This window comes from Mustela lutreola, chromosome 4 (genome assembly GCF_030435805.1).
Source record: "Mustela lutreola isolate mMusLut2 chromosome 4, mMusLut2.pri, whole genome shotgun sequence".
Taxonomy (NCBI): Eukaryota; Metazoa; Chordata; class Mammalia; order Carnivora; family Mustelidae; genus Mustela; species Mustela lutreola.
Window position 1 is genome coordinate 88,653,599 of NC_081293.1, and position 72,089 is coordinate 88,725,687.

General features: G+C 44.8%; 1 pseudogene; it reads left to right on the forward strand.

Moving 5' to 3' along the window:
• The first annotated feature begins 18,744 nt into the window (after nucleotides 1–18,744).
• Nucleotides 18,745–20,200, forward strand: LOC131829102 (dual specificity mitogen-activated protein kinase kinase 4-like; annotated as a pseudogene).
• Nucleotides 20,201–72,089: the final 51,889 nt, after the last annotated feature.

The following is a 72,089-nucleotide window of genomic DNA, read 5'->3' on the forward strand; positions in this document are numbered from 1 at the left end:
AATCACTGTGGGAACAAGGAAGCAGATTCGGTTCTGGGTCATGTGGCAGAAGATGCAGGAGAGCTCTGTCTGCTGTCCCAGTGGGCTGTGTGTCAGGGAAGGGCTCTGCAAAATGATGGGAAAGGTCCATGTCAGAAAGAGCAGCCTAAGTGTCCATCACCACATTAACAGACCCACAAAATGTGGTAAATCCATATGATGGAAGATTATCCAGCTTAACAAATGAAGGAGCGTGGGTGATGTCCCTGGTGGGCATGCTGGCTCTTGGTTGGGACATCAGCCAGGCCCGGACTGAAAACCTGCATTGTCCCACCAACTTGGGGTTTCCTGCTGTCTGCCCCCCAAAGGATAAGTGTCCTGTGTCAGAGCATGGGGACAGAAATAGCCTCAGTTAGTTCCTACACTACGAGTACCTTTGGAAATTTCTGAAAGCCCAACTCGTCATCCATCTGGCTATGAAGGGACCTCTACAACATTAATCCCATGACCCATATTTTACTTAGTAGAATTCCAAACATTCAGCAAGCTTGTGAGTGGTCTATTTATTTGCAAGCTTAGGTTGCTGCTTCTTGCCTTTAAAAGCCAAGCACTGTAGTTGCTACTATAGATCGGTATAGTCTTTTACAGTTTTCAAAGCACTTATGAGTTCTTCCCCTATTCTTTACTTCTGAAAAGCAAAATGTGTATCAGTCAATGATGTAACTAGTTTGAACAGAAAAGGACTTTATTGAACATTATCAAGGGCCTTGAAGAATGCCCGGAGGGCCAATTCCAGGTTCTGGGGCTGTACCACCGGTGGCAGGACTGCCCAGTGGAGATAGTACAGTGATACCCCAACAGTGGGCCCTGGATGGAACCGTGAGCATGGCTGCTCAGAGAACTCCAATCCTTTGCATTCATCCTTAGAAACAGATCCTACCTACTTGGTGCTTGCTTCTTCCTCTCCCATCAGAGCCTCATGTAGGTGCATCTGAGGAGCAGACCTTAGGTCACATTCTTATATCATTTGCAAGGTAGAATGAGAAAGTAATTTCTAGCCTCTCTTTTGGGGTAGAAAGTCAACATGGGAAAATTCCTCAGAGGTGGGAAGAGTGTTCAAAGGATGCTGGCCATTGCAAATTACAACAAACATAACTAAATACCACTGACCACCAGAAGTGGGGTTTTAATGTCTTGAAATGGTTATTATTGGGTTTTGATGTTACTGGGAATCATTTATTGTAGGTTCACAAGATATCTGATAAGAGAGTACCTTTTAGATTTCTCTAACCAATAATGTCTGCATTCTGATCCTGCAGAAAAAAGTTCTCTGAAAGTGCTGACCAGCTTTGATTGCAATACGATTTCTCAGCTGATTTTTTTCATATCCTATTTGAAGCAGAGCTCAAAGCTCTGTACTCAGTGGGTGGTTGTATAATTGTTTTAATTCATTTGTTAAACATAATTAATTATCTTTCCTCACTTCTGTCCTATTCCTTTGATATATGCTCAGCAACTAGGTCCCTAATGGATGTGATTAGAGCTTCCTACGGTGTGCAGCATGCGAGGGAAGGGGTGTTACATCGTTAAGCTGGGGACACATTTTCATTTCATGTTTCAGGGACTTAAGCTGTTTCTTCTGACACCTGGGGGCTATGTTAACGAAAGAGTTCTTTGATAGCTTTATGTGAGTTAATTCTGCTTGTCACACATGCTATAGGGGACCTGGAGAAGAGGGAGGAAGTCAGAGGGCAGAGAATAGGGGGGTGCCTTTGTACAGTGACCATCCCCTCATGCCAACCACCAACCCAATCATTAACTCTGTGTGTTTAAACACAGACATCCCGAGACAGAGCAAAGACAGGTCCTTGGCAACAAGTCAGAACATATTCTTGGGAAAAAAGAGTTACACTAGTGGTCCCTTGTGAATCTGAGGTGTCTTCCTCCTACAGACCTGGGTGTTTCTAGACATCCTGTCATCCACCTTTTTGCAATGTCTCCACAAGGCACCTCTTCCCAAGTCTGGGAAAACTGAAGAATATTAGACTCTGTGCTCTTCGAGATGAGGGAATGTGTCAATGAATCATACTTCTGGGTTCTAACCTAGACTGACAACAGATACAAACCGAGTTCAATCAAATATGATAGGTATTGAGGGCTAGATGAGTCAACATGGCTTAGATTCAAGACGAAAATAGTCTTGAATCTTCCTGTGCCCTGAATTGAAAAATGGTGCCCAGGGAATAGTGTACCTGGCCCGATCCACCCATGCTTACCCCAAGAATATGAAGATTTCCCCCTGCATTTTCTTTTGGAAGTTTTATGGTTTTAGCCTTTACATTTAAGTCTACAATCTATTTCCAGTTAATTTTTGGATATAGTGGGAGGCAAGAGTGGTGATTTGTTTTCCCCTACATACATGCAATGATAGAAATGCTTTCCAGCCTGTCCCCAAGAAGAATGAGCCTGGGTCTTTCCCACTGTTTCCTGGCAATGGTCCAGCACAGCTTTCCTTCAGAGCAGGCAAATAACTGAAAGAAAATCCTCAAATTTAACAATCTTGTCTACTGGGTTTCAATGGAAGTTCATGCATTTTATCCACTCCCCCTTTTCAACCTGCTTTCTATAGAGAACATCAATTCGCCTGTTGGAATTAAACCTGAGAAAAAGAGCAACAAATTAAGCCACTTACAAGAGTGTCATGAAGTACCGATCTTTTATTCTTAACACAGTGACTGGACAGAACCCCTATTTTTTGCGAGTAAAATAGAGCTGGCACCCCTTCCCCATCCTATGCGATGGTGCCCTTTGAAGTCTTGTCTAAGCAAATCTTAGAATGTAGAAGTTGTAGGGAACAGAACATTCATCAGTTTGATGAACGTTGGAAATGGTGATCTTTGCAGCTTCAGTTATAATGGTGAGCTTGTGCACTCTTGGATAGCTGTACATTACTGATGTGTGCCAGATTAGTTTTACAGTTTCACGTGAGGAGCAGAAGTCTGTTGTAGTTGTTTTATAAAGAGTCCAGAAATTCTGCTTTTAAAAAACAGGCTAAATGCATACAGCAACATTTATTACACGGAAAACGCAGCAAATCTACAAGGCCAGAAGCATAAGTACTGTTGAATGGACGGCAGCAGTAGCTAGGACTATAGACGGTCCTATAGCAAGAGAAGACTGTGATGCTTCCGGCTGGTCCAGGAAATCTTCTGGAGGCTTCAGTACCTGGTGTTATCATTTAGCCATGAAGAGGACACATCAGAAGGGGGTGGTGTGGTGAGCAAGGGCACAGGACAGGAGCCGAGCTCATCTGGCGGGTGGCAAGTGGACTGTCAAGTTGGGGCTGTGAGAGACTGGGGTCAAGGCATGCTGCCAGGAGCCATAAAGCCTCCTGAAAGCCCGAATATCCCAGGATAGCATATCCTCAAGTCATGGTGATAAGGCTTATGACGATTTAAATGCTGTTAAATGGGAATTTTGCCTTTCAAACCATGCTACACCTTTGATTGTAAGATGTATCCAAATTTCAAAGATGTTAGATTGTGTGGGGGTAAAAGCATAAGTCAGTGTGCTAGCCAGCCTCGGGGAGGACCACGAAGATTTCCACATCCCGGTATCTGCACGTGTGTTGTACCCTCCCACATCTGGTGTGACTAACAGGATATAGCAGAAATGGGGGTAAATCAATTACAGAATTAGGTTATGAAAGACACTGAGGCTTCTTTTTTGTTCTCTCTCTCTCTTTTCCTCTCTTTCTCTTCTCTCTCTCTCCTTTCTTCCTCTATTCCCCCTCTCCTTCCCTCTCACTCCCTCAGTTTCTCTCTCTCTCTCATTCATCATTAGCTCTTTTGGACATGCAGATCACCCTGTAGATATCTGGGTGGCAAGGAACTGAAGCCCTCCACACCTGCCACCTGCACAGAATTGAGGTATGTCCATCATCACATGTCCTTCAAACAGCTGCAGCCGGCTGACTGTGTGATGGCAATCTCATGAGATACCTCAAGGCAGAAACACCCAGCTCAACTGCTTCCAGGTGCCTGACCCTCAGAAACTGTGTGAGATCATAAGTACTTAAATATATTGTTTGGGCTGCTAAGTTTGGGGGTAATTTATTGCACAGCCATAGAGGTGGGATTCTATACTCAGAATCGAAAAATGCCTTATTCCATATGTGTACTCAGAGTCAGTCTGACGTTCAGAAAGAGGTATGCCTGCCTGAGTCAGCTTAGACCCTGCAGTGCCTCAGAACAGGGGGAGACATTATAGAGAGGTAACCATGTGGGTCTCAGGTGGTGAGTCATATGGTCACAAACGAGGAGGGTTTGCAGAAGCAAGACTGGGAGGTACTGAGCCAAATCTAAGTGCCTTCAAAGCTGAGACCACTGTCTGCCTCTGTCCTGGAACATTCTATCTTCTTCCTACCCAAGTGGAAGTCAACTCCAGAACAAAGTCCAACCAGATTTCACAGAAAGAATTAAGAGGAATATTTCTACAAAGTAAGAAATATTCGGGTGGGTGCAGATCCAGGCGTTTCTGGGACACTAGAATTTTAGAACTTCAGAATGTTATACCCCAGTGATAGATCCTGGAGGACCCTGACAGCCAGACTAAGGTATTTTGATGTTATTGTGCAAGCCAAAGGCAGCTGCAATGATTTGGGGCATGAGAGCTGGGAAATAATAACAGTCTTTAGGAAGATGAAACCAATCACAGCAGGCAATGTGAACTTGAGTCAGAGAAGCTATGAAAGTGTGGCCTATTTCCAGCATGAGGATGTCAGTTTCAACTTAGCAGAATCCTTCTCATCCCTCATGCCCCCTGCCCGCTCAGCATCGAAGTGAGCCTCACTTCTCCATTCCCAGTGCCTTGCTGTCACCTTACGCCAATTAGAAACTTCTCTTCCATGGCCACTCACTCCCTCATAAAAGTCCTTCCATAAGACCATCTTAGAAGCTGAAGTCCATCTGAGGCTAGCATGCTGAGTCCAGGGCCAAAGCAGGACCGGGTTCTGGGGGAGGTTAGGGTGGGTGCGAAGTCCTTGAAGAGGGAGGACAGGGCAGCCTCCCCTGGGATATGGAAAGATCTTTAGGAGAAAGAGCCAGAGAGCTGACTCTAGGCAAAGAGTGTGGGAGAACAGAGGCTTCCCACAAATTGTTTTAATGTGCTGGAGGGATCTTAGGCATATTCCGATTCAGCCCACAGTTTTGTTAGTAAGGCACTGAGCTAAGCCTTATACACACAATCCATGGAAAGGTCTCGACTCCTGGTCGGCAGTCCCCCAGGCCAGTCTAGTATCACCTACAGACCCCATCTACCCCCCCAAAAGGAAGAAAAGTCAGTGTCTACCAGCATGCAAGGTGAGCCTCCATGACGGGGATGACAGCACAGGATTCCTTAGAAAGCAGACTGCCCCTGGGGTGTTTTTGATCATTTTTTGATGAGTTAAAATTGGGGAACTTGGGACTGGTGCCTGCCACTTCCACCTAGACAAAAATGATTTTTACACGTGGGTGAAGGAGAGACGAATTCCCATCTAGTTTACTTTCTGTGACTCTATTGTGGGGGAAGTTAAGCAGGTAAACTCGACATATTTTTATAAGTCTGTTTTAAGAAAGTTGAAAGATTAATGTGATTTATTCAAGAGTATTTGTTTCTCCTCCTATAATTAGTCTGCACTGGCATAGACTTATTTACATTCACATGGGAAAGGCACAATTCTAAACAAGGGGAGGAAATCCTCCCACTCGATTTTGTCATCCACTTCCCTTCTCACATGTCTTTTCTTTTTTCCTGAGAAAGTCACCTGGTTGACTTGTAGCACTTCGTACCTCCCGACACAGAAGCAAAAGTCACAATGTTGTCAGTCACACAATAGGACTGAAACACCTGTTTACAAAATTAAAGCAGAGTTTTATTTACTAACCTGTGCATTTTATTAGGCATCATTTTCTTCTCTTTATGTTTCACACACAAGCCCTGCAGGGTTCTCTTTCTGCAATATGGCAACCTAATTACCCAAATCATCCCTTCTTGCTGAAAATAATTAAAAAGTTTGAAAATCAAAGGCTTCTTCAAAGCGCTGATGAGCTGGCAAGAAATCAAGGCACACACAGGGCAGAACCCAAGGGAACATGGAAACAGAGGGAAGTAACAGAGTCGGCTCTCTGCCTGGGGCATTTGCCAGCTTTGGTGACACTGAGCTCCTGTGCTCACGGCTTTGTGGAGCCTAAGAGATGGAGATGCAGTACAGGACAGCCAAAGTGGCACATCCCAGAAGACCCTCGTCCCCCAAAGCTGGGACGCCCAAAAATCACACCTTCAGCGTCAGCTTGATCTGAAAATAGACCCAAGTTTCCCCTTACCACCACACAGCACTAGGAGGAAAATCACCCAGTTCCTTGGGGTCCAGCAGAAGGGAAACCCCGCCCATGGGAAGTCACGGCCACAGGCTAGACCTTATACACATTTGTAGCACAGACTCACACTGCCTGGGTAACCAAGTTGTTACACTTGCACAAGCGCACAGTCATTACACGTGGGAAGGGACTTGAGGACTTTCAGGTGGCAGAAACCGGCAGAGCTGCAATGACTAGGCCAAGTTCCCATTACAGTGAAGGGCAATGTCAAATTCATTGCTCTTTCAAATTTGTGGAAGTCCCCCTTTCCTCCACCTCTCTTCTACCAAACAAGCGTAGGTGTAAAAAAATAAGTGCTTTCCAAAGTACCGGAGCATGGTTCCTTGGATTGGTGAGGAGAAAAAAACCCTTTACAAACCCTCGACAAATTCAGTGTTAATAAGAACAGAGCGAGGTAGCTGGTATTGAACTAGAGCTAGTATCTGATGCGTGATAGTAAAGATCAGAATGGGCACTAGTCGAACCTCAGCGTGCCTTACCAATCAGCTGGGAACCTGATTCACTAACAGACTCCGCTCTGGGGGGCTTGGGTTGGGACTTGAAATCCCTCAGCTCTGACGATGAGCTTCCAAGTGATGCTGATGTTGCTGGTCACTTTGAGAAGTGGGTGTCTACCAGATGGTAAGAGAGCCATTTGGGAGAGAGGCTTTCATTTAGTAACTTTTATGTAGACTCCTCTCTGGAGCGAAGGAAGCAACGCCTTTCCTATGCTAGCTTTACTGGATAGAGCAAAGAGTCAGCAAGCAAGCAGATGGCAGCCATGCTTCCTTCAAACTGAGCTCCAGGCGACTGCTGAGAGCAGCACACGCTTTCTCTGTGTCCCCATTATCACGATCCCGGTTCCTGAGAAGGTGTCAGGTTTTGCTATTTATTTCCTATTTGGAAAGGGCAGTGGGTGTTTAATACGTTTCAGAGAGGGTTTTTCATCGAACACGGTTAAAATCAAATTTGGATTCCTATGGATGTAAATGTCATTTGTTGGACGATTGCATTATCTGGAAAAGCTTTTTCTCAAAGTTGTTAAGCAAGAGGCTTAATCCTGCAGTCTACAGTGTTGCTTGCTCCAGTCACATCATATAGGAACATAAAAACACTTTGGTTACATTTGCAATAATTTAGTAAAGAGATGGTTCTTCCTGAATAAAAAGGATGGAAATTATTTTTTTTCTTAAAATTTCCATAGTCCAGTGATGTGAATCCTCCCTAAAACAGCTAGTTGTTTTTTAGTGAAGGATTTAAAATCACTTGATTGTTTCCTTGAATTTTTTAATTTTTAATTTCTGAGATCAATGATCATATTTGTTAGATAACCATTTCTTTTGAAAATGAAGCACAATTTTTTATTCATTCAGTTCATTTTACATATTTCATTGGAAAGTATTAACAGTGAGTTTACCTTATCAATATGATTTTTCTAAGCCAGCCTTGATTTTACTCACTTTTTTCCCAGAACGTCACTGTCCTTTGGGATACAGCCTCTGATTCTCAAGGTTGATAACAGATATAAGAACATGACATGTGGGGGCCCCTGGGTGGCTCAGTCAGGTAAGCGTCTGCCTTCATCTTAGGTCAGGGCCTCAGGGTCCTGTGACTGAGCCCCACATCAGGCTCCCTGCTCATCAGGGAGTCTGATTCTCCCTCTTTGATCTCTCTGGCTCTCACTCTCTCAAATAAATAAAAATAAAAATCTTAAAAAAAAATGTTGCATGTGTCATGGATAACCATAGTCTGGAAAACACAGGTGTGATTTTTCTTCCGCTTGATAAAAATATGGGGAATGCTAGAGTCACTTCATTTTTCTGTCTTGGGTCATTCCATTTTATTTCTTACTGGTGGGAACATACAGCAAACAATATTGTGAGAGGCTGGCATATCCCGTAATTGGAAACCTTACTCCATCGACGGCTGGTTACAACAGATTTCCCACCAATCGATGGGAAAGTTTTGAAAAGATCATACATTTCTTAAGTACTTCTTCAGTAATTCAGCAACTTTATATTAAAAGTGTATTGTAAGTGTAAAAAAGGGATCAAATGCATTTCAGTAGGAAAATTAAGGCTCATGAGCCTGAGAGAACATGTACATCTGTTACTACTAATAATAAGAACTGACATTCATTGGGGATGCACTAGCAGCTTTCCCTATATTCTCTTCTTTCTTTCTTCCTTTTTTTTTTTTTTTAAGAATTTATTTATTTAATTGATAGAGATCACAAGTAGGCAGAGAGGCAGGCAGAAAGAAAGAATGAAGCAGGCTCCCAGCTGAGCAAAGATCCCGATGCGGGGATCGATCCCAGGACACTGGGATCATGACCTGAGCTGAAGGCAGAGGCTTAACCCACTGAGCAACCAAGGTGCCCCTATTCTCTTATTTCTTGGAAAAACTCTGTGAGACAAGTACTACTGTACTATCTTCATTTTTTAGATGGGGAATTTGCGAAAACACCAGATGACTCAAGTAAGTCACACAGCTAGCAAAACAACGAGCTTCATCGATCAAGTCAGAATCAACCTACTTCAAACACCCGTGCCTTACTACTTCAGAGTATGGGGGAAATGGCAACATATTTTAACAGGACCTCTTTGCATTTTATTGCGCAATAAATATCGGTATTTTATTTCTTGTAAATTTTATCGTCTCATGTGGCAATTTTTCTAGTATTCAAAGAGGTGAAGTCGACAATCCCATTATGCAGTCAGGATTTTAGCTCTGTTTTAAGACTCAGCCCCCAGGCGTTCAATGCACATATAATAGGAACTGTCTGTAGAAGAGTGTAGCTGTTGGTTTTATCTTCATGCTACAATGATACTTGAATCATCACCAGTAATAAAGACTCAGAGGACAGTAAAGTAAATATGCAAAATCAGAATGGTATTCAGCATTTTCCCCCATTGATGTGTTGGCTTTGCTAAGAACAGCCCAGATTTTGCCTGAATTGTAAACTAAGCAAATATGACTAGAGGATACACAGGGAACAGATGTTGATTTTTAAAAGACCACTTATCCATCATCACTTTTTTATATAATCAGCTGAAACCAGCATTCAATCCCTTTTCTTTTTTTAATTTTTTATTTATTTTCAGCATAACAGTATTCATTATTTTTGCACCACACCCAGTGCTCCATGCAATCTGTGCCCTCTACAATACCCACCACCTGGTACCCCAACCTCCCACCCCCCCACCACTTCAAACCCCTCAGATTGTTTTTCAGAGTCCATAGTCTCTCATGGTTCATCTCCCTTTCCAATTTCCCCCAATTCCCTTCTCCTCTCTAACTCCCCATGTCCTCCATGCTATTTGTTATGCTCCACAAATAAGTGAAACCATATGATAATTGACCCTCTCACTTGACTGATTTCACTCAGCATAATCTCTTCCAGTCCCGTCCATGTTGCTACAAAAGTTGGGTATTCATCCTTTCTGATGGAGGCATAATACTCCATAGTGTATATGGACCACATCTTCCTTATCCATTCGTCCGTTGTAGGGCATCTTGGTTCTTTCCACAGTTTGGCGACCGTGGCCATTGCTGCTATAAACATTGGGGTACAGATGGCCCTTCTTTTCACGACATCTGTATCTTTGGGGTAAATACCCAGGAGTGCAATTGCAGGGTCATAGGGAAGTTCTATTTTTAATTTCTTGAGGAATCTCCACACTGTTCTCCAAAGAGGCTGCACCAACTTGCATTCCCACCAACAGTGGAAGAGGGTTCCCCTTTCTCCACATCCCCTCCAACACATGTTGTTTCCTGTCTTGTTAATTTTGGCCATTCTAATTGATGTAAGGTGATATCTCAATGTGGTTTTAATTTGAATCTCCCTGATGGTTAGTGATGATGAACATTTTTTCATGTGTCTGATAGTCATTTGTATGTCTTCATTGGAGAAGTCTCTGTTCATATCTTCTGCCCATTTTTTGATAGGATTGTCTGTTTCGTGTGTGTTGAGTTTGAGGAGTTCATTATAGATCCTGGATATCAACCTTTTGTCCGTACTGTCATTTGCAAATATCTTCTCCCATTCCGTGGGTTGCCTCTTTGTTTTTTTGACTGTTTCCTTTGCTGTGCAGAAGCTTTTGATTTTGATGAAGTCCCAAAAGTTTATTTTCTCTTTTGTTTCCTTTGCCTTTGGAGACATATCTTGAAAGAAGTTGCTGTGGCTGATATCGAAGAGATTATTGCCTATGTTCTCCTCTAGGATTCTGATGGATTCCTGTCTCACACCAATATCACTGATGAATATGGATGCTAAGATTCTCAACAAGATCCTAGCAAACAGCATCCAACAGCACATTAAAAAGATTATCCACCATGATCAGGTGGGATTCATCCCTGGGCTATAAGGATGGTTTGACATTCGCAAATTGATTGATTTTAGAACAAATTAATAAAGAGAAGAGAGAAGAATCACATGGTCCTCTCAATTGATGCAGAAAAAGCATTTGACAAAATCCAGCATCTGTTCCTGATTAAAACGCTTCAAAGTATAGGGATAGAGGGAACATTCCTGAACTTCATAAAATCTATCTATGAGAGACCCACAGCAAATATCATCCTCCATGGGAAAAAGCTTGCAGCCTTCCCGTTGAGATCAGGAACATGACAAGGATGCCCACTCTCACCACTCTTGTTCAACATAGTATTAGAAGTCCTAGCAACAGCAATCAGACAACAAAGAGAAATAAAAGGTATCCAGATTGGCAATGAAGAAGTCAAACTCTCTCTCTTTGCAGAAGACATGATTCTTTATATGGAAAACCCAAAAGACTCCACCCCAAACTAGTAGAACTCATACAGCAATTCAGCAACGTGGCAGGATACAAAGTCAATGTACAGAAATCAGTGGCTTTCTTATACACTAACAATGAAAATACAGAAAGGGAAATTAGAGAATTGATTCCATTTACTAGAGCACCAAGAACCATAAGATACCTGGGAATAAGCCTAACCAAAGAGGTAAAGGATCGGTACTCAAGGAATTACAGAACACTCATGAAAGAAATTGAAGAAGACACAAAAAGATGGAAGACCATTCCATGCTCTTGGATCAGAAGAATAAACATTGTTAAAATGTCTATACTGCCTAGAGCAATCTATACTTTTAATGCAATTCCAATCAAAATTCCACCGGTATTCTTCAAAGAGCTGGAGGAAATAATCTGAAATTTGTATGGAATCAGAAGAGACCCCAAATCGCTAAGGAAATGTTGAAAAACAAAAATAAAACTGGGGACATCACGTTACCGAATTTCAAGCTTTATTACAAAGCTGTGATCACCAAGACAGCATGGTACTGGCATAAAAACAGATACATAGACCATCGGAACAGAGTAGAGAGCCCAGATATGGACCCTCAACTCTATGGGCAAATAATCTTCGACAAAGCAGGAAAAAATATACAGAGGCAGCTGCAGCCCTGCAGGCAGACAGTCTCTTCAATAAATGGTGCTGGGAAAACTGGGCAGTATACATGTCATATAATGTAGAAGAATGAAACTCAACCATTCTCTTACAAGGTACACAAAGATAAACTCAAAATCGATGAAGGCTTCTTTTTAATCACTATCCAGGGAAGTCACAGCCTGACTTAACATATGAAAGGAAGGACGGGAGAAAGTTCTACATGCAGGAATCAGGTTTTCTCCTTGGGTCCTTGAGCTGGTTCCTGACCCTCCAGTACCCCAGGCAGTTTGTTTTTAATCCTTAAATTAACAAGTAGTGAAGGTTTACCTGAGCAAACACACTTGTCAGGGAGTTAAATTTTATTGCCTCTCTGGGCAATCTCATGAGGGCCTCTGGGGAGTAGTCTAACCCAAGGGGCAGGAGGTGGGTAGACACTAACACCCAGCCTTCCTGCATACAGGGGCACCCCCAAGAGTTTTCTGCTGCAGGAATGGTGATACCTGCATGCTGGGCAGCTTCTGCCTATGCCCTGCCCATTTCACAAGCCAATACTGCCTGCATGATCAGAGGCATAGCTGGGTGCCTGTAGGAGCTGTCTGTGATTTGGGCAGGGAGAACCTGGGTTTGACCATGCGGAGGGGAATGGGGGGTGGGGTCCCCAGATTAGGGCAGGGAGCAGAGATCTAGGGTGGGGAGGCCGGGGGTGGGTGCGGGACTTGGATACTCCTGGGTCCTGCATCTGCCTGCAGGGCTGCAGCTGCCTCTGCTCCGTGAGTGCAACACACTAATTCGTGGAGCCTGGACCTTCCACCACAGCCGCCTTTGCAGGTGTGTCTTCACAGCCCTGCACTGACTTCCCCAGCAAACACCGGGCATCTAAGTTAAGTGGATCTGCCTCCTGTGTACACAGTCCATGCTCCCAGGCAATGCACAGAGGTCTAGCGGTGCCAGGAGACAGAAAGGAGAACCTGGGGTGACTGATCACCTAAGAAAGTCATGTTCATTGTGATTACATAGAGTATTATTATTTTTATATTAATTACATGGTAATTAATGTCTATATTTATTATATGATGATATATATTATGCTCACAATGATTATATAATGATACTTAAAATAATTATTATGATTTAAAATGATTCCCAAGTTTATTATGCTCAGATGGCTGGGTTTAAATATGTTTTCCAAACAGTGTCCTTAAGTGTGCTTTCAGTGAACAGAGTTTGGGAGCACACAAGCTGCTAAGCAGAGCCACGCCTAGGAGAGAGGTTACAGACGAAATCCACAGTGATTTCCCTACACCAAGCCACACCCTCTCCTTGGCTGTGAAATGAGGAGGGCACTGGAGCAGCACAGGAACAGGCAAGGATGGCCACATGCTGCCCTTTAGAACCAACCAGGCCGTGCTCCCAGAGAAAGAAGTACCTCGTAAGCGCAACTCAGGCCTCCCATACATTTTAATAGCCAGGACGGTGTGGCGAACACATGGGTGAGCACTAATTTTGAGACATCTGAGCAGTTTTTACAAATATGCGAGCTATATTCAATCCTGGCAACTTTATTTGCAACTAATAAATCAGAACAAACACATACTTAACTTCAGATATAATCAGGGTCATAGAAAGTCTGCAACCTTCTATTAATCTGTAAGTGTTAAGCATGAGTCTTTAGAGGATAAGCATATATCTTCAACAGCTATTTAGCTATGGTGCCAGGAGACTTGCTCAACTCAGGCTTGCCAAAAACCAATTTGTAAAAAAAAAAAAAAATGCATTTTCGGCAAAGCTCAATAAAGTGAAGTGCACTAAAATGAGGTATGCTGATATGCCACTTCCTGAATGTAGTCTGCACATAGTAACTTCCTTCCGAAGAGTACAGGATAGAGGAGGGGCAGGGGGGAGTGTAAACTTAAAGCAATCTTACAAACAGTACCTCAGCCAGGTTGTCAAGTTTAACACTGATAGTGATACCACACTGACAGCACGCATCCTTAGTACGACATGACGAAAACAGCAATTGACCTGAGGGGTTCTATTTCCCAAAACCCATACCCCCAGAGAAAAAGTCAGATAAATCACAATAGAGGGGCATTTTATGAAATTCTTGACCAGTACTCTTCAAAACTATTGAGGCCATCAACAAGGAAGCTCTAAGAAACTGCCACAGCAAGAGATGCCTAAGCAGACAACTACATGTGCATAACGTGGTACCTGGATGACATCCCAGAATGGAAAAAACACATGAGAGGAAACTGAAGAAATCCAAATGAAGTATGGACTTCCATTAACAATATATCAATATTGGTTCATCATTGAGACAAATGTGCCATAATAATGTTAGATGTTAATATCAGGAAAATTGAGTGTGAGGTACAAGGGAACTTCTGTTTTATCTTTGTGATTTTTCCAGAAACCCAAAACTGTTCTAAACTTTGAAATATAATTATAACATTGTTTTCCTGATCTGAAAATTTAAATGGAAATGAACCCAGAAGAGCCAAAACAATTTGAAAAAGTTGTACAAAATTGAAGGACTTAACCTTCCTGATTTCAAAACTTACTTTAAAGCTACTTTAGTTAAACCAGTGTGGTGTTGACATAAAGAAAGACATAGAGATCAATGGAACAGAACTGATTCTTGGTAAAGCTGGGAATGCATTGTAGGAGAGTCTTTTCAGCAGTTAGTGCTAAAAGGTTGGATATCAATATAACAATGTGCAAAAACAAAGAAAAAAGAACATTGATACATAACATCATACAAACATACAAAATAAACTACCTTGAAATGGATCATGGAACTAAATTTAAGATGTAAAGCTATATGAGTATTGAAACAATATACTAGAGGTAATTTTTATGATCTTGGGTTAGGGACAGATTAGGGTACAGATAAGTTCTGAACTAAGAGATGTTTTGTGTTCAATAATTCTTTTTTTTTCCAAGATTTTATTTATTTATTTGACAGACAGAGATCACAAGTAGGCAGAGAAGCAGGCAGAGAGGGAGGAAGCAGGCTCCCTGCTGAGCAGAGCGCTGGATGCGGGGTTTGATCCCAGGATGTGGGGCTTGATCCCAGGACCCTGAGACCATGACCTGAGCCAAAGGCAGAGGCTTTAACCCACCGAGCCACCCAGGTGCCCCAATAGTTATTTGTTTTTTTTTTTTTTTTAAAGATTTTTTATTTATTTATTTGACAGAGAGAGATCACAAGTAGGCAGAGAAGCAGGCAGAGAGAGAGGAGGAAGCAGGCTCCCTGCTGAGCAGACAGCCTGATGCGGGGCTCGATCCCAGGACCCTGGGATCATGACCTGAGCCAAAGGCAGAGGCTTTAACCCACTGAGCCATCCAGGCGCCCCCAATAGTTATTTGTTAATCTGAAGTAGACACATTCCACTAATCACTGGTCCTATTCAGAATATGTCATGAGGGATCCAGTGTGACCACCAGCAGATTGGATTGGATGCTAATCTTTGATCCTAGCAGGATATCATTCTAGCCACCATCTCAAACAATGGCTCCTATGTCTATTCCAGTGTTCATAATTCTGGAAGGAGTATACATTTCAATACGTTTTCAGCCACTTCATGAATAAAGAGCAGGAGTGTGAGAAAAGGAAGAGAACCATATAGTTGACCAGTCTTCAAATACTGACTGAAATCAAATGCAAGGGTTTGGGAGAGGATGTGAGGGTTAGGGGAGAGGCAAAAGACACTGAAACACCTCATTTATTCAGCCAAAGTGTGAGTTAAATTCATACAATAAATCTTAAGTGTTTTTAGACTTTTCACTCTTTCATTCATCCATGTGCCAATGTTCTGCATAAGCAGGAGAGGCAAAATAAAAATGAGTGAATACAATTAAAGAAAAGTGCAAGAAGTGTTCTTAAATCAGAATTCTGATTCTGTTCCTTGAGGAGACCACCTTTATCTATTTGCTGCCATCCTTCAGCTTTTAGAACCTCTGCCATCTCCTGGATCTTTATTCAGAAAGTTTCTTTTTTTTCCTCACTGTAACAGTGAATTTCAAACAGTGGTTCACTTACAGTAGCCAAACTTCATTCTGGAGTTGGTTAACAGAATCTGGGTTGTACATTCTGACTATATATATATATATATATATATATATATATATATATATATATATTTTGTTGTTGTTGTTGTTTGTTTGTTTGTTTTGTTTTTTAAAAAAATTTCAATTTATTTATTTTAAGAAAAACAGTATTCATTATTTTTTCACTACACCCAGTGCTCCATGCAATCTGTGCCCTCTACAATACCCACCACCTGGTACCCCAACCTCCCACCCCCCCACCACTTCAAACCCCTCAGATTGTTTTTCAGAGTCCATAGTCTCTCATGATTCACCTCCACTTCCAATTTCCCCCAACTCTCTTCTCCTAACACCCCTTGTCCTCCATGATATTTGTTATGCTCCACAAATAAGTGAAACCATATGATAATTGACTCTCTCTGCTTGACTTATTTCACTCAGCATAATCTCCTCCAATCCTGTCCATGTTCCTACAAAAGTTGGGTGTTCATCCTTTCTGATGGAGGCATAATACTCCATAGTTTATATGGACCACATCTTCCTTATCCATTCGTCCGCTGAAGGGCATCTTGGTTCTTTCCACAGTTTGGCGACCGTGGCCATTGCTGCTATAAACATTGGGGTACAGATGGCTCTTCTTTTCACGACATCTGTATCTTTGGGGTAAATACCCAGGAGTGCAATTGCAGGGTCATAGGGAAGTTCTATTTTTAATTTCTTGAGGAATCTCCACACTGTTCTCCAAAGAGGCTGCACCAACTTCCAAAGAGGCTGCACCAACTTTCTGACTATATTTTTAAGCGAGCTCTTCTGCCCAGTGTTGTCTCTGATAAGCCTGATCTTATACTGTGATTACTCCAGTTCCCCTCATCAAAGGTTGCCTGTCCTCTGGCTGGGGACTGGTAGAGTGTGGATTAATGGACATGACTGGTGGTGTGTTTACTTTCTAAGAAATCCCAGTGCTGCTGATTAGAAGGCAGATGCTATTTCTATCCTATTTCTCTTCTCATCTTCATTTATCTTCTTGTCAGCATTTAACAGGCATTAAGTGCAAGAGCAGACTCTTGGAGAGGTTAATGGATTTGGAGGTAGAGTAACTTTAATTTTGTACACTCATGTGAAAGTATCTGTTCCTTTCTTTTTTATTTACTGAGATTTAAAAAAATAATGGTGGTTGGGTTTAAGGAAAAAGTTGGGTTTTGTTTGTTTGTTTGTTTTGTTAAGAAGCATGTGGTTGATAAAGAGGTGAAATGAAGCAAATACTTTTATTTTTTGCAAATTCATTTTTTGATATATTGAAAAGTACTCTAAGTGGAAAGAAAGATTGTGAAGTCTGTTGTATTTCATTCTTCTATACTTCATCTTGTCTTTTTCATAGCTTCACCCTATGCTTGGTACTTCATTCTAACAATCTTCAGTATCCAAATAACTAAAGAACCAAAGTTTGTGGCATGTATAAGTTCTGGATATTAGATTTCAAAGGAGTTTTTATTTTTTTTATAAGAGAAGGCTAGTTTGAAAGGTATTTAATGTGACTTAGTTGGAAAAAAATAGTATTTTGAACATTCTTTTTGAAAAGTGAATAGTTACTTTTATGAGTCAATGGAAATCTGCTTTTGGTAGATATCAAAATTTTTCCCATACAAAGCTCTCTTTAATTTTCTAGAAATAAGGTTACTGAGAAAGGATTAGATGCATGCCTTAGCAGAGGGCCCTTGATATCAAGGACACTCCTAATGGAAGCCACTATTTTTTTTTTATTATTAACATATCATGTATTATTTGTTTCAGAGGTATAGATATGTGATTCATCAGTCTTACACAACATACAGCGCTCACCACAATACATAACCTCCCCAGCATCCATCACCCAGCCATCCCATCTCCCCCTTCCTTCCAGCAACCTTTTCTCCTAAGATTAAGTGTCTCTTATGGCTTTTCTTCCTCTCTGGTTTCATCTTGTTTCATTTTTTTTCTCTCTTCCTCTATGATCCTCTGCCTCTTTTTCTTAAATTCCCCTTATCAGTGAGATGATATGATAATTGTCTTTCTCTGATGGACTCATTTTGTTTAGCAAAATGCCCTCTACTTCCATACATGTCATTGCAAATGGCAAGACTCCTTTTTTCATGGCCATGTAGTATTCTGTTGTGTAAACATGGCACATCTTCTTTATCCATTCATCTGTTGAGGACATCTGGGCTCTCTCCATAGTTTGGCCATTGTGGACATTGCTGTTAGAAACAAAATAAAAGGCATCCAAATCGAACACGAAGAAGTCAAACTCTCACTCTTTGCTGATGATATGATCCTTTTGGTGGAAAACCCAAAAGACTCCACTCCAAAACTGCTAGGACTCATACAGAAGTTCAGTAAAGTGTCAGGATATAAAATCAATGCACAGAAATGAATTACATTTCTCCATACCAACAATGAGACAGATGAAAGAGAAATTAAGGCATAGCTCCCATTTACAACTGCATCCAAAAGCACAAGAAACCTGAAAGAAATCTAACCAAAAAGACAAAGGATCTGTATTCAGAAAACTATAAAACACTCATGGAAGGAATTGAGGAAGACACAAAGAAATGGAAAAACATCCCGTGCTCATGGATTGGAAGAACAAATATTGCTAAAATGTCTATGCTACCTAGAGCCATTACACAATCAATACAGTCCCTATCAAAATGCTATCAACTTTTTTCACAGAACTGGAACAAATAATCCTAAAATTTGCATGGAACCAGAAAAGACCCTAAATAGCCAAAAGTATGTTGAAAAAGAAAATCAAAGTGGTGGCATCATGGGCTTCAAGCTCTATTACAAAGCTATAAAAATCAAGACAGGCCTTGCAGCCTCCCCAGCGCCTCTGGGCTCTTTACTCCCAACAATGGTGGCTCCAAGCCCGAGCGGTGGCCGCGGCTCCAGGTGCAGCAGCGGCAGTGGCACTCCGGCCCCGTGGGGACCCCGGCGCCGGGCCACCCGGCCGTCAGCAGCATGCAGGATAAACGCAAGCACTAAGGTTGAATTTTGCAAATCCACCTTTCAAATCTACAGCAAGGTTTACTCTGAATCCAAACACTACAGGAGTTCAAAACCCACGTATAGAGAGACTGAGAACACACAGCATTCAATTGTCAGAAAAACTGAAGATCTCGCCTGAGCAGCACTGGGATTTTACTGCAGAGGACTGGAAAGACCTTGGAGAAATTGGACGAGGAGCTTATGGTTCTGTCAACAAAATGTCCACAAACCAAGTGGGCCAATAATGGCAGTTAAAAGAGTTTGGTCAACAGTGGATGAGAAAGAACAAAACCAACTTCTTATGAATTTGGATGTAGTAATGCAGAGTAGTGATTGCCCGTACATTGTTCAGTTTTATGGTGCACTCTTCAGAGAGGGTGACTGTTGGATCTGTATGGAACTCATGTCTACCTCGTTTGATAAGTTTTACAAATATGTATATAGTGTATAAGATGATGTTATTCCAGAAGAAATTTTAGGTAAAATCACTTTAGCAACTGTGAAAGCACTAAACCACTTAAAAGAAAACTTGAAAATCATTCACAGAGATATAAAACCTTCTAATATTCTTTTGGACAGGAGTGGAAATATTAAGCTCTGTGACTTTGGTATCAGTGGACAGCTGGTGGACTCCATTGCTAAGACAAGAGATGCAGGGTGTAGGCCTTACATGGCACCTGAAAGAATAGACCCGAGTGCATCACGACAAGGATATGACGTCCACTCTGAAGTCTGGAGTTTGGGGATCACATTGTATGAGTTAGCCACAGGTGGGTTTCCTTACCCAAAGTGGAACAGTGTGTTCGACCAGCTCATGCAAGTCGTGAAAGGGGACCCTCCGCAGCTGAGCAACTCCGAAGAATGCAAGTTCTCCCTGAGCTTCATCAACTTTGTCAACTTGTGCCTTACGAAGGATGAATCCAAAAGGCCAAAGTATAAAGACCTTCTGAAACATCCCTTTATTTTGATGTATGAAGAACGTACCGTCGAGGTTGCCTGCTATGTTTGTAAGATCCTGGATCAGATGCCAGTGACTCCCAGCTCTCCCATGTATGTCGACTGATCTTGCTGCTGCATCAGATTTGAGAAAAAAAAGGGCTGAGAGGAAGCAAGATGTAAAGAATTTTCATCCCATATCACAGTGTTTTTACTGCTCGCCCAGACACCATGTGCAATAAGATTGGTGTTCGTTCCCATCCTGTCTGTATACTCCCGTCATTTAGAACACGCATCCCCATGATACCTGATTGATCACAGTGTTAGTGCTGGTCAGAGAGACCGCATCCTGTTCCTGTGTGATGAATTTACTCATGAAATGTGGAAGTCAGTACTATCAATTTGCTGAGTGTGATTAGATCACTTCTTAAATTCACTTCTGGGCTCAAAACCTGAAGACGCAGCTACTGGAGTGGTGTTTTGTTGGAATTCAGATGCCGGAAGAATGCGGTGATGGACATATGAGGTCTGAACCTAGAGACTCCAGCTTGAGTGAGAGAGCTGGCGCAGCCCACAAGGCCCACAGCCTTCTGGAACTGGGAGACAAGGGAGGGATTTACCGTCTTCACCAAGTGCAATGGATTTACTGATTTGATATTCTGTTGATTTACCATCAGTCGGTGTTCGGAGATCGATGTGCTCAGCCAAATTTCCTGTTTGAAATATCACATTAAATTAGAATGAATTTATCTTTACCAAAAACCATGTTGCGTTCAAAGAGGTGGATACAGAAATATTGAGATGGGACAGAATGTGTTCTTTTCTCCTTTACCGGTCCTTCTGCTCTTCGTTGGGAAGACTCAGGAGTCTGCCACTTTGTCAGAGAAGGTGCTGATCCTAAGAATCTTCATTCTCAAATTCGGTGTACTGCCAACTTGATGTTCCATCTGCCACAAACCACTGACTGAAACAAGAAAAGCGTACTGAGGGCAAAGAGTACAGATGTTTCCATGCCGAGCATTTGACCCAAAACGACTTGTAGCAGCTCTGAGTTCCCCTCAGTCCCATGCCTGAGACTTCGGCCTTCACAGCTCACGCACAGGGAGAAGCAGCTAGAAGCGATGTGCCTTGACTGATACATAGAGTGTGCTTGTAGGGCAGCACAAGACCAAACCTCAACCTTCTGCTCTCACTGGCCCAGATCTTCGGTTTTGGAATCCCCCTCCCTTCCCATCTGGTCTGTTGCCACTCTGTAACTTTTGCTTAATCCAATATTTTGCTTTTTTCCCCCCATCCTGTAGCAAAAGCCTTTTTAATTTCCAGGGATGTTTAGCCCCCAGTCCCTCCCATGCTGTAGTTTAAAAGGCTGAGAAACGTAGGGCCCCACAGATGTGGCGGGTGGTGAAGAAGCGTCTTCCAGAGACATGTCAGACCAGACGAGGGTCCCTTACAGAAGCTCATTGCTGGTGAGAGTCTCTGGCAGATCACTATTTTTTAGAAATGGAATTCTCTTGAAAGCAAAACAAAAAAAACACAAAAAAACCCAAACCAACCCAAACCCCCAAACCACCCCAGAGTAGTTGTGAGGCCACTGAGGTCTGCCCCCTGATGTTCTGCTCCATTACCAACTCATTAGCCAGGTGGCCCCCTTTGGTGACATGGTGGCCTCGCTGGCCCCGAGCGTGTGGCTCCATGTGACAGTGAAGCACCTCTGTGAGCAGTTCTAGCGCATGGGAGAGGGCGGCTGAGGCTGAGAGCCCGTGGTGTCCTTGGAAGCAGGTGCGGCCGGTGGTGCTGGGGCAGGGTGGGGGGAGCGCCCTCCCAGGGCGACTGTACCAAATGCTGTAAAACAGTCCAGGGAGGACGGTGTTGTGTCACGTGACATCCCCATAAATCTCCAAGCTTCAGAAATGAATTATCGCTTCGGTCCACTTCCCTAGTTTCCCCAGTTTCCCCCCACCCCAGCCTCCTAAACCTTCGACCACCCCAGTGCCCCGAAAGGAAGCCTTGTTGTGTGTCTTCCTTCAACCACACCAAGCCATCGTCCTCCGTTGCTCCCGGGGACTCAAGAGGAAATCTGTTGCTCTGTTGTCCACTTCCCATCTGGCTCCGGGTAGGGTCACTTTGCCATTGGACACGTGGCGATAAAAGCAATTCTGACTGTCCAGGAGCTTCATCTGACAGTTCTCTTGTGTGGATGACCACATGAAAAGGCAATTTTAGTGTATTAATCATAGATTATTATAAACTATAAACTTAAGGGCAAGGAGCTTAGTACAATGTGTCTTTATTAAAACAAAAGGATGTATAGTGTTCATAAACTGTGAAAATAGTGTAAGAACTGTACATTGTGAGCTCTGGTTATTTTTCTCTTGTACCATAGAAAAATGTATAAAAATTATCAAAAAGCTAATGTGCAGGGATATTGCTTTATTTGTCTGTACAAATGGAACTCAGTAACAGACCTGCTTCTTGGAACTTGGGAATATTTTATCCTGTATTCTTGTTTGAATCCTCCTCTATTTAAGATATATACATGGAATTGAAGTGTTTATGTAATAGTTCTATCCTTTTGCCTGCAGGTCAGTTGTAATAAATCTAGGATATGATGATGACTTTGTAATTGGATTTCCTGAAGTCAGACCCTGAGAGGGGAAAATCAAGTAAATTCCATTAAATTATCTGTGCATAAAAAAAATCAAGACATTATGGTACTGGCACAAAAGCAGACATATTTGTCAATGGCATAGAGCACAGTGCTCAGAAATGGACCCTCAGCAATATGGTCATCTAATCTTTAACAAATCAGGAAAGAATATCTGATGGGAAAAAGACAGTTTCTTCAACAAATGGTGTTGGGAAAATCAGACAACCACATGCAGAAGGATGAAACTGGAGCATTTCCTTACACCAAACAGAAAAATAGACTCAAAATGGATGAAAGACCTCAATGTGAGACAGGATTCCATCAAAATCCTTGAGGATAACCCAGGCAGCAACCTCTTTGACCTTTACCCCAACAACTTCTTGTTAGACACATCTCCAAAGGCCATGGAAATAAAGGCAAAAATGAACTACTGGAACCTCATAAAAATAAGTAGCTTTTGGACAAAAAAGAAAACAGATAGAAAAGACAACCAACAGAATTGGAGAAGATATTTGCTAATGACATATCAGATAAAGGGCTATTAGCCAACAGCTATAAAGAACTTATCAAACTCAAAACCCAAAGAACAAATAATCCACTCAAGAAATGGGTAGAAGATGTGAACAGATATTTCTGCAAAGAAATCATCCAAATGGTTAACAGACTCATGGGAAAGTGCTCAATATCACTGGGCATCAGAGAAATATAAATCAAAACCACAGTGAGATACCACCTCACACCAGTCAGAATGGCTAAAATTAAGTCAGGAAATGACAGAAGTTGGTGAGGATGTGGAGAAAGCAGAACCTTCCCACACTGTTGGTGGGAATTCAAGCTGGTGCAGACAATCTGGGAAACAATTAGGAGTTTTCTCAAAAAGTTGAAGGTAGAGCTCCCCTATGACCCAGCACTGCGCTACTGGGTATTTATTGCAATGGTACAAATGTAGTGATCTGAAAGGGGACACGTGCCCCAATGTTTATAGCAGCAATGTCCACCATAACCAAACTATGGAAGGAGCCTAAATGTCCATCAACAAAAGAATGGATAAGGAAAACATTGTCTGTATATACAATGGAATATTATGCAGCCATCAACCCCCCCCAAATCTTGCCATTTGGAATGACATGGATGGAACTAGAGGGTATTATGTTAAGTGAAACAAGTCAATCAGAAATAGCCAATTATCATATGATCACACGGAAATCAGGAATTTGAAAAACAAGATAGACTATCATATGGGAAGGGAGGGGAAAATGAAACAAGATGAAACCAGAGAGGATGACAAACCATAAGAGGGTCTTAAACTCAGGAAACAAATCAATGGTGGTTGGAATGGAGGAGGGTGAGTGGGGTGTCGTGACAGGGTAATGGACATTGGGGAGGGTATATGCTATGGTGAGCACTGTGAATTGTGTAAGGCTGATGAATCACAGAACTATACCCCTGCAACAAATAATAGATTATATGTGAATTTTTTAAAAAAGGAAGTAGTCAAATATCATGGTCAGTGGGGAAAAAGACACCAACATCATCACACTGCTAAGATAATTCAATTGGAAAACAGGAAAAGATGAGCTTAAATTCAGTTATAAAAGACAATGATGGAATATTAAAATATTGGAAGCTCTAAATATCTTTATTTGATTTGCGATTGTCATGTTGTTTCTACTTTTCATTTTTTAAAAAGACTTTATTTATTTATCTGAGCAAGAATAGTGCACATGCACAGGGGAAGGACAAGAGGAAGAGCTAGGAAAAGACTCCCTGCTAAGCTCAGAACCTGACATGGGGCTCAATGCCAGGACACCAAGATCATGACCTCAGCTGAAATTCAGAGTCCATATCTCAATTCACTGAGCCACCCAGGCCACCCCTTCATTTTTTATTGGAAATGTCATAAACTAAACTCAAACTTTTTAGTTTTTGTATTTTAAAGTCTAAGATACTTTTATATCTTGCTACACATGCAATGTAAATATAATTATTTCAGCAATAGGCCATGTAACTAAATTTGCTTAAAATGGGCATATTACTTTCAGTGGAATACTTCCCAATTACATCATGATCTTGGAACTATAACTTCAAAACTCTCAATTACATGGAAGTACATTTAGAGATTGGTCTCTTCCAATGTATTGCTGCTGGTAGATTGTAGACATTGCCTATTCTCCAAATTATATCTATATCTATATCTATATCTATATCTATATCTATATCTATATATCTATATCTATCTATCTATATATGACAAATTATCTCTTTTACATGAACATTCTCATATGAACATTAAAAACTAGTCTAAAGCAGTGAATAGCAAATAAGTTATTTGCTTCAGTATTAAAATAATAAGCCCAATATAAATGATTAATTTATCTTAAAAATTATGATGAAAGACAATTTTACTGATTTTGCTGACAGAAGAAACTTTATATTAGGCATAGAGAGAGAAGAGGAAATTTGAACCAGTTTTGCAACATCAAAGTACAGAGTAAGTGGCAAATAGAAATCCAGAGAGAAAATGACCTGTTAAATTTTGGTCATTTGGAAGAAATCTTGTGATTGCATTTTATTTTATTTTTTAAAGGGTTTTAAAAAATTTATTTCACAGAGAGAGACAGAGCGAGAGAGAGAACACAGCAGGAGGAGTGGGAGAGGGAGAAGCAGGCTTCCTGCCAAGCAGGGAGCATGATGTTTGTCTTGACCCCAGGACACTAAGATCATGACCTGAGCCAAAAGAGATGCTTAAGGACTGAGCCACTGAGGCACCCTCTGATAGCAATTTAAATTCAGATGGGCCACAGGCTAGGCTGTTGTCCGTGATTTGCCTATAGGGAAAGGCATAGCTTCCCTCCCTGTTAAGAACAGAAATAAGAAAAAGAAAAAAGAAAAAGAAAAAAGAAAATTTCTAAAAGTGCTCAGAAATCAAATCTAAGGACTGGGGGAATTGTTATAGCAAACACTTCCTTCTAGTCTACCAGACAAGAGCAATTTAAATTATCTAGTTCAAGGAAAGAACTGATTAAAAGTATACCAATTATTTTTTCTATGTCATAAAAATAGTCTTCTCCTCTTTTTGGATTTTGTTTTGGATATTTCCTTCTAATACTGAAATACATATTACATATTTTGACAGGTCATCAATAATTTGAGCAAAGAAAATCATAAACTACATTTTAATGTGCTCCCAAAATGCTCAAGAGACCCATGATTTGCAAGAGAGCATCAGGTTTACTTTTTGGTCTTTGTTTTTAATGTTCAGTTTGCCCCTCTATAGTACACCATTAGTTTTTGATGTAGTGTTCAGTGATTCATTATTTGCTTCTGACACCCAGTGCTCATCACAACATGTGCCCTCCCTAATACCCATCATCCTGGTACCCCTTCTTCCAGCCCCTCCCCTCTGAAACCCTTAGTTTGTTTCTTAGGGTCCATAGTCCTGGACTATGAGGATTCCTCTCCCTCTCTGATTTCTCCTCCTTCATTTCTCCCTTCTCCTAATGCCCTCCACACTATTCCTTATGTTCCACTTGTGAGTGAAACCATATAATTGTCTTTCTCTGCTTGAATTTGCTTAGCAAAATCCCCTCCAGTTCATTCATGTTGATGCAAATGATGGGCATTCATCCTTTCTGATGGCTGAATAATATTCCATTGTATACACGTACCATATCTGCTTTATCCATTGGTCTGTTGAAGGGCTCTTTCCACAGTCTGACAGTTGTGGACATTGCTGCTATGAACATTGCAGTGCATGTGCCCCTTCTTTTCAGTACATCTGTATCTTTGGGACAAAGACCTTGTAGTGCAATAGAATCAGTATTTTTTTTTTAAGATTTTATTTATATATTTGACAGAGATCACAAGTAGGCAGAGAGGCAGGCAGAGAGAGGGAAGGGGGAGAAGCAGGCTCCCTGCTGAGCAGAGACCCCAATGTAGGGCTCAGTCCCAGGACCCTGAGATCATGACCTAAGCCAAAGGCAGAGGCTTTAATCCACTGAGCCACCCAGGCACCCCAGCATCAGGTTTTTTTTTTTTTTAATCAAAATAGGAATGTATGTCTGTATTTGATCCTGGCAGCAAATTTTTAAGTTTTTTCTTAGTCTGGTGGGCCCATGGGATATAGATTAGTCTAAAAAAGATCAACTTGCTGAGAAAGGGGAGGCTGCTATGTTCTCTCACTTACAACTCTGTAGGGTTTCTTATAGAAATACTCTCCTGTATCTAAATTGTCCTAACATGCTAATGTTTCTCTTTTATGTTAACTTTGACATGGTAATAGGTAATATTAGCAAGTTCAATTAGTTACACTGCGGAAACAGCATTTGACTATAATGGTTCATACTGTTACCCCCATTGAAGAAATAGGAGATAGAATTCCATTCCCTTATGAACTTTATTGATGGGTTATTGAAAGCCATTGTGTAATTCAATAATGCACATACACAATTGACAATCACTGTAACAGCCAATCACATTTTACATCATTCAGAGAAAAAATATATTCTTGGTTCACACAACAGGAAAAGCAAGGTAAGGATTCCATAGAATAACAATGGCACTCAGCTTGTCCACTCAGGGAGGAAATGAGCATACCCCATTGTCCTTCCTAGGATTCCAGATAGAACCCACAGCTGGAGAAGAAATTAAGACTTTGATTAAAGGTTTATTTTAAAGGTAAAAGCTGATCTTGATTAAAAGTTTATTTAAAAGAATTATAGTTACTTACTACAGTAAATGTTTTCTTGAACTTCCAAATACCGGGAGTTATAGGTCTTAAAGAAGAGATCAAGGACCATCAACTGCTTCAGTTTGTTTTTGGCCTTTTTCCCATGGACTTCCATGTAGGGATACACTGACTTTGTATCCTGTGAGACTAATAATGAAATGCCAAAGTCTTGACATAATGTTTAATTTTTTACTTTCATAGGATTCTTTTGTTTAGTCAAACAGAATCTCAGCCTGGCTAGTTTCCTAACATCAAAACTTCCAAAACAAAAGGCAGTAGGGTGTTTGCTTTTTTTATTCTTTTAAGAAGTTTTTTCCTGGTCACATAACATCCTGATGGTTTTTAGGCATTCTAAGTTATTGTTTTGTCTGCATGATTATAGACACAGTTCATAGAACAGAGAAGGTGTGCTTGCTTTATTTAGAGGAGTACTAAATTCCATGCAGTTTTCTGTGACATCAACCTCATTCACATTTCAAAATTTATGAAGAATTATATACAATTCAGTTCATGTTCTGTACTCTAATTATTTCTACCCCTGGAAACTGACAGATGCAAAGAAGCCCCCTATAGGTATAGCGATCCACTCAGAGAAATTATTCCCTAATAACGTGACCTAATTAATTGGTAAAAAATCTCTATATCCATAGATATTTGCTGAACATTTAATTCGTCCTTATCACTGTATCATTCAGGAAGTATAGACACTCAGGAAGTATAGGGCACTGTGTCTCAATTAACTAGAGCAAAAAGCTGATTTTTTAAAAAAGATTTTATTTATTTATTTGGCAGAGAGATCACAAGTAGGCAGAGAGGCAGGCAGAAAAAGGGGGGAGCAGGCTCCTCACTGAGCAGAGAGCCCGATGCGAGGCTTTATCCCAAGACTCTGAGATCATGATCTGAGCTGAAGGCAAAGGCTTTAACCCACTGAGCCACCCAGGTGCCCCCAAAAGTCCAGTTATAAATATTTCTGGTTTGTTACAAAAACTATACTTCTGTAAAATCCAATAAAATAAATTACTAGGAAAGTGAAATTGAATTAAAAACAGACAAAATACAACCCAATTTTTACTGTTAGATTCAACTGAAAATATATGGCATTTAACAAATATAATCAGAACAAGCATTACAGGAAAGTTTAAAAAACTGTGCATATTGTTCATTCAAAGTTTGCATCACAGCAATCATATAAAGAATCATAATTACACTTGAACTTTTTGTAGTTCCATAAGAGAAATTAAGGAAGTTATGAGTAAAATAGTGATTCTCCACATGGAATGCCTACTTCACAATTTGAAGAGACACCTTACACATCAAAATATAAAGTTATAATGTAAAAATGAACTTGTTCCTTGCTTGACTAATCTAATATAGCCTCTATTGGCCACAACAGTATTCACAGGGAATAACATACCTGAACTATTTCAGTTTCTTAAAACTTATCATAGAGGAATCAGTCTCAAAATGATATTTTGATAGCAGTGAAAGAAGTGATTTTAAAGCAATTTCAGTAAGCTCAAGATACTCATTCTTAATTTTTTATTTAGGATAAAGAATGTGATGTTATATTTTCAAAATTCGTCTTTAATTCTTCATCAGTAGCCAGCGCCAACAGTTTATCCTGAGAGTTACTGTTAAGCTTTACTTAACTTATGATGAAAGAAGTTGATCTTGGATTTCATTAATATCTGTAAGTGTTCTTTTGATGGAAAAGGACTTTAAATCATTCTACCAAATTTATGAGGCCCTTGTTGACAACTTTACTACCTACCTACTGAATAATTGTTACTGAATTCTGGATCACATAACATTCTGTAGGAGTTCTCTTATCTCATGAATCTCACTTTTGTTTTTGCCTTTAAAAGCATCATTCCAGGGGCGCCTGGTGGCTCAGTTGGTTAAGCAGCTGTCTTCTGCTCAGGTCATGATTCCAGTGTCCTGGGATCAAGCCCCACATCGGGCTCCCATCTCAGTGGGGAGCCTGCTTCTCTCTCTCTCTCTCTGCCTGTTGCTTTGCTTCCTTGTGCTCCCTCTCTTTCTCTCTCTCAAATAAATAAAATCTTTTAAAAATTTTTAAAAAACAGAAAAATTTAAAATAAAACATGAAAGTATTAAATAATTAGAAATACCAGAAATACCAAATAACTAAAGTGGGTGCTTACTTTACAACTTTAAAATCTTGAGACCAAACTATATTCTTACATTGCATAAGTGATGAGATTTTACTATGCAAGTCAAATATTTCAACAAAATTTTCTTCTTAAAAGCCATTATACTTCAGCATGAAGCATCAGTTTTTGTTTAGCTTTTGTATTATGTCCACATAAAAAGAATAATCTCAATTTGACCCTTCAGTCTTTAGAATCACAATTTGTACTATATCACTAAATACACTATTTCGTGTATTCTACTTAAAAAAAAAAAATTCAGTGAAGTAAAGAATGTGGATTTTAAAAATATTCTGGCACCAGCACCTAAATCCTAGACAACCTCTGTGAGGTGCAGTATGTTTGTGTATCAGAGAACCAAGAGTTAATATAAGGGAGAGATACCCTAGAAGGTGGAGAGCCTAGAAATTCTAACAGAGGAATCTGATCTCATAGCCACAGGTACTTGGAAGCCAGCACAGCTTCTTGAACAAGGGAATAGCATGAGGGTAGTCACATTTTAGCAGCCAGAGCTCTGCAGGAGGTTGGAACATCATGGTTATCTTGTGCAACCTACTCACTTTAGAGATAAGAAAACCATTATGTAAATAATTCACCAATAGAACCAAAGCTAGCTCCCAAAAACTAACACACCAAAATATAAACATATTTATAAAGAAGGTTTTGGTAAAGAAAAAAAAATAAACCAAAAACAAACAAACAAACAAACAAACAAAAAAACCCTGAATAAAATACGCACAGGAAATAGCTTGTATGCCTTGCCATATTTAAAGTTAGGTAACACTGGAATGCCAAGAGCAGTTAAATTTACAAAAACACTGTGGAAGACCTTAACTTGACCCTGCCTGAGAAAAAGTCTCTGATGTTTAACTGTCTTTGGAAAGATACTCTTAATTCAATGACATGGGCAGTTTTCAGGACTCTCCAATCTCAACAGCTATGTGACATGCATTAGCCATGATCATGGAAGCATAAAGAAAGCAGACAACCAAAGAAGATATTAGGGAACTATAAAAACTATAAAAATTCAAGGACTGAAAGTGGCGAATGTAAAGTTGCAATTAGCCTATTGTATTCTTTTTTGGATGACATTTCACTAACGTGCATAAATTTGCAAATAACACAATAAAAATGCAAATATGCATCTCCTGAATTTGACCCTGCTATTGCACTCCTGGGTATTTACCCCAAAGATACAGATGGAGTGAAAAGAAGGGCCATCTGTACCCCAATGATTATAGCAGCAATGGCCATGGTCTCCAAACTGTGGAAAGAACCAAGATGCCCTTCAATGGACGAATAGATAAGGAAGATGTGGTCCATATACACTATGGAGTTTTATGCCTCCATCAGAAAGGACGAATACCCAACTTTTGTAGCAACATGGACGGGACTGGAAGAGATTATGCTGAGTGAAATAAGTCAAGCAAGAGGGTCAGTTATCATATGGTTTGACTTATTTGTGGAGCATAACAAATAGCATGGAGGACAATGGGAGATGGAGAGGAGAAGGGAGTTGAGGGAAATTGGAAGGGGAGGTGAACCATGAGAGACTATGGACTCTGAAAAACAATCTGAGGGGTTTGAAGGGGCAGGGGGTGGGAGGTTGGGGGAACCAGGTTTTGGGTATTGGAGAGGACACGGATTGCATAGAGCACTGGGTTTGGTGCAAAAACAATGAATACTGTTACACTGAAAATAAATTAAAAAAAATTAAAGTTTTACCCAGCTAGAAAAATTACATTTGTCTTTGAAAAGAAAAAAAAATTGTAAATTTATTATGGTAATAGTAGTTTGAATTAATTTAAACCCATTAATTATTCTACAGATATACCAGAGATTGTGAGTGGACTTTAAACAACCATTTCCCATTTTTAAATTTAGTTTGCAATACTTTAGCGCATATGCAAGATCTTTGGGAAAAGTTGATTCCACCCCTTATGCTACAGGTGGGAGAAGAAAATGGGACAAAATATCAATGGAGTGAAAAAGGGCCATACCTTACTCCTTACCTTTTCAGTAATCCCATAATTACCTCCTGCTAGACAATCTCTGAGCCACACAAAATGTAATCACTTTCTTTGAGAAAATGAAAAAAGAGCCTATTGGAGAGCAGAAACAACCTCAGAAGAGTTGGAGGAGACTATTGGATTATCCACAGAGTACATCATTGGTTTTTGATGTAGTGTTCAACAATTCATTCGTTTTGTATAATACCCAGTGCTCATAACAACATGTGCCCTCCTTGACGCCCATCACCCGATTACCCCATCCTCCCATGCCCCTCCCTTCTGTAACCCTCGGTTTGTTTTCTGGACTCCAAGGTCTCTCATGGTTTTTCTCCCTCTCTGATTTCTTCTCACTGATGAATTAGTTAATTAATTCAAGTAAGAGTTATTGACAAATATATGTAGAATGTATTGGTCACTTTGCTGGAGGTGCAGCCAAAGTCAACTCTATGGGATTTTCATTATACTGTGTTAGAAAAATATGAAAAAAATAAACAAAAATATGAATAAATTAATTTCAAAAACTGATTAAGCAAACCAGCCAGTTTTGTGATAGAAGATGATGGGTATTATGGAGGGCACATATTGCATGGAGCACTGGGTGTGGTGCATAAACAATGAATTCTGTTACGCTGAAAAGAAATAAAAAAAAAAAAGATGATGGGGATGGAGTAGTAGACCATTCAGCAGGATGATCACAGAGGGCCTAAAGAGAAATATTTTACTAAGAACTGAATGAAGAAGAGGCAGATGAATGATAACCAGAGGAGTTGCCATCCTCAGGTGGGGACCACAAATTCAAAGCTTCAAAAGGGAAAAGGCTGGGATCTGATTTGTTAATTTGCTGTTGAATCCACAGGAGCTGGAAATTATGGAGTACATGTTAAGTGCAAAGTTAATAAATGATGATATCTTTTTTACATTTGGAAATAATAAATGAGGGAGAGTTTTGTTATTTGCAGAGGGTCATGTATACATTTCAGGAAGCTGGAAGTTAAAGATGAATCTTGTGCTTCCTTGAGATTTGTTATACTTTGTATTTCCATAATATACTGTTCGTTAATTTGATTTATCAATGTGTTCTCAAACCTACAAGCAGTTTTGTCTTATTGATTTCTATTAAATATCACAATTAATTGCTAGTTTGATAATTACCAATGTTAAAATTTTTTACTTGAACTCTGAATGAACACAAAAGTGCTGAAGGCTTGACATAAGAAGATGGAAACATATGGAACTAAAAATTCATGTAGGGGGAAAAAACCAAACATGGGAACAATCTGTTACATAGGCTAAGAGCAATATTTTTTATCTATTTATTTTTAGGATTTTATTTATATTTCAGTTAATGTACAGAATAACATTAGTTTAAGGTATAAAAATCTAGTGATTCAACACTTTTCTACAACACCTGGTGTTCTTCCCCACTTCTTTTTTTAAATTTTTATTTATTTTTTTAAATTTTTAAAAATTTCTTTTCAGTGTTCCACACTACACCAAGTTCTCTATGGAATATGTGCCCTCCATAATACCCATCACCAGGCTCACCCAACCTCCCACTCCTCGCCCCTCCAAATCCCTCAGTTTGTTTCCCAGAGTCCACAGTTTCTCATGATTTGTCCCTCCCTCCAATTCCCCCCCAACTCCCTTCTCCTCTCCATATCCCCATGTCCTCCATGCTATTTGTTATGCTCCACAAATAAGCAAAACCATATGATAATTTACTCTCTCTGCTTGACTTATTTCACTCACTATAATCTCTTCCAGTCCTGTCCATGTTGATACAAAAGTTGGGTATTCATTCTTTCTGATGGAGGCATAATATTCCACAGTGTATATGGACCACATCTTCCTCATCCATTCGTCCGTTGAAGGGCATCTTGGTTCTTTCCACAGTTTGGTGATTGTGGCCATTGCTGTTATGAACACTGGGGTATGGATGGCCCTTCATTTCACTGCATCTGTATCTTTGGGGTAAATACCCAGTAGTGCAATTGCAAGGTCATAGGGAAGCTCTATTTTTAATTTCTTAAGGAATCTCCACACTATTTTCCAAAATGTCCACACCAGCTTGCATTCCCACCAAGAGTGTAAGAGGGTTTCCCTTTCTCCACATCCTCTCCAACACACATTGTTTACTGTCTTGTTCATTTTGGCCCTTCTAACTGGTGTCAGGTGGTATCTCAATGTGGTTTTGATTTAAATCTCTCTGATCACTAGTGATGATGAACATTTTTTCATGTGTCTGTTAGCCATTTGTATGTCTTCATTGGAGAAGTGTCTGTTCATGTCTTCTGCCCATTTTCTGACGTGATTATCTGTTTTGTGTGTGTTGAGTTTGAGGAATACCTTATAGATCCTGGATATCAGCCCTTTGTCTGTATTGTCATTTGCTAATATCTTCTCCCATTCTTTGGATTGTCTCTTTGTTCTGTTGACTGTTTCCTTTGCCGTACAGAAGATTTGATCTTGATGATGTCCCAAAAATTCATTTTCGCTTTTGCTTCCTTGAGAAGTATTTATTTAAATCACATGATGAATATTTTTACCACCTAGGTTTTTGTTAGAACAAATTTACAATTTTCCTAAAGAATTTTGGAATGTGTTTACTTGGAAAATAAGTAAAACAAGGTAATATTGTATTTCTGGAAAGGCTACAAGTGCTTTCCTCCTTGCAAACTTCCCACTTGGTTAGGTAGACTTATTTAAAATTCTTGAAGTGAGTTGTGGTGCAGATCCTCTTGGCAAACATAGAGACTGCTTTTTATTGAGTGTGTCATCCTACTACTTTGGCAATTTCACGTTTGTTACCATAGCAAAATCTCAAATTACTTTTTGTTCTACCTAAATCGCAGTACATAAATAAAAAATACCATAGACTGTTTTGCCAAACATTTAGAGGTAACTTGAAGTAGTGACATTCCATTTAAAAGAAAATACGTTTTACCAGTACCAAAATCCAATTTCCTTTAATCATCTCTCCCCAGTGCATTGTCTTTCCATTGCTAATGTATTTCCCACTTGTAACTATTGACAAACTTTTTGCAGTTCATGACTGAAATTACTTTCAGGGACACAATTTTAACTTTGTGTTTGCTTCATTTATTACTAAAAATAAATTTCATTAAACATTTAAAAATATTCTTATATGATATCATAATCTATATGGAAAAGGTATAATCCTTTTCCATGTAGATTATGTTCTTATATGATATCATAATCTACATGGAAAAGGATTATACCTTTTCCATGTAGGTTATGATATCATATAAGAACATTTTTAAATGTTTAATGAAATGGCTTATTAACTAGATTGAAAAGTCAGATAATAGAAATGGAAGAAATTCACTGAGGTTTATTCCTCTGGGTTATAAAATCATAAAAGCAGGTACATCTTGGTTACAGATTATTGTAGAGTTTGCAGAGGTCTTACTAAATTTAGCAGGTATTTTGTAACTTTTGTTCAGTGAGTGATTTAATTGGCAATCATTGGAAAGGCAAGTTAGAAAAGAGAGATAAGGATTTGCAAGACCTGAAGATGTTGATTAAAAAATAAGGAAAATTGGGGGGTCCCTGGGTGGTGATGTCTTAGTTTTGGCTGAGGTCCTGATCTCAGGGTTATGATATGGAGCCTTGTGTCAGGCTCCACACTCAGTGGGTGTCTGCTTAGGATTTTTCTTCCTCTCCCTCTCTTTCTGCCCCACCACCACCTCTTTCTCTCTCTCCCTCTCTCAAATAAATAAATAAATCTTAAAAGAAAATAAGCATCATGAGAGACTATGGACTCTGAAAAACAATCTGAGGGGTTTGAAGTGGTGGTGGGGTGGGAGGTTGGGGTACCAGGTGGTGGGTACTATAGAGGGCACGGATTGCATGGAGCACTGGGTGTGGTGAAAAAAAAATGAATACTGTTATGCTGAAAATAAATAAATTTAATTAAAAAAAATTCTTAAAAAAAAAGAAAATAAGCACAACTGATTTGGTCTGAGAAATAAGGAGCTTAGAAATTGTCACTCCTTCCCAACAACTAAAAAGCTGAAGAAACTGAAAAATAAGCAATTCTCCTTAGATATTTCAGAGAGTGAGTTCGTGGACAAACCATTGTTTCTAAAACTGGAGAGACAGACAGGCAGAGACAGAGAATTACAACTTTTCAGAGCAGAAACTTCCACAGAAACCAGTCCTGGGGTTGGGAAACCTGAGCTGTAATTAGTGAATTGCTTGGAGGTTTAGTGTGGATATGACTCTGATAAGAACTCTAAGTGAGGATAAGTCCCGCAAAACAAAAACAAACTCCAAGGGGACCCAGCCATAGGGGGCCTCTATACATTTGTGAGTTTTACCTCCAGGGGTTCTACCAGGTCCTCACAGTTAACAGTGGAGAAAAATTTCCTCATACCTCTAGCAGGAGAAAGGAAAACGTAACCATTTATCTATATAAGAACAACTCAAGATGCTGATGGAAAGTAACGATGAGCAAAAGAATGGGAGAAAGTCTCCTTATTCATGCATAAAAAGATTCAATATGGTCAAGATGCAGGTTCTTCACAAATTGGTCTGTAGATTCAAGACAATCCCAGTCAAAATACCATCAAGTTAATTTACGGATATCAGCAAACTGATTCTAAATTTACTTGAAAGAAGAAGACCAACAATAGTCAACATCATATTAAAGGAGAGGAACAAAGTCCGAACACAGATAATACTCTTTGTATGAAAGGAAAGGCATTCAGGAACCGGTAGTTGGGAAGATGAAATACCCTGGAGATGACCTCTTTTCTCTTTAAAAGATAAGTTTATGGATATAATAAATAATAGATAAATTAACAGAGATATCAGAATGAGACACGTTTGTTCCCAAGGGTGCAGAATTTAAGGAGTCACTCACTTAAAGAGTCACTCACTTATAGACTTACAGAGTCTGTTTACAGAAAACAAAATCTGGACACAGATGGCCAGTTTTGTCATGACAAATTTGCAACCATTTGTCCAGCAAATCAATTTTTATTTTGTACTTATAGATTTTCAGTTAAATTTCCAAATTCTGTTATGATTTCACTTTCCTCATTTACATTGTTTATTCATCCAAACGTGTTTATTGAGTCCCTACCTAATGTGTCATGGGCTAGGCGATTGATTATATATTGGTGAAGAAAACAAAAGCTGACTGCCCTTTTGGAGTTAATGATAAGTGAGAGATCAAGACACATTTAACATGTACATAACTAAGTTAATAAGGACTTATTGTGGTAAGGACAATAAAAGAAACAAACATGATGCAAGAATGTCTATTATTACTGATTGATGTTAGAGAAAATAATGATCATCTCCAAGACCTAAGATATGGTGGGGGATCAACCATATAGAAAAACTTTGGGGATGCAGTGTGGTTGAGGAAAATTCCTGCCTGAAGTCCCAAAATATTTCTTTGAATGTTAAATATTAAAGTTAAAAATGAAATAAAAAATAGGAAGATATTTTTTCAAGCATATAGAATAAAAACAAACTACATTTGGTCATACCACAAAGATACTACTAATGAAGTTATTTCTTTCTTTCTAGTTTTGTCCCATGCCAGCTTTAGTAAAATTCATATTACTCCTTGACTACTACTCTTCTGCTCTTGTCTTTCTTCTTTCTCTTCCTTCTACTTTTCCTTTTTATTCTTACATATTTAAGATTGATCTAATTTTAATTTCTTCTCATTTAAAGCCACTCTTGAAGGGGTGTCTGGGTGGCTCAGTTGTTGAGTTTCAGCTCAGGTCATGATCTTTTCATTTCTGGGATCCAGCCCAGAGTGGGCACAGAGCCCACTCCCTGCTCTGTGCCCAGCAAGGAGTCTGCTTGAAAATTCTCTGCCTCTGCCCATCACTCTCTCTCTCTCTCTCTCACACACACACACACACACACACTCTTTCTTTCTAAAATAAACAAATCTTTAAAACAATAAAGCTACTCTTGGATATTTTAAGTTTTTGTTGCTGTTGTGAATGAGGTCTGGTCTCTGTTCCTTTTCATAATCTACGTAGTCTTGATGTTTCACTGTAGAGAAATTTTAAACAGAGAAAATTCTAAGGAGTAAATAAAAATCTCTCACAGTATGTTATCTGGTTAATATTTGCAGCATATTTCAGGTTTATGTTTATATTTATAAAATCAAGCATTTTTGTTGGTCATACGTAATGATTACATTTTGTAACTATCATTTACTTATGTAAAAGAAATTATTGAGTTTTTCTTTTTTTTTTTTTTTAAGATTTTATTTATTTATTTTACAGAGAGAGATCACAAGTAGGCAGAGAGGCAGGCAGAGAGAGGAGGAAGCAGGCTCCCTGCTGAGCAGAGAGCCCAATGCGGGACTCGATCCCAGGACCCTGAGATCACGACCTGAGCCGAAGGCAGCGGCTTAACCCACTGAGCCACCCAGGCACCCCTTATTGAGTTTTTCTATATGTAGCTTGCATATGCCATTATCCATTGTATCTAATTACTAACACTTTTAATCAAATGCTTTATCTTTATCTATTGAAATAATTGTTATTTTCATATTTCACCAATTGATGAATAAGAGTAGATTTATGTATTTTTTTGGAACAGGAATGCCTGTGTGTTCCTGGAACAGAATTTATCTATTCATGGTATGTTGCTTCTATTTATTTTGTGTCAATTTACATACATACAATACAAAATTTACTACAACAGCTTATTCCATATGCCTTATATATCAAAATTCTTCCTCTACTTATGAGAAGATCCTCTGGTAGAAAATAATAATTCTTCCATTTTCATCACTTTCTTTCAAGGATTGTTATTTCTTTGACTTTTCCATATCTCACTCTGAAGTCCACTTATATGACATTTAAAACATAATCTTATACTTTTAGCCATTTAAATAACAGAATTGTATAGAATTCACTATTATGAAGAGTGGTGTGATAGAAAATGTTTATCTGTTGAATGTTCAGAGCAACAACAAAAAGTAGCCTTAATTTGTAACATTCGTTTGCTTCCACGGGGATGGGAGGAGCCCCAGGCAGCAGTGCAGCAACAGCGGGGGGGGGGGGGGGGGCGGGCGTGGTGGGCGGGACCATCGTGGGCGCTAAGGGGGCAGGGCAGCGAAACGCCCAAGAGGCCTGGGGCACAGGGCCGCAGCGTATCTGTGGCAGCTGAGGTAAGCGGGGCAGGGTGAGGCGCACAGCAGGGTGGCAGGGTGCATGTGGCTGTAGCAATGTGGAGGAGGCGCGGGGAGGGGGGCCGATATTCAAGGCAGAAGTAGCGGTAACATGCCTGGCAGCGGGGCGGCAACGGAGCCGGGGGGGAGGGGGAAGCCGTCAGGCAGTAGTGGGGGGTTGGGGGCGGGACAAGCCGGGCGTTAGCGGTCAACAACGTCAGGGCATGGTGGCCTGGGCTGCATGAGCCGGAGCGGTTTGCAGCCGGGAGAGAACATTGAGGTAGGGAGCCGGGATCACGGAGGAGGGAGCAGGGGTCACCAGAGGCGGGGAAGGGGGCAGGCAGTAGTCGTACAGGGAGGGGGTGGGAGCTGCGTGGCACCCGAGTGGGGCAGCCATGTGGCACCTCTGGGGGATGGGTAGAATCTAGGCAGCAGAGGGGTGAGGGGATGGGAGGAGCCCCAGGCAGCAGTGCAGCAACGGCGGGGGCGGGTGTGGTGGGCGAGTCCATCGTGCACGCCAAGGGGGCAGGGCAACGAAACGCAGCAGAGGCCTGAGGCACAGGGCCGCAGCGGATGGGCGGCAGCTGAGGTAAGCCGGGCAGGGTGAGGGGCACAGCAGGGTGGCAGGGTGCATGTGGGCTGTAGCAATGTGGAGGAGGCACGGGGAGGGGGGCGGATATTCAGGGTGGAAGTAGCGGTAACTTGCCTGGCAGCGGGAGGCAACGGAGCAGGGGGGAGGGGAAGCCGTCAGGCAGTAGTGGGGGGTTGGGGGCGGGACAAGCAGGGCATTAGCGCAGCGTCAATGTCAGGGCATGGTGGGCTGGGCTGCATGAGCCTGAGGGGTTTGCAACTGGGAGGCAATACTGAAGTTGGGGGCCGGGATCACGGAGGAGGGAGCAGGGCTCACCAGAGGCGGGGAAGGGAACATACAGTAGTGGCACAGGGAGGGGTGGGAGCTGCGTGGCTTCTGTGGGGGATGGTGGGAATCTAGGCGGCAGCAGAGGGGGTGAGGGGGTGGGAGGGTGCGAGCAGCCCCAGGCAGCGGGGCAGCAACAGTTAGGAGGGGGTGGTGGGCGGTCCCATCGTGCGCGTCAAGGGGGCGGGGAGGTGAAGCGCTGCAGAGGTCTGGGGCACAGGGCCGCAGTGGAGCCGCAGCAGCTGAGGTAAGGGGGACAGGGGTGTATGTGGGCGGTTGCATTGTGGTGGAAGCACGGGGAGGTGGTGGATAGGGTGCTAGTAGCACAGTAATGTGGCTGGCAGTGGGGAGACCACGGAGACAGGGGTGAGGGAAGCAGCTAGGCGGTGGTGGTGGGTGGAGGGGAGGGACCAGCCTGGCATCATCGGGAGGCCAGTGTTTGGCGTGGTGGCCAGGGTAACAGGGCTGCAAGGGTGCCAGGAGGTGTCAGAGAGGTGAAAACGCTCACGTATGGGGGTGGGATCAGTTGGGGAGAGAGCTGGGGTCATCAGAGTCGGGGGAGGGGGCAACCAGTCAGTAGTGGGGCAAGGAGGAGTAGCGGCCGTGGGTCGGGAGCTGTGTGCCATCTGAGGGGGTCAGCAGTGTGGCACCTGGAGGGGGTGGGGAGATTAGAGGTGGCAGGGCAGTATAGGGAGGGTGGGACCAGCCCTGAGGCAGCAGCACAGAGACAGCTTGGCTGGCTTGCTGGGCCTGCTCATAGTGCATGCCAACGAGGTGGGGAAGCGAAGCGCAGCAGAGGCCGCGGCACAGGACAGAGGCTGCCCGGCAGTGAGGGGGCCTGTGGGGAGGCACAGCTGGGTGGCAGGGGTGCATTTTTAGGGGGCAGCAAGCTGGTAGCCACACGGGGGGTGGTGGATGTGTTGGGCAGACCCACGCTTGGCAGCCAGGAGGCATCGGAGTGGGGGGAGGGGAGTAGCTAGGCCGCAGTGTCCTTGGGGGTGGGCAGGACTAGCCGGGTATGAGCGGGGTGTCAATGTCATGGTGTGGTGGGTCAGGCAGCGAAGCAAGGGCCTGGCTTTGCTGGGCTTGGTGCATGTCTACAGGGCGGGACCCCTGTTAGCAGCAGCATCGTGGACCCAGGGTAGCAGTGGAGAGGCAATGGTGGTTGTAAGTGGGGGCGCTGTGAATGGTGGTACAGCGTGGTGGGGGCGGCTCACGTTGTGGGGGCAGCCTGGTGGTACCAGTGTGGGGAAGGTGGAGTCGGACTCATGGGGCGGCAGCAGCGTGGCAACAGGGCTAGGAAATCGGGAAGGCTCCGGAGTGGGGGACAGAGGTAGCATCTAGGTGGTAGCTGCAGGGAGGGGTGGGCAGGAACAGTAGAGGGGTAGCGTGGTAGGTGGGGCAGTCATGCAAGTCAACAGGGCAGGGCTATGAAGACCAGCAGCTGCAGAACACAGGGAAGCAGCAGGACATAGGGTAAGAGTGGGACCCAGGGTGGCAGCAGATCAGAAGCAGGGTAGCGGTAAGGGGGCAGTGACGGCGAGGGGCAGGGGATTGATAGTGGGGGTGTGGGGAGAGCAGATGGGGGTGGTATCAGCAATGTGGTGGGGCATCAGGACAGGAATGGTGGTGGGCAGGGTGGGACAGCACGGCTGCACAGGTGCATGTGGGGTGGCAGGCAGTTGGTGGTGGCATGCGGAGAAGGGGGGACAGAACCATCTGGGAGGCAGCGGCACAGCAACTGCACAGGTAGGGCACGAAGGGCAGGGTAGGGCCTCAGTGCATGTCAATGGGGCTGGACAGTGAAGGTCAGCAGTGGCCTCGGGCACAGGGCAGCAGCTTAGCTGCAGCAGTGGTGGTAAGGTGGGGTGTGCTGCCAACGGCAGGGTCACGAGGCGGGGGTACCCAGGCAGTAGCAGCATTGGGAGAAGGCTGGGATGCGTGGGGCAGCAGCAGCAGGTCAACGGGGAGGGAATCTGGAGGCACTGGAGCAGGGGTGGGGGGCCGACAGGCGGGAGAAGTTTGGGGGTGTTTGGTGGGACCAGCAGGGCAAGAGCATCAGGTTAATAGCTGTGTGGGCAGGGCAGGGGCTCTGCACAGCCGTGGCAGCAAGGGGACAGTATGCAGTGAAGAAATGGTGGGGGGTGGACAGTGAGCAGCAGTGATTTGAGGAAGGCAGTGATTTGAGATGGCAGCAGGTGGGGAGGCAAAGCAGGGAGGCGAAATGGGGAGGGACTGGCCTGGATGTGGTTGGGAGGGACCAGTGGCGCAGCAGCTACATGGCAATGGCGCAGCATGGCTTGGGGGCTGGGTGGGGCAGTGGAGATGGGCAGGAGCAGGGTGACCACGGTAGCAGTGGTTGTGCTGTTGGAAACACAGGCACCAGGGCAGTAGAAGCACTGGAGGGTGGCGCAGCAGGAGGGCAGAGTCCTGGGGGGTGCACAGGGGAGCAGTAAGGGCACTGGGGGTGGCACAGCAGGGCATCAGTTGCAACAGGGCATCAGTTGCAACAGGCAGGGCAGCAGGGCAGCTATGGTGAGGGTTAGCTGTTGTGGAACGAAGGGGCACTGCTGTGGAGTAGCAGGGTGGAGGGTGGCAGCGCTGGTGGCAGCGGCCTGTCAGGAATGGGGGGTGGAAGGGACAGCGGTGGGTGTGTAGGGTGCAGCAGGGTGGTAGTGGGGGATGGCACAGTGGGGTGGCAGTGGTACAGGGTGTGGGGACCAGCCAGGTGGCAGAAGCACAGGTCAGGGGGCAGTGATTTGGTAGCAGCGCTATCAAATGCTTTTTCTGCATCTGTTGAGATGGTCCTATGATGTTGATCCTTCCTTTTGTGAATGCGGCACATTAGTTTGATTTGTGGATGTTGAACTGCCGTTGCATCCCTGAAATAAATCTTAGGGATCATACTTCTTCCTGTATTGTAGAATTAGGTTTGCAGATATTTGGGTGAGGATTTTTATGTTTACGTTCATCACAGATAGTAGTCTGTAATTTTCTTGGGGCGCCTTGGGAGGTTTCAATACGGGCCATGCTGGCCTCCTAAAATGAGGTGGGGAGCATTCCTTCTTCTTGTTTTTCTGGCAGAGTTGGAGAAGGATTGGTATTCATTTTTGTCTGTGGATGATTTGTAGAATTCACCAGTGAAACCATGGGGTCCTGGAATTTTGCTTATTGGAAGTTTTTGATTTCTTATTCATTTTTAAAATTAATTTATTTATTTTCAGCATAACAGTATTTATTATTTTTTCACCACACCCAGTGCTCCATGCAATCCGTGCCCTCTATAATACCCACCACCTGGTACCCCAACCTCCCACCCCTCCACCACTTCAAACCCCTCAGATTGTTTTTCAGAGTCCATAGTCTCTCATGATTCACCTCCCCTTCCAATTTACCCCAACTCCCTTCTTCTCTCTATGACCCTGCAATTGATTTCTTATTTAATCTCTCTACTGCTCATTGGTCTGTTCAGATGTCTGTTTCTTTAGGATTCCATCTTGGCAGGTTGTATGTTTCTGGAAATGTATCCTTTTCTTTTGGATTATCCAGCTTCATCTTGTTGGGGTGTAATTGTTCATAGTACATTCTTATGAGTCTTTGCATATCAATGGTTTCAGGGAACATCTCTTTCATTTCTGATGATGAGTCCTCTTTTTTTTTTTTTCTTTAGCTTGAGTGGCTGAGACTCTGTCAGCTTTGTTCTTTTCAAAGAACCAGCTCTTTGTTGATCTGATATTGTTCTTGTTGGTTTTTTTTCCATTTATTTATTTTCAGCATAACAGTATTATTATTTTTTCACCACACCCAGTGCTCCATGCAATCCGTGCCCTCTATAATACCGAACACCTGGTACCCCGATCTCCCATCCCCCCCGCCACTTCAAACCCCTCAGATTGTTTTGCAGAGTCCATAGTCTCTCATGATTCACCTCCCCTTCCAATTTACCCCAACCCCCTTCTCTCTAACTCCCCATGTCCTCCATGCTTTTTGTTATGCTCCACAAATAAGTGAAACCATATGATAACTGACTCTCTATGCTTGACTTATTTCACTCAGCATAATCTCTTCCAGTTCCGTCCATGTTGCTACAAAAGTTGGGTATTCATCCTTTCTAATGGAGGCATAATACTCCATAGTGTATATGGATCACATCTACTTCATCCATTCATCCGTTGAAGGGCATCTTGGTTCCTTACACAGTTTGGCGACAGTGGCCATTGCTGCTATAAACATTGGGGTACAGATGGCCCTTATTTTCTGACATCTGTATCTTTGGGGCAAATACCCAGGAGTGCAATGGCAGGGTCATAGGGAAGTTCTATTTTTAATTTCTTGAGGAATCTCCACACTGTTCTCCAAAGAGGCTGCACCAACTTGCATTCCCACCAACAGTGGAAGAGGGTTCCCCTTTCTCCACATCCTCTCCAACACATGTTTCCTGTCTTGCTAATTTTGGCCATTCTAACTGGTGTAAGGTGATATCTCAATGTAGTTTTAATTTGAATCTCCCTGATGGCTAGTGATGATGAACTTTATTTAAGTTCTGATGTGTACCTGCTACTAACTTTGGACTTTATTTGTTCTTTTCTGTTTCCTTGGGGTATCAAGTTAGATTGCTTATTGGAGATGTTTCTTATTTCTTGAGTTAGGCCTGTATCACTATAAACTTCCTTCTTAGAACAACTTTTTTTTTTTTTTTTTAAAGTTGGCTCTAAGGGCTGCCGGTGTGGCTTGGTCTGTTAGGTGTTGGGCTTTGGCTCAAGTTATGAATTTAGGGTCCTGGAATTGAGCCCTGCATGAGGTCCCTGGTCAGCACGGGGAGCCCCTTTCTCCCTCTTCTACTGACTGCTGGTCCTTCCACTTTGCTCAGTTTGTCTGTCTCTTTCTCCCGCTCTGTGTCAAATCAATAAATGACATCTTTAAAAAAATAAAGTGAGCTCTATGCCCAGTGTGGGGTTGAAACTCAAAACCACAAGATCAGGAGTCACAGAGCTCCACCGACTAATCGACTAGACTAATCGACTAATCCGGTGCCCCATTTTAGAACCTGTTTTACTGCATTCTGTGAATTTTGTTTCATTGTATTATTTTTTCATTTACCTCAAAGTATTTCTGTGTTCCTATTTTGGTTTGCCCATGAACCCAATTGGTTGTTCAGTAGCATGTTGTTTAGTCTCTGTGTTTATGAATTTCCAGTTTTCTTCTTGTAATTGATTTCTAGTTCTATACCACTGTGGTTGGAAAAGATGGTTGATTTGATTTCAGTCCTCATTTGGGAAAATTCTAGGCTTCTGGAATTTATTGACTTGTCTTGTGGCCTTACATATGACCTAAGGTGGAGAACGTTCTAGGGGCACTTGAGAGGAGTATATTCCATTTGCTGCTTTTGGGTGGAGGGTTCTGTGTGTATCTGTCAAGTCCATCTAAGTAACGGGTTGTCTGAGGCTGATGTTTCCTTTGTGATATTCTGTCTGGATGGGGGATCATTGAGAGAAGTGTGAGGTATTAAAGTTCCCTATGGTATTGGTGCTGATTGCTTCTCTTAGGTTTGTTCATATATGCTCTACATATTTAGTTGCTCCATGCTGGGTGGGTAAATATTTATGTTGCATCGTTTTACTGCATTAATTCCATTATCAGTTGTAATGCTCTTCATTGGCTCTTGTTACAGTGTTTGGATTTTTTCTTGTTCTACTCCATTGGACTGAAAATAAGAAGATCATCTGTTAGTTCTGCAGCCATGAACAAAGCACACCCCTGCTCTAAGTCTGGTTTTCTTTTTTTTTCCTCTGTAAATAAACACAATAAATTCTTCTCCCATGACCATATCCTGACTCCAATACGAGAATGTGTATAAAAGTGCTTTATAAACTAGTAGGAGATACTGCCCAATTATGAAAGTGATTGTGCAACCACCAAATGTTCAGGATAAGATTTTTAAGGACATATTTATTTATTGTAGAGACAGAAAGAGTGCACAAGCATATGCTAGAGAAGGGAGGGTCAGAGGGAGAGAGGGTATCCTCCAGCAGCATCCCCGCTGAGTGTGGAGCCTGGTGCAGGGATCTCTCCCAGGAGCTTGGGTTCTTGATTTGAGCCAAAATCAAGAGTCAGCTGCTTAACTGACTGTGCCACCCAGGTACCTCCAGAATAAGATTTTTTACAACATTTTTTGAGGGCTTACGGTACCCCCAGAATAAGATTTTTTATAACATTTTTTGAGGGCTTACTCTCATAGGTACTATTCTAAGTGATCTCTATTTCACTCAATTCTAAAAACTATTTTTAAATTTAAATAGAAGCTATGCTAAAAGCAAATATTCATAATATCCTCAGAGGTGGGCAAACAGGCAGAAAAGAGGTTAAGTAGGGGCACTGGGGTGGTTCAGTCATTGAAGCTTCTGCCTTTGGCTCAGGACATAATCCCAGGTTCCTGGGATCTAACCCCAGGTCAGGCTCCCTGCTCAGTGGGGAGTCGTCTTCTCCCTCTCCCTTTGTCCCTCCCCCTGCTTATGTTCCCCCCTGCTTATGCCCCCCCCCGACTCTCAAATAATTAAATTAAAAAGGTAAGTTACTTGCTCAGTGTCATGATAAATGTTAGAACTAGATAGAGTCCTGAGTGTGTGACCCTGAAGAATGTGTTCTTTACTTCTTACATTTACCAAAACATACCTAGCCCTCAAAATACCATAGATTAAATTAGTTTCCCCTTTCTCCATACATTGAGTATCAGAAGGTGCTACAATTCCAGGACCCTGGCTGCCTGGGTCAGTGGAGTGTCTGACTCTTGATGTCCGGGTTATGAGTTTAAGCCATGTTGGGGGTACAGATTACTTAACTGAAAAAAAAAAAGATGCTATATTTGGGTTTGTTTTCTTTTTCCGTTTTGACCCCTTCACCCCTTTCTCCCACCTCCATCCCCAAACTTCTGCCACCCCCTATCTGTCCTGTCTGTGAGCTCATATTTTTGTTTTTGTTTTGTTTAAGGTTCTACATGTGATTACTAGTATTTGTCTTTCTGTCTGGCTTGTTTTACTTAGCATAATGCCTTGAAGGGTCACCATGTTGTAAATCAAAAGATTTCATCCTTTATTATGGCTGAGTAGAATTCCACTGTTTATGGACCACAGTTTCCTTATTCATTCATCCACTGATGGCATTTAGGTTGTTTCTTTATTTTCACTGTTGTAAATAATCCTGCAGTGTACACAGGGGTGAATACACCTTTGTGAGTTAGTATTTTATTTCCTTCAGATAAATACTCAGAAACGGAATTGCTGGCTCCTTTGGTTGTTCTGTTTCTCATTTTTTGGAGGAACTTCTGTACTGTTTTCCATAGTGGCTGCACCCTTTTATACTCCTAGTAATGGTGCACTAGAGTTTTCCTCTACTCCACATCTTCACCAAAACTTGCTATTTCTTGTGTTTTTTTTTTAATCTTTTTTTTTTTTTTTTTTTTAAGATTTCTTTATTTGACAGAGATCGCAAGTAGACAGAGGCAGGCAGACGGAGAGGAGGAAGCAGGCTCCCTGGTGAGCAGAGAGCCCGATGTGGGGCTCGATCCCAGGACCCTGAGATCATGACCCAAGCTGAAGGCAGAGGCTTTAACCCACTGAGCCACCCAGGTGCCCCAATTTCTTGTGTTTTTGATAATGGCCCTTCTGCAGGTGTGAAGTGGTGCCTCATTCTGGTTCGATTTGCATTTCCCTGATGATTAATGATGTTGAGCATCTTTTCGTGTTTGTGTAGACCATCTGTATTTCTTCTTCAGGAAAATGTCTATTTGGATCTGCTGGTGTTACATTAGATTACTTGTGGAGTTTTGGTGCATTTGTGTGTTTTGTTTTGTTTTGCTGTTGAGTTGCATGGGTTCTTTATATTTTAAATATTAACCCCTTACTGGATATATAATTTACAAATGTTTTACCTTAGGTTACCTTTTTATTTTCTTGATGGTTTCCTTTGTTGTTTGGACATTTTATAGTTTGATGTAGGCCCACACTTTGCTTCTTTGTTTTTCCTTTGGTATCAGCTTAAAAGCACCACTACCAAGACCTATGTCAAGGACCTTACCAAACCCTGTGTTTTCTGCTACAAGTTTTATAGTTCCAGGACTTATATTCAAGTATTTGACCCATTTTGAGTTAAATTTTGTATATGGTGTAAGAGAATGGTGCAGTTTTGTTCTTTTGCATGTGGCTCTCCAGTGTTCCCAGCACCATTGATGACAGAGACTGTATTTTCCCCCTTGTGTATTCTTGGCTCCTTTGTCATAAAGGTCCCGGACCTTTATGTGTGTCATAAAGGTCCGGACCTTTAAACGGACTATAGATGTGTGTGTTTATTTCTGGGCTCTCTCCTGTCTTCTGGTGATGTGTGTGTTTGTTTTTATGACAATGCCAGATTATTTTGATTCTCAAGCTTTGTCATTAGTCTGAAATGAGCAACTGCTATGCCTTTAGTATGGTTCTTCTTTCTCTAGATTGCTTCAGAGTCTTTTGTGGCATCATACAAATTTTTAGATCCTTTTGTTCTCTTTCTGTGAAAAATGTCCTTAGAATTTTGATAGGAATTACAACGTAGATGGTTTAGGGAAGTATGGACATTTTACTACTATTATTTCTTCTCACCCATGAATATGTGATAACTTTCGGTTTATGTGTGTTGCCTTCAGTTTCTTTCCTTACTGTCTTGTAGTTTTCATTATACAAGATTTTACCTCTTGGTGAAGTTTATTACTGGGTATTTTATTCTTTTTGATGCAACTTAAGGTGGGATGATCTTCCTAATTTATTTTCTGGTGATTCGTTATTCGTATAGAAATGCAGTAGGTTTGGGGGTAGTGATATTGTATCCTGTCCCTTTACTGAATTTTGTCATAGGTTGAACAAGTTTTCACTGGCTTCTTTGAGGTTTTCCTTATATTCTGTGTCATCTGCAAATAGTGACCATTTTACTTTTTTCTTTCCAGTTTTGATGCCTTCTGATTATCTTCTTGCATAATTGTTCTGCCTTGGATTTTTAATATTGTGTTCAGTAAAAGTGGCAAGGAAAAAGTGACAGTGTTCCTAACTTCGGCAATCTTAGAGGAAATAGAAACAGCTAAAACTTTTCAGTATGGGATGTGACGTAATCTGTGTGGTTGTCGCATATGGCCTTTTTTTTTTTTTTTTTTAAAGATTTTATTTATTTATTTGAGAGAGAGAGAGAGATCACAAGTAGGCAGAGAGGCAGAGAGGGGTGAAGCAGGTTCCCTGCTGAGCAGAGAGCCCGATGCGGGGCTTGATCCCAGGACCCTGGGATAATGACCTGAGCTTAAGGTAGAGGCTTTAACCCACTGAGCCACCCAGGTGGCTCATATATGGCCCTTTTGGTGTTGAGGTATGTTCCTGGTCTACGTGCTCTGTTAAGAATTTTGATTGAAAACAGATATTAAAGTTTGTCAAATGCTTCCCTGCTTCTCAAGATGATCACATCATTTTTATTCTTTATTTTGTTAATGTGCTATATCACTTTGATCGATGTACTCCTGTAAACCATCGTTGCATTCCTACAAGATCCCACTTGATCATAGTATATGATCATCTCAGCATATTGGTGAACTTGGGTTTTTAGTATTTTGTTGAACATTTTTGCATCTATAGTTATCAGGGATATTGGACTGTAAGATTCTTTTCTTGGGGTGTCCTCGTTTATTTTTGTATCAGGGTGATGTTGGCCTCAGCAAGTGGGTTTAGAAGCTTTCTCTTCTGTTTTTTGGAAAAGCAAGCAAAGGACTGGTATGAATCCTTCCCTGAATGGTAGAATTTACCATGAAAGGCATCTGGTTCTGGAACTTGGTATTTTGGGAAGTTTTAAATGGCTGATATGATGAGTACTGGTGTTTTATGTAAGTATTGAATCACTAGAGATGAAACTGTTTCCATATCTTAGTGGTGGGAAGGATGAAGGGGAACGAGAGTCATGGGGGCCCAGCTCTCAGAGGCTCCATCTGCCACTGCGTCTGTGCCATTCCTCTCAGATGCTGGCAGAGGATGAAGGACGTGGTGGAAACACGGCAAGAGTGGTGGTGGCAGGAATGTGGGGTCCGAGAGACTGATGCATGGCCCTCCTGTCCCACCCATAGGGTATCAGACTGCCTACTGCCTGGCCAACAGCAACTCCAGCACGTTCACCACAATTGGAGATGGGAGCTATGGTGAGGTGATTCATGGCCACCGAGCTGGCCCCAGAGTCAGCGTACATCTTCAAGCTGATGATCAAGATGAGGCAGGGCTGGGGGAGCCCCTAGAGGCCACCATCATCACCACTGAAAAGCGAGGTAAGGTCAGAGGCCCAGGTCTGTTGTCCTGGTGATGTGGGAAGACAGCTGGGCCCAAGGCTTCCTGGGGCAGGGCTTGCAGGGTAGTGCGTCTACATAGCCCGATATTTACCAGATAGGCAGGAATGTCCCTGGAGAGGAGGTTGTGTAACTGGATCAGGGTGGTTCTGAGTCACCATGTTGGAGGGAGGCTCCCTGAAGCCAGGTACTTTTTCTCTGATGTTCAAGAGCACATGGTCAGCTGAGCCAGGGGTTCCAAAACACGTTTCCTACCAAGCAATCCTAGGGAGATGTGTCTTCATGGATGGCGCTTCTGTTCCAAGCACTGGTAAGGTGCTTATTCATTGTCTTGGTTTATCCTCAGCCAATTTCTGGGGGAGAAAGTGCTCTGAGACTCAGTTCTACAGAAGACATGGGGCACAGACAGATTCAGTCATTTTCCAGGGACAGAGCTGTTGAGGCAGTGATGTGGACACCCTCCAGAGACACTGGGCTCCCTGTTCCCACAGCAATCTGCTGTGAGTTCCCATCTCAGTGAGCTCCCGATATACCATCCAGCCTCATCCTGGGATCTGCCTCAGGGGGTTCCCTTCCCAGGGCCACTCCAACTACTATAGGCCCTTTTTATGCCACCTGACCTTGGAGGGACCGTAAGGGTTCCAGCTTAGGTCTGAGTCAGGACAGAGCAGGGACAATCTGGAATGCAGAGCAGGCACTGGACCCCCACTCTGAGGCTGCCAGGAGCCTGCGTGGCTTTCAGGGCAGCATGGTGCCTGCCAGTTTCTGTGCTACCACCAGCCCACATGCATAGTTCCGTTAGAGTTCTGGCTTCAGAATGCGTGGCTCAGAGACTGCATCCCTGTTCTCTCCACATCCAGGGAGCAGGCTGTGCTTTGGCCCTGCTGAGGCCACAGGGTAGCACACAGGTAGTAGCTTGATTTGGCCTATCCCAGGAGTGGTGTTGAGGGGAACATATGGCTCATTTACCGCCTGTGCTCTTGAACAGAGAGCCCCATCCATGCCCCAGAGCTATCTCCCTGGACTTTGGAGCAAAATCAAAACAACAAAATGAAAGGATCCAGGTTACATTTGGGCCCATTTACCTGCAGAGGTACTCTTGGTCTGTGGCTTGCTCATCAATGTCAAAGCAGGGCTCTTACTGGAGCACAGGTAGGCTGACAACCAGGCCTGCTGCAGGGTATCTGGAAATGTTGCCACTCTGGGAGAAACACATTTGTTCACTACTCAAGCGTTATTTGTGCTGTTATGCTGAATCCTGCTCTGACCCACCTGCGTACCATGAGAGGCTGAGTGAAATGCAGTGCCTGGAGTGTAGATTATGTTGGCTTCTCTATACATCTGTCCCTAGGGGTTATTCGGCTGGTATGGAGGCGGTTAGGGAGCAGGTATTTGGGGCTGATGTGTCTTGCTTCCGAGGAGCCCCCTGTGTTTGAGCAGGAAGGCAGGGGGCTGCAGTCTGATCATATGATCTGGCACCTGGGCCCACGTTGGTTACCACGGTGGTTGGGTTGAGGGGGAACACAGGGCCTGCCAGCCGGAGTCTGTGGTTCCTCAACTGCCTGTTGACAGCCTGCACCCAGGGCTCGGGGCACTGGAGGAGAGCCAGAGTCCCAGGGCCCAGGCAGATGCTCACAGGAAAGGACTGGGGCCAGGGAGGGAGGGAGGCAGGCAGGCCCATGCAGCCACGGAAGCCAGCCAGGTCACTGGGGGGCTGAAGCCCGGCTCTGTGCTCTGTGCTGCATTGGAGGGTTGGCATGTCTCAGGGCAAAAAGCACACAGTGGCAAGTCTGCCATCACCACAACCCTGAAGTAGACGGTGTGATGTGGCATGAACTCAGGCACCTGGGTGCGATGGGCGTGTCTCCTCATCCAGTCTACTTTCACATGCCTTAGGTCAGCACCTGGGCGTTGGACAGAGAGCAGCTAGCTAGGGTGTGGGAGTTCTTTCTGAGAAAGCACTTAGCCTGCTAAGTGCTAAGGCTCAGGTTTCGTGCAAGGGGATTCTTGGAGGTGCCACAAAAGAAGAACCCCATCTCCATGTCCCTGCAGAATCTTTGGTTGGGTGCAAGGAGGGAGAAAGGGGGGAAGGAGTATATTTGCTCTTTCCACCACTATGCGGGTTACCTTCTTCCAAAGAGATCCATTGAGGACATGGAACACAGAGGCCGAGCGACCTGGTGGACACCAGGAGAGGGTGTGCTGTGCAACCGGGGGAGAAAGGGCTAGACCTGCCTGACCATGGTGGATACAAAGGGGGCACTGAACAGGTTTGTGGGTTTTGGGCAAGGTGGTGAGCTGCAGGGATTTGCCATTATCCAGGAAGCCTCCGTAAACACTGTTGCAAATCCTTTACAACCCCTCTGGTTTTCTCCTTGAGAGAAAATTCTAGAATCAGAAACCTTAGCTCAGAAGACATGAGTGTATTTGGCTTGGAGATACAGAAACTCATGGACTCGCCATGCCCTGGCGACCAGGATGTAGGTCTTGTGGCCTCTCTGCTTCCATGTTGATGTCTTGCCTTCTATGTTAGGTGAAAATATATCTCATTAAGTGTGTGTCCACAGGCCTTTTATCCCTACTTTGCCATTAAATGCCTGTGACTATACATGGTGATGTGTCTTGTGGGGTCATAGTGTCCGATCGTGAAAATTCTCAAACTCAGCTGGGTATGGATTTTCAGAACTCATGGAAAAGCTGCATTCAAGCCAAGCAAGCATTAGTAAAGGGGGACTGAGTGAGTTGAGGAACATGAGCCTACCTTTGTGACTCTTGTTTGAGACGTTGCTGATTCTTTAATATTTCTTCTTCCAGATTTAAGGAAACTGTATCTGAAAATATCCATGATCTACAGAAATGTGATGAAATATTTCTGTGTGAACAAATGGGAAAATTTAACTCCTCTCTCTTCCTGAACCCTCCATCATTCAGAAATTCTCAGGGAGAATTCTTTCTTCCAAGGTACTTAGGATTATTGGCATAAGTTCAGCACAAGCACCTTTTTCTTGTTAACAGGACATGGCTGGAAACATTGGTTATTTTACCAAGGGATTGAGTGAAATGTCCAATTTGACAGTAATGTGTATAGACTCAGATAATGAACAGAAAATTTTCAGGAACTAAGGGTGACTTTGTGGAACCCCTTGGCAATAGCGGCTTCACACCTTGATTACACAGTGCTCAGGAGCCTTGCCAGATGAGTAGGGAATGTTACCTGTTGGCAGGTAGAGGAAACTCAGGATATTTGGGGGACCTCGAGAAGAGGAATCTACCCAAATCGACAGGTATTGCAGTCAAGTCTGATGCGAGTATTGCACTTGCCTTTGGCCTGGGCACACTACTGAAAGTTCACTCTAGAGAATCCTCATGAGAAGTTCCAGCACAGCAGAGTTTCAAAATCTGTATGGAACGGTCCGTCACTATGCCTGCCAGGCTTAGTTAGAATAGATGCTAAGAAACCAAGTGTGCTTGTGGCTGCCTCCTTGCATCTAAGAAACTATCCCAAATCTGTTGAACTGAAAGCCATCACCCATGTGGACTGGCACACGCTGCCACCACCGCCAGGCATTTCTGTGCCTCACAGTGGGTCCCGTGAAGCTCTGAATCTGTTTAGTTCACAATCAGGTTTGGGGACCTCACTTTGTAGGGTGGCAGTGTTTATGGATTGGGAAAATCCTATCAGAACTATACCCCAAATCGTCCCAGAATCCTCTAGAAGCTGGCTGTTGTAGGGCTTGCCCTTTAGGTCAGTAGCATAGTCTCTGGTTAAGAGTGAAGCAACTTCGATCTCCAAGGTATAGGTTACATTCATATTGGGTGGTGATTAGTTGTTGGTTCTTTTATTTCTTTTTTTGAGTTCCAGGGTCCATGAGAGGCATGTCTTAGAAAGGAAAGACCAGAGGCTCATTTCAGCCAAAGAGAGTTGTGAAGAAAGAAAGGAAGCAAGACTAACAGAGTCACTCACATAGAGTAGAAAAGACATTGAGGAGGTAGAGTATATGCATATCTACAGTGGGAGTTCCGTGTCATTGAAGTTACAGGGTAGAGGAATGAGAATGCATGTCAAAGGTGAATGGAGATTCAAGAAGTAAGCAACCCTAGGACGGTCATGCAAAATGCAGTTGAAATAGGGTTTATGCAGATCTTCTGTTTGGGTTCTGGGAGCAGCAGAAACTTTATTTAGACTCCTGCCACTAGTTGCACATGGTGATTGACCTCTGGGCCATTTCCTGGCCCATGTCCTCCTGCTTGGGTCTGGCAAAGATATCATGGAACTCCCGGTAGCCAGTTGACCATGCATGTATCATCTGAAGGTCTGCCAGCAGCAATGATAAATCTTTAAATTTCGGGATTCTGTGGTTTTGGCCTCTTTGAGCTTGTGCTCTATGCTGGAAGGGAGGGGCATGCTTTCAGTTTTGTGTGACATTGTGTCTTCCCAAGTGCGGGTCCTGAGACCTCAACTAAATGCTCTCCCCATTTTTACAGGTGGTGCTTTGAACCTCAGGTGACTTGACCTCGTTGGCAGCATCCAGCGCGTCTGGCCTCTGTCTCTTCAGTGCAGATTCAAGTGCAAAATACACAGGAATGTGACCTCTGTCATCTCCCTGGTGGATGTATATCACAGTCGTAAGTTGTCATGGTTCTGAACCTCCCGCCAGGGTTGAGGTTCAGGCTTTGACTTGGGTATCTTTTTTGCCGGCTTCTGTCTTTCTTCTGGAGGGAAAAATACCCTCTTCTTGTCGATTAACTTGGAGATGTACCCTTAACCAGAATGTTCAGAGTTTGCTGCTTGGGGAAGATGACTTAGTGGCACATATGGAGAAGGTTCTGCTAGTCCCTGCCCCACACAAAACTTCTGAACTCCAGGTTGCCTCTGGTAGCAGAATCCTGAGTTATTGCAGCCTGACCTTGTATAGACATTCTCTTGATGATCGACTTTCTGCCCACAGTTGCTTTATTGGGCCATTCATCTAGAGCAAAGAATCCCGGGCATCTTTACAAATGGATGTCTGAGTGGACTTCCGCACACATTCTATCTCTGTCTCTATCTCTATCTCTATGTTTCTTTTTGTGGGCGGAGTGGGAGATGCAGAGGATGAGAGAACCCTTCAGTACGCTCCCCATGCCTTCCAAAGCCTGACCCAGGACTCAATCCCATAACCCTGACATCATAACCTGAGCCAAAGCAAAACATTGGTCCCTTAACTGAAAGTACCTCACAGGCATTCCTGGACAGGCTTTGTCTTTCTGGAAGGGAGTGTAAGAACCCCCTCCTGTTCTAAAATCTTCCGAATCAGGGAGCATTTCCACGTCTGCAGTGATCGTACACCCTCTCAGGCCCAGAGATACGTAGCTGTTTCTTTGTGGTGGAGAAAAGCGTTTGGCTCCCACGTTCTCATTAGACGGGGAGGAAGCCCTCACTGCCTGATGCTGACGTGTTGAGGTTTTCCTGCCCTGGTCCCAACAGGTCTTCCAAAGAACACCTTTGTAGAAGATGAAATTAATTTGCAAGCCCCCGGGTGGCACAGTTGGGTAAGCTTCTGCCCTTGGCTGAGGTCAGGATCCCTGGATCCTGGGGGATCAAGCCCTGTATTGGGCACCCTTCTCTGTCTTCCTCGCTGCCCGACCCCAACTGTTCTTGCTCCCTCACTAGCTCTGTCGCTCTTCAATAAGTGAAGTAAATAGAGCCATTTCTAAGCATGTAATTAATTTGTAAATTTTTTGCCCTTTGTGAGGACAATATTAGTAGAATTAAAGATGCACGAGAGGTAGATCACAAACCATGTGATCTACCATGTGTTTGTTGAATCTTGTGGCCATTCATCCTTGCGATCTACCTACATGGATACGTTCATGTTTTCGTGAACATCCATTGATCGCCTTGTGTTCTGAGATTCTGAGTTCACCCTCGACTTGATGTTCTCATGGATCCCAGGCAGTGTATTTCCTGTGACCCCACTTGCTAGCAAGAGACGGTACCTGTGTCAGTTGTGAGAGGTCGTAAAGGAAATGTCCCCTGTTCTTACTTGGCACAGTGTGCAGTGTTGTGAGACCCGCCTGTTCGGTGAGACTGTCCTTTATGCAAGTACTCCTGGATCCGAGCAGATGTTCTTGATTTCTAGTTATTGGTTACCGGAATAGCGCATTCTGCATCCCTCAGAATGGGGCCCTGCTGTATGTGTTTGCAGTGTCTGAGTTCGTATCTCAGAGTCAACCTGAGGAATTCCTTGGGAGGTAGTTGCCCAGTGATTCTCTGATGGGAGTGTCCAGGGAAGAATTTCCCCTCGTTGCTTTGGGATCAGTGATTCCTCGGTGTGAGGGTGTCGTTGCTGGCTAGGGAAGAAGTGATAGCTGAACCCATTCCTTTGCTCATCAGACTTGGAGGATTTTCTTGTGTGCAAATCCTCCCAGGTCCATCCTGTGTTGGCTCCATGAGGAATGGGATTCCCATATGGGATGTCCTCGCATTCAGCCACAGCGATGATGCAGGGGGTCCCAGGGGTACCCGCACCTTCGCTCCCGTGTGAGGGATGAAGCACACTCTGAGATGGTAGCGGGAGCCTCAGGCCTGAGCCCCACCTGAAGCTTCTCCCACCAGGATACAACGCTAGTGGCTCTCCCCGTGTGAGTTCTCTGGTGTTGGGAAAGGGCCCACTTCTGGGTGAAGGCTCTGCCTCAGTGATGGGAGACAAGGGTTTGTACTGTGTGATTTCTGTGGCAGTGAGCAAGGTGGGTGCTCTGGGTACAGGCGGGGCCCCAGTGGTGACAGACACAGGTTTCTCCACTCTGAGTTGTCTGGTGCCTCCAAATGTGAGAGCTGTGTCTAACGGCTCTTCCACGTTGATTGCATTTGTCGGGGTTGCCGGGGTTGCCGCCGGTGTGGATCCTCGGATGCTGGCTAAGGGTGTGGCTGGCCTAAATGCTTTCCCTGGAAGATGACATTCAACTGGTTTCATTCTGTGGGAACTTGCCCATGGCCTTGAAGGGATGCATGTTGCTGTGAGCTCTTGTGCAGCAATCCCAGCACATGGCTTCTACCCCGTGTGAGGTCCTGGGCAGGAAGAAGAGCAGATCTCTCTGAAGCAAGGGTCTCCCACCTTCTTTCCATCCCCGAGGGGCGTCTCCAGGGGTCTTACTGTGTACAGAGGTGAGCACTGCTCTGGAGTTGTTCCCCCCATGTGTATCATGTCTCCATTCCTCGGAAGGGTGAGTTCTCTCGTGGCTCCCGAGGTTAGAGCCCCGACTAAAGGCTCTCCCACACTGGGTAGATGGGTGTGCTGCGATCCAGGATGAACGAGCTCTGATGTCCCTGGCATCAGGGACACATGGCTGAAGGCTCTTCCACATTGTCAGCAAATATGAGGCTTGACTTCCCAGGACACAACACAACCGGAGTGAGGTGAGGCACATGAGACCTCTCCGTGCTGTGCTCCAGCATTGCCCGGGTTCCTGTGCAGTGTGAACCTTGTGCTAATGGGCAGAACAGGAGGGGCTGTGGCAGGATTTCACACTCATGTTTCTCCCTTCCTGACTCAATGCACACGTTCCAGCCCCTTCCTTCAGGAATGGTCACTGCGAATACCCCTGCAAGCCACTTGTAGTCGGGTGCCGTGTTTCTCTCTGGGATTCAGATAGATCTTTTTACATGGTAGCCTCACCCCCACGTCAACTGCTGATTAAATTTTTGATGTTTCTGTTTCAAAGACTATATACCTGTGAGTCGTGCTGAAGCCAGTGACTTTTCCAGACACTCGGGCGGCGGCTTGACTTGCCCCTTTCAGCCGAGAAATGAAACTCTTCAGGTTTTTGGTGGGACAGCCCGTATGCTCAGGGTCTTGGATGACAGGGGATTGTGGGGAATGCTTAGCGTAGCCCGTGTCCAGCTCTAGTGTGGAAGGCCAGGGTTCATGACCCTGAAGCTTCCCGTTGACTTGCAGAGAAGCAGACCTTTGAGATGCCCCCGTGTGGGTCTCCCTTCATCCTTTATAATAGGGAACGAATTGCCGTGAGCTCCTGGGTCTTGTATGCACAGAACGAGTCCCAGAACACTAGGTGAAAAAGTACTGAAGTGCTGTGTGGGGACTAACAGAACAGAAGGAGAAAAGGAAAGAGGGGGAGGGCGGAAGGAATACAAAGAACAAAAAGATCATGCAGGGAAGGAAGGAAGGGAGGGCGGGCGGCTTGAAAAAGGGAGAAGAGAAACTGGTAGAGAGGCATTAGGGGAAAGAAGAATTTTGAAAGTTGTGAGACAAACATCTGAGAGTTAAGATTTGAGCTTGATGAGAAAGGAAAGGGATGGAGTCCTCTACTCAGGAGCAGAAACCGGTTGTAGCGTGTTTGTGATGAGAACCTATGGACCAGATAAACCTGCGAGACAAAGAGAGTGAGGGAGGGATGCTGGGGAGTTTCAGAAGGGCAACGTCAACCACGTCGAGGACCGAGAGAGGGGCCATGTGAGGGTTTGAGTGCAAGAATCACAGAAGGGTCCTGTCCTCGGAGGACACAGAATGTGCAGTGGGTGAGGTGGATGGAGTCGGAAGAGTTGATAGAAATGGGCCCGTGTTGCAGGGCTGTTTCCACAGGAGCCCTACAGGAGACAGGACTGATGTAGGAAGGAGGTTAGTATTCAAGGCCGATGGTCAAGAAAGAAGTCTTGAGACGGCTTTGCTGGCAGGAGGTGATTTTTATTAAAGCACAGGGATATGACCCTTGGGTAGAAAGGGCTGCTTGCTGGGGTCGTGACGGGAGGCTGACTCTCTGGGATGGCATTGGGGGCGGTGAGGCAAAAGGGAGGTTTTGCAAGAATGTGGCAGGAGGACAGAGGACACCCAGGATATGGGAGGCTTTGCTCTTGTGAAGGGAAGGTGGTTTTTCCTTCTAGGAAGGCATGAATTGAAAGATGGTTGGGAGCTTCCTGGAGGAATGTTACCTTCCTCCTCTCCCAGGCCCTTCCCAAGGGACTGCAGGTTTGAAAAGAAACTTTGTCCTATGGACATTTCCTTCGGCCTCAGCCTCCCTCAGTGTCATGGAGGGGAGGGAGATGTCAGGGCTTCAGGAAATGGAGATCCGGACCTCTGGCAGGTCGCTAGCCTCTCGTGAAGTGAGCCTCTTCCTGCAGAATCACGAGGACTTTGACAAACTGAGGGAGACTCTGGTCTTGCCGGGTTTTGATCTCCATCTGGGGAGAATCTGTTTTTTCCTTTTCTCAGCTTCAGGGCAGTCAGGGCGCCTGAGGGATGTCCCCCGTATCACAGGTTGGGGGGCGGTGTGGCGTGCCAGCTCCTGCTTGGTGCTCAGCTAGCCTTCCCCTCCCTCCTCGTGTGCCCCTGACCAGTGCGGAGCCTTGCATGGTTAAGGTTGTTGAAGGAAGACAGTCTCATCTTCTGTAGCTTCTTCCTGCTGAATAGGGGTGCAGAGCTGTCCCTCCACGTGGGTCGTTGCTGGTCAGGTCGGGGAGGCCCAGCTGGGGGAGACCTCTGTTGTCAGAGTTGTCAAAGGAAGAGGCCACTGAGCGCAGGGGAGAACTTGTGACTGGATCATCCTGAGCGGAAAGGACCATCTGTCCTCTGGAACTTACTGCAGAGAAGGGTTCCTGGCACCACCTGCAGAGATGTGGCAGGGGCTAGGAAACAACACAACGGGCTTAGAAGAAGAAAGAGAAGGAGAATCCCCATGAAGAGTCCTCTGATAGTGGGTGAGAACCCTCCCCCAGGCCAAGAGTTGAGCCAGTCCTTAAGGAGAGGGATCCTTGGAAGTGGGGATTTGAGCAGTGGTGTCTGGTAGGAACCCAGAGTTCTCTTTGAGATCATGGGGAATGTATGCACAGCATTGTGTCTTTCGATGGGCACAGGCTCCACCTTGTGCAGCAGTTACCACCTCTGAAGCCTTTGTGTTCTGTAGAACTGCCTTGTGCGTTGGGATCATTCCCGTATTTCACTGAGAAATCCTGTTTGGGGTGACACGGTGGGCCTTGACTGTGTACTCAGTAAGGACTCCCCCATGCCCCACGACATCCTCCATTCCCAAAGAGGGGCAACGATGGATGCCAGGTGGCCACGTCAGTGGAACAGAGCACCCGTGCACTGCTGCCTGAAATGGGGAAGGTCGGCTGGGTCGGTGATGGTTTTCATGATGCGCCCACGCATTTGGCCCAGCCCAAATGTCTGGTGGCTTCTGGAGCTTGGGGAATCCATGGGCCCAGGTTAGAGCTTCATGGCCACTGCGTCCCAGCTAGGGTCCCTTATCGAATCCCGAGTCTTCTTGAACCGCAGTCAGGCTTTCAAGGGCTCCTTGGGCTGGGAGGGCCATTCTTGGAATGTGCAAGCATTTCAGGCCCATTTCAGGTTGGCGGGTTCTGGCTTGGGAAGAAGAGCCGTTTCTGTCAATTGCTTCATGGGCGATGAGGACGAGGAAGGCCTGTCGGAGTCCGGATAAATGCTTGTGTGATTTGTTGCCAATGAGAACCAACAGGTGGGCACTAGGATCTCTGCTTTGGGGGCAGACATATTTGCTGACAGGCTTTGGCCTCAGCAGTCCGAGTTCGACTGATGACAGCACATCTGGTTCTTCTTACCGTCTTTCCCTGAAACTGTTGCCGCTGCTAAAGCACCTGTCCTCCTCATTTTCGTAGGGGCATCTTCAGTCTGGTGGACTTCAGAGCCTTTCCAGAGTTAGGAGCCATGGGCGTAGAGCGGTCGGGTCCAGGCCCAAGGGTCGCTGGGTTTCCAGGTGGGCTGGTTTCGGGTGTTAGTTCAGGTGTATCTGGAAGCGTAAGGTGGTACTTGGTAACATCATGGGCCTGCTGTCATGGTTTGGTGGCCTTTGTTCTCTGGGACGCTCTGGAGCTGATGCCAAGTCCTTAGAGTCAGGGGCCATCCCCGCATGAATTGGGAGGTTCCTTTTCCCAGGAGGGCAGTTGGATGCTTAGCTAAAGCCTTTGTTTGCCAGTGTACCTGAATAGGGGTGGCTTCTTGGATCAGTAGGATTGGGAGGGAAGAAACCATTGCAAGAAGCCCTTTTGATTGGAGATCCCGCCGGAAGATCCTCATTAGTAGGAGTCACCGGTGAGTGGGAGAAAACTTGTCCGGGAGATAAGGGCACCCCAAGTGCACCCTCCACTCCAGGTAGAGCGTGGGGTCCTTCATTGTCCCCATAAGTCCCCAGAGAACCCTGGGGAGTGGTGTGTGTTCTCTGGCTTTGAGGGGAAAGAGTTCCTCATCCCAGCCCCATCCAGCTGGTCAAGGTGCTCGTTGAGTTCCACAGTTGTGGGCTAATCAGTTGCATGGTCCAGTTGCTGAATGAGCCCTGAGCCCGTGGGGTCTCGGTGTTATGCCTGCAGAATAAGGAGCAAGGGGACTGCCCTCTCACGAGCTAATGGAGCCATGTTTCTGAAGGTGATTTCAAGATGTCTAGCTTATGTAAGCGACACATTTGGAAAGGCCACCAGAGTTAGACGTGAACGTTCACAAAGGTGGGTTCTTGAAACCGACTTTTTCTCTTCAAAAGAGCACTCCTTTCCAGAGATGGCCAACTCAGGGCTCATGTTCTTTGGAAAGCAAGCCCCGCTTTAACCCACGGGGCCCCCTTATTGACTTAAGCTCAGCAAGCTTTGTGATCGATCTGGAGTGGTCGCTTAGAATCTGCGTCGCTGGGACTTTTCTGAGGAATCTCTACCCGTTCGTTGTCTCTCGAGGCCAGAAGCCAAGGGAGGGGCTGGCCATTGGACTTGCCTGCGATACCTGTGGATTTGGACAGGTTCCTTTTCCTGAGGTGCCTGATAGGTCCTTGGGTTCCCACTCCTGCCAGGAAGTGACAGTCTTTCTGCTCCTGGTGAGGCGGTGAGTAGTCTGGAGGCCAAGGGGTCAGGCCAGCATTCCCAAGGGGCTTGCTGGCCGCCAGCTTCCCGAAAGTTAGCCTCAGTCCCTTAAAGCCCTTTGGTCCCATCTGGGTCTCGGCCTAGCTGTCTCCGTAGGACAGTCCCATCCAAGCCTTGGTCAGATCAGCCATGTTTCCAGTGATGGCCCCGTTCCAAGGCAAAGAGGTTCTCATGGAACATCAGGAGACGCTGAGGGTTGCCATGGGAGAGGAAATGCTTCCTGAGACCTTTTGACTTGGAGGGCTCAGGCAGAGTCCAATGCGCCATGCTTTCACGTGCTTCCGAAGGAATGTTGGGTCCCATTTCGTTGTGTCCTAGATGTCTAGCATTGCCGTTTTTGAGGTCCAAGGTTTCCCCGGGGTGCAGCATGGTGCTTGGGGTCCCAGGTCCTCTGGCGTGGTGTCTGGGTGCTCCCGAGTCAGAGCTCAGATGAGGGACAGCCTCTCGTCGCTACACCTCTTGCTGCTGCCAAACACACAGACTGAGCGGGGCCCGTTTTGTGGGGCCGCTGCCAGTGTTGAGCCCAGCATTGGTCATGGTCCTGTGCGTGGAAGCAACAGGGGCGGTTTGGGGGTGGCACCCTCGGGGAATCGAGCAGGGGTAGGGCTGCTGCCCCTCGAGTGGATCCCAGGGTGGTCAAGGGGCCCTGGCAGTGCCGCTTGGTCCTGCATGTGTCATGCTGTGCAGGCTTTTGGGGACTGTAGGGGACAGCAGGAGGAGGAGCAGCCCCTGCAGCAGACAGGGGAGGCGGGAAGGCTTCTGTCCCGCCCAGTCCCAGGTGGGCCCAGTCTCACCAGACAACGGACTGTTGTGGGCCCAGATGGTTGCCTCGTCCTCCCATCATCGGCAGGGCTCAGGCAGCCACCTCTGGGTGTGGTGGTTGACTCAGAGGGTCCTCTTGTCTCGTCCTCGGGGCTCCAGTGCTGTCCTCTGGTGGGCTGCCCAGAAGTCGTCTCTTTGGCCTACGGAGTTCAGGCGTAAGAGAGCCGTTCCTGCAGGCATGTATCCCTGTGTGTTCACGCCGACTCCTCCTCCGGGCCCAAATCGGAGCCGCAAGTGGGGCCCCAGGGCCATCCTGGCTCCCTTTGTCGGAGCACCCCAGGAGCCTCTGGTGCCCTGGGGTCGTGGGCACACTGTCCTGTGTCGCAGCTGTGGAGACAACGGGTAGAGTGGTGTGAGATAGCGAGTGGCGTGTGGCATGTGGCCTGGGCCAGGTCTTACCAGAGGCCTGTGGGGTTTTGCGGGACATGTCTTCTGAGGTGTTGAGGTGGAGGTTTCCCTGCAGGACCCATGCGTGACCTGAAGAGAGGGGAATTTCCCGTGGGCCCCCTGGGGCTGAATGAAGGCTACAATGCCAGGGCCCCTCAAGCCCCTTCCCTGACTGACCTCCTCCATGACAGCGGGGTCCTCCTCCTGCTGGGCTGTCCCTTCCCCAGCCTCTCTGAGAGCCCTGGACATGCCCTTCTCTGTGGGGGGAGCCTTTGCCCACACGAGTGTTGCAGGTGGCGTGGCAGAGACGACGTGCTCCCGACTCCCACGGGAAGTGAGTTCGCACAGTCCACGGGCTGTGGGCAGGTGTTGGGCGAGGTGGGAGCAGGCAGGGTGGCCTTTCCCTGGTGGGTCTCCCCTGCCGACTGAGGGATCAAGGAGAGTCTCTAGAGTATGAAACTCACAAAGCGAAATGGTGCCATGAGGGGACCCACTACTTCCCATGAGGCGTCTTGGATGCTCGGGGGATGGGAGGTGTTGGTCAGATCATACGGGGGTGGCCGGCGGACAGGACTCAGCTGGAGACCGGGCCCGTCTCTGTGCCCACAGGGATTTAGCGCTGGGAGGGGTGAGCTGTCCTGGTCCTGTGTGCCCGGGGGCCTGTCTTATTTGCTCATTTCTCACGTGCCTGAAGTGGGAGATGAGGCCACCCCACCACTGTCTCTTCCCGACTAGTGTCGTCCGGGCGCAAGCCATCTGCTGACTTTAGCATTGCAGGGTCAGGCAGCAAGTGTGTGAAGCAGGTCCAGCAGCACCTTCACACAGGCCCGGGGGATCGTGGCCCGCGACAAGGGTTCTCCAGGGCAGCTGCATAGGGGCGTCCTGCCCTTGGGAACATGTCCACAGGTCAGACTCGGCTGGGGTGTGAAGGCTGGCAGAAGCTACGATTTATGGGCATCTGTGTGTAGTGAACTCAGGGGAAGTACGCTTTCCCTTCTGTAGCTCTGGGCATCCCCTTGAGGGTACAGCAGCTTGTAGAGAACCGGGATGGTTTGGTAGTGGAGGTTATGTGGAGAGAATTTAGACCTGTCTTCCACCTCCTGGCTCAGACCAGAAGGTAGTGTCGCGGTTCTCTTGCCCAGGAGAGTGCGGTGGGGGCCGCCAAGTCCTGAGCATGACCAGGTCTGGGCCCATGCCAAGCAAGATGCAGAGTCTCTTGTGCACCATTCCTGAGAGGCCACGAGCAAAGAGGCCAAGCTTTGACATGTGGCAGTGGCCAAGGGAGGCACGAGCAGCTTTGATGGGAAAGATCCTTCAAGGAGCCACGCAAGGAGTCAAGTGGTGATGACAAACCCAGCCTACCCTAAAGGCCTGTGGACACCTCGTCTGTTCTTTTCATGCCGAAACCGTGACATGAGGAAGTGATGCCTGTGCCAGAGCATCCCTTTCCTTGGTGGTTTTTGACCCACCTTCCTCATTCTCCAGAGCGGCAGGAGCAACCCCATGTTCCTGGGAGCCCTGTCCCAGTGTTCCCCTCCTCGGTGCCGTTCCCTACCTGAAGAGACTTCGTCCTCACTGAGGGAGCCGTCGATGCTCTCTACCAGTTGATCTGTAAGAACTGAAAGAGGAGCAATGCCCGTTAGGAGAGAAACCGCCTCACCCCTTCATCCCAGGTGCATTGAGATGTCTCAGGCAGCATCTGCCTGACCCTTTTGCTGCGCTGTCAGAGGTTGACGGGGCTGGCGGAGCCGAAGCCCTTGGAGGAGACGGGGATTGGAGTTTCACGCCTTCTAATGAGACCAGGACACTGCAGCAGCCACCTCAGTGTCAGTTCTGCATGCCCATGACCGCTGTCCCCTCCCAGTTCAACCATCGGAAACTCCAGTCGTTATGGGACTCTTGACATGTGGCTAGTGGGAGTGAACAACTGGACGTTTTCGTTCCCTTGATTTCTGTATACTGTGCTGAGATAATAAATGACTGTGTGTGATGGATACTAGACTCTTTCCTGGATCACTCAGCACTAGACACCAACCAGGAGCGAGAGACAAGGCCTACTCTCCCGCGTATTGCTCGGGCATCAGTGGCTGGCCTGACCGGGACGTTGATCAAGGGAAGACGTTCCCAGGCTCACACACACCCACCAGGCGCTGCTGGAGGTCTTTGGACCCGAAGAGATTAAGGTGAAGCCCCAGTGCCTAGAATAAATGGGGAACAGATTCTGTGCAGCACTGACCAAAAGCATACAGTGTGATGTTCTTGGGACAGAGGAGCTGCTACAGTAGATAAGGGAACCACAAAGGAGCACAACGAGCCACGACGTTTCTGAATATGAAGAAGTCGGTGGTGGGTCGCTAGAAGCTGACCTTCCAATACCTTGGATGACTCCCCTGAGCCAACAGGAGGGTGCTGGCATACAAAGAGGCAGGAGCACCTGGGAGCGGAAGAGAAATGCCCCCAGAAATGCGCTCATGTTGGCATCACGATGCTTGACAGGAGGACCGCCCAGAAAAAGCATCCTCTTCTGAAACAGCGAACAGAGTGAAAAGGCGGCCCACAGATTGGGGACACCGTTGGCAATCCTTATTTCAGAAAAGGTGTGTTCACTGGCAAAAAGGAAAAACAAGAAAGAAAACCAACCAAACAAAAGAAGACCGGGACTTCACCAAATGAAAGAATCGAGAAAAAGACTGGAATAGTCTGTGCTGCAAAGGGAATGGATGACTCGGCCAGTCCGAGTCCGAAAAGATGCTCAACATAAGGCATCGTGAGAGCAATGCGAATCCAAAGGATGCTGAGCTATGGCATATTCAGTTAGGGTAGCGTGGACCCAAACCAGCAATTCAAACCCAGGACCCATGTTGGAAGGAGGCAGAAAATTGGAGACTTTGTATGCAATTCGTGGAATGCAGACTGGTGCAATTACCCTGGAAAAGCCTGTTGAGCGTCCTTGGAGAGCAGCAAAAGGTACTCCTGTGGATCCCGGGTGTGCGAGTGAGAAAAAGAGATGTCGGAAAATCAGATTCTGTTCCCATAGGTGTTTCTCATGAGAGAAAGTCTTGTTGGCTGCCAAAGAACCCTGAAACCCTGATTTGGCTCTGTTTCCATTCCCAGGCACTGAACTCCCTTGAGTTGTCTATTGGCCCAAACCTTCGGAATCTAACAAGGCCCTCTTGCATGGACAGATGGCCAGTGAAATGGGCGGTGATTGTCTTGTCACACCTGTTGAAGTTTGCGGTTCTCTTTGGCCACCTTGCAATGCACAGAGCACCCTTTTTTCCTGCATGGTTGGGGCCCAGGTGCCCCCAGTGATGCTCAGTCCCTGAAGCCGACCTCATTCCCCCTTGGATAGGACACCCTTTGGGCCCACTGCTGAGAGCCCCAGCGAGGACCAGTGGTGGGTGTGGGATTTCCCCTGGTACAAGGCCAGTTGCATTCTTAGACACAGTATCTGCAGGGAAATGGTAGCTCTCCATGGAGAAATGCGGAGTGAATTGGCCCCATCTGTTCCCTGGCCACTGTCCCGTTGTGCGGGTCGCCCCCGAACGGGCTGTTGCACGTGGCTGCCCTGGGAGCCGCCAGGTGGTGGGTATTAGGGCATAGATTACATGGAGTACTGGGTGTGGTACAAAAACAATGAATACTGTTATGCTGAGAAGAAATTAAAAAAAAAAAAAGCAAAGAAAATCCACAACTAGAATAAATTTTAAAAAACCTAAAAATTAATATGTATAAGAATAAATTACTTATTAAAAATAAGCCTAGAAGAAATTCTAAAATCAAATAATTTAAACACATGTACGTATTTGACAATCACTTTAATGTTAAATGAATCTGAAAATAGATAACCATGTAAAAGAGTGGCTGTAGATTTGGGGAAGATGAAGGCAGTTGTCCCTTCTAAGTTATATAGGTTGCTCACTACATTAAAGAACAGAACCAAAATGGCGAAGGACTGTTGCAGTAGAAGTAGTGAGAGAGCAGACCCCAATGAATGAGGGGTAGGGGGATACATCTAGAAAATCTCCAGAACCAAGCCATCATGGATTTGTGCATTTCAGAGCAATAATAGGAGAGAGAGAGCTCTGTGAGGCTAGAGGTCTGCTTAAGACGTACTGCTTTCTACAAATCCAAGAAAACAAGTTTAGTGACAGAAAAATAGTACTATGGACTCCCAGGCAGAGGGTTGTAAGAGGAAAGGGGAGTACCTTCAGAATAGCTCCACTGAAGAAAATGAAGGCATAAATTCCTGACAAACTTTATATACTTTCATGTGCTTTTTTTCCCCAAAATGATGAAAAAGGCATTAGGGAAATGAAACAGGATATTGAATGACACCATAAATTAGAGTTAGAAAAACTCAGTGAGGAAAGTACAGACCTCAGGGAAGAAGCAGCAGCTAGCATTAACCTGGTCCTCAAACTAGGCAAAGATCCCATGAAAAAGAAGAATTTCAGACCAATATCCCAATGAATATGGACACCAAGATTCTCAACAAGATCCTAGCTAATAGGATCCAACAGTACATTAAAAGGATTATCTGCCATGACCAGGTGAGTTTGATCTGGATGCAAGGGTGGTTCAATATCCGCAAATCAGTCAATGTGACAGAACAAATCAATAAGAGAAGAGAACCACATGGTCCTCTGTATTGATGCAGAAAAAGAATTTGACAAAATACAGCATCTGTTCCTGATTAAAATGCTTCAGAGTATAGGAACAGAGGGAACATTCCTCAACTTCATCAAATTTATCTATCTATGCAAAACCCACAGCAAATTTCATCCTCAATGGGAAAAACCTGACAGTCTTCCCTTTGATATCAGGAACACGACAAGGATGTTCACTCTCACCACTCCTGTTCAACATAGTACTAGAAGTCCTAGAAACAAGAGACAACAAAAAGAAATAAAACGTACTCAATTTGGGAAAGAAGTCAAACTCTCTCTCTCTGCAGATGATGTGATACTTTATATCCAAAATACTCCACCCCCAAACTACCAGAACTCATATAACAATTCAGTAATGTGGCAAGATACAAAATCAATGCACAGAAATAACTTGCTTTCTTATTCACTAACCATGAAAATACAGAAAGGGAAATTAGAGAATTAATTCCATTTACTATAGCACCAAGAACCACAAAATACCTTGGAATAAACCTAACCAAAGACATAAAGCATCTGTACTTGAGGAACTAAAGAATACTCATGAAAGAAACTGAAAAAGACCCAAAAAGTTGGAAAAGTATTCCATGCTCATGGAACGGAAGAATAAACATTGTTAAAATGTCTGTACTTCACAGAGCTTTCAATTCCATCCTGGTTCCATGGAACTTTCAATTCCATCCTGGTCAAAATTCCACCAGCATTGTTCAAAGTGCTGGAACAAGCAATCCCAAAATTTGTATGGAACCAGAAAAGATCCCAAATTGCTAAAGAAATGTTCAAAAAGAAAAACAAAGCCAGGGGCATTATGTTGCCTGATTTGCATATGGATGCAAAACTCTATTGTCAAATAATCTTCAACAAAACAGGAAACAATATCCAGTGGAAAAAAGACAGTCTCTTCAATAAATGGTACTGGGAAAATTGGACAGCTATATATACAAGAATGAAGCTTGACCATCCTCTTACACCATATACAAAGATAAACTCAAAATGAATAAAAGACCTCAACGTGAGGCAGGAATCTATCAAAATCCTAGAAGAGAACATAGGCAGTAAGCTCTTCGACATAATACCCAGCAACTTCTTTCAAGACATGTCTCCAAATGCAAAGGAAACGAATGCAAAAATGAACTTTTGGGACTTCATCAAGATCAAAAACTTCTGCACAGCAAAGGAAACAGTCAATAAAACAAAGAGGTAACCCATGGAATGGGAGAAGATATTCGAAAATGATAGTACAGACAAAGGGTTGTTACCCAAGATCTATAAAGAACTCCTCAAACTCAACACTCAAGAAAGCAGATAATCTCATCAAAAAATGAGTAGACAGGAACAGACACTTCTCCAAAGAAAACATACAAATGGCTACCAGACACATGAAAAAATGTTCATCATCATTATCATCAGGGAGATTCAAATCAAAACCACTTTGAGATACCTCCTTACACCAGTTAGAATGGCCAAAATTAACAGCACAGGAAACAGCAAGTGCTGGAGAAGAGATGGAGAAAGGGGAATCATTTTCCAGGGTCCTGTCCCTCAAGCTCTCCAATTGGGGAACCCTGAGTCATGCCCCTCAAGTCCACCTGCCACCCAGGCAGAAACGATGCCTTTCAGAGCTGTGGAAAAGCCTCAGAGTGAGAGAAACCTTTGTGACCCAACAGGGCCATATCCAAACTCTGGCACCACGGCGGGTCAAAAGTCGGAGGCTGATGCCTGGCCACAACCCCTCCCTCAACTCTGCTCCAGGAAAGCTCCCCTGCGCTGGGGCCCCTCGGTGGGCCCCTTTGTCTCCACACATTTTCCAGATGGCCGAGACATGCCCTAGGCAAGAAAGCGCTCTAGGCCACAGGGGACAGGGCAGTCCGAAGGGCTGCCCAACACCTACCAATTCTCACGAGTTTTCTGTCCAAACCTTTATCAATTTGGGCAGAAAGCTCATGAGAATTGACCAGAAAATCCGCAGCGAACTCGCTTCGTGTGACGCATGTCTGCCTGGCTCGGGATCCTGAGTTGTCCTGGCTCGAACCCTGCCAGAAGGCCCTCTTGTGAGTCAGGTGCAGGCGAGGCCAATGCCTTCTGCACCTCAGCCTCCAGGGGTCCCCTCCCTGGCACTTGGCAGATGGGGCCTGCCATGCCCCTAGGCCCGGGCCTGAACCCTCACCTGGTTTTTCAGTCTTCCTTTTCCAGGGTCCTGTCCCTCGAGCCCTCCAATTGGGGAACTCTGAGTCCCACGCCACGAGTCCACCTGCCACCGAGCCAGAAATGGTGCCTTTCAGAGCTACAGAAAACAATCAGAGTGAGAGAAACCTTCGTTCCCCCACTGAGGCCATCCCCAAACTACGGTGCCACAGCAGGCTGAAAACTTGGAGACTGACACCCTGCTAAAACCTCTCCAACAACTCTGCTCTGAGAAAGCTCCACTGTGCCAGGGCTCCCAAGTGGGCCGCATTGTCTCAGTGCATTTTCCCAATGGCCGAGACATGCACCGAGTGAGAAAGCACTCTAGGCCAGGGGGGACAGGGCAGTCCCCCATTGATTTGGGTAGAAAGCTCATGAGAATTGGCCGGCGTTGGGCAGCAATTGGTACTGCACTGTCCCCCGTGCCTAGAGCGACTTCTTGCTCGGTGCATGTCGCAGCCATCCGGAAAATGCGTCGAGATGACCCTGCCCACCCAAGGGCCCCTTCCCAGGGGAGCTTTCTAGGAGCAGAGTTAAGGGAGGGTTTGGGGCCAGGCATCAGCCTCCAACTTTTCCTCCCGGTTTGGTGTTGATAGTTGGGGATGGCCTCAGTGGGGGCATGAAGTTTTCTCTTGCTCTGAGGGTTTTTGCGCAGCTCTGAAAGGCAGCGTTTCCTCTTGGTGGCAGGTGGATTCATTGGGTGTGACTCGGAGTTTCCCCATTGGAGGTCTCAAGGAACAGGACCCTGAAGACGGAAGACTGAAAAACCAGGTGAGGGTCAGGGCCCTGGCCTAGGGGCATGGGAGGCTCCATCTACCAGTGCCACCAAGGGTACCTCAGGAGTAGCAGGAGGTGGTGGCCTCACCTGTGCCTGACACACTGTGGGCTTACTGGCAGGGTTCGAGCGGGGACAACTCAGGATCCTGTGCAAGGCCCAGGGGGTGGCCCTGCAGATATGTGGTGCATGAAGTGAATTCGCCACAGGTTTTCCAGCCAATTCTCACGAGCTTTCTGCCCAAATCAATATCGATATCGATTTAGGCAGAGAGCTCATGAAAATTGGCTGGTGTTGGGTGACTATTCAAACCGCACTGTCTCCGTGCTGCCCACCCGAGGGCCCCTGTGCAGGGGAGCTTTCCAGGAGCACAGTTGAGGTAAGGAGTGTGGCCAGGCGTCAGCCTCTGACTCTTCGGCCCAGTGTGGCACCAATGGTTGGGGATGGCCTCAGTGTGGACATGAAAGTTTCTGAGAGTATTCCGCAGCTCTGAAAGGAACCATTTCCTCCTGGTTGACATGTGGACCCATGGGGTGTGACTCAGGGTTCCTCAACTGGAGGGCTCGATGGACAGGACCCTGGAAAAGGAAGGCTGAAAATCTAAGTGAGCGTGAGGGCCCAGGTCCCATCTGCCTGAGCCAGGGAGGGTACCCCAGGAGGCTGAGTAGCAGGAGGTGGTGGCCTTACCAGCTCCTGACTCACTGAGGGCTTTCTCACAGGGTTCAAGCTGCTGGAACTCAGGATCCCAGGCCAGGCCCAGAGGGCGGCACTGCAGACTTGTAGCACATGAAGCGTGTTTGCTGGGTGTTTTCCGGCCAATTCCCAGGAGCTTTCTGTCCAAATCCTTATCTCTTCACAGATGACATGATGAGAGGTAAGGTGTTTAATGATCCTGACTATGCAGAAAAATGAGACTGCTAATCCACCGTGGAGGAAATGGAGGGCATGTCTGTAGTATAAGAGATTCCTTTGAACCAGCAAGCCCTGGTATGAAAGTCAGTGAAAAACAACAGCTGCCCAATCCAGGCAGAACTACTGGTAGTCCACAAAACTCAGGAATGAAGGGTTGGGTCACTCCACCAGATAAAGAATCATGACCAGCTGAGGTGCTTGTTCACAGTGAATGTAATGTAGAACGAGCAGCCAAAGTAGCAGGTAAAATACCAGCTATGACCATGTGACCAGTTACAGAAATAAGGACTCTAATTCTTCTTTTCATAAGATTTTGTTCATTTGTTTCTTTGTTCAGAGTGCAAGTGGTGGGCGGGACAGAGGCAGAGGGAGAAAGAATCTTCAGCGATTCCATGCTGAGCACAGAGCCCCATGTGGTGCTCAGTCTCAGGACACTGACATCATGACCTGGGCCAAAACCAAGAGTCGGAAGCTTAACCAACTCAGTCACCTGGGCATTCCAGGACTCTAATTCTTATGAGTATTTCTTCCTTATTTTGTTATGAGTATTTTTGTGTTGATCCATCTGTTTTCTTCCTTCTCTTGGTCCCTTATCAGATGCACGTTTGTGATGGTTAATTCTATGTGACAACTTATGTATGTCAGAGGATCCAGATAGTTGATCAAACACATGT